Here is a 72,089-nt window from a genome sequence, read left to right on the forward strand (position 1 = left end):
AGTTAGAGAGAAAAAAAATGAGATCCTCCAAATCCATTCATCTCATCACCTAATCTGACACTGAAGTCTATGTCTCTTGAGTGGAATTACATTATTTAAGCATAATAATAGTTATTTGAATTTATAGACTCCCCTGAAGCCATGAGTAGAAATGAACACCTATCACATCAGAGTGGATCTCTCAGCATAAAAAAACCTTGTAAATTAGGACATTTCAAGGTTCAATGATTTTTTTCCTGAGCATGTTTGAGCACAAGGTAGCTATCCTTTGCCTGTATATTTGATTTTTTAAGCGTTGAGTATAAAATTGGGAACATACTTAATTTCCTTGAGTATATTCAGCAGCACAAAATAATTAAAAAGGCTTGCAAGGCTAACATATTTCTTTCTTCCATGATTCAAAAGAAATAGTTGTTTGAAATTATTGTTTAAATGTTGGCTAAACCTTAGATGGTTTATTAGATCATTCATGATAAACCTCAGGTGGTTTATCATGAATGATATAATGACTCACCCTCCTGTTGTTGAGCGTGAAGTACTTCCCTTTGTAACAGATGTTTTGATATTATAATGGGATGTCTTTTATCCATTCACACAATCCCTATCATATTAGTGCAGCCACTTAACAATTGTGTCTTTTTCTATCTGCTACCTACTGTATATCCCCTCCTATTTATCGTTAGAGAATCTCTATGAGTAGTCTTGGTGGAGACACTGTCCACCTCTCAATATGGCAATGTAAAGAGTAAAGAGTTCCTAATAGGGAGTATGCCTCCTATTGGGAACGTGCCCACAACCAAGGAACATGACCTTAACTGGAATCAAACCCAGACCCTTCAGTCTGAAGGCCGATTCTATAACCACTGAGCCAAACTGGTCATGGTTCTTCCCTCTTTTAGATAATAGCTTAAGCATCTTTCTAACTAGGAGACTTTTTTAACCTTTATATGTAGAGTGTTTTCTTCAGCCTCATTTATCTCCTTTACCCTACTGCTATTCTTAAAACATTTTAATGACTTAACATATATTTACTCATTTTACTGTGACAGCCCTACTGGGATGTAAAGCTTCATCAGGACAGGACCATTATCAAGTGTTTTTTCTGCCGTAACCTTACATAGTAGGTGCACAATAAATATGTTTTGAATTCAATTAGGTGACATTTATCTATGAGGTCTCCTAAAAATTTACATTAATATTTTAAGACTATTTTTTGGGTAGCAGAAACTAAAGAAAAATACCACTTATGCCAAATATTAAAGAAGCAATGTTACAGAAAATAAGGAGATCTTTAATGCCTTCATCATTTAAAAAATTATCAGATTAAATCCAATTCACCTTGGGTTGATCAACAAAATTATGAATTTAAATGAGAAAATATAATAATAATTTTAATTTGAAGAACATTATACAAATAAATTAACTTTTAACAATCTAATTAAAAATAGACTTGTCCTAAGAAACAGACCCAAAATTAGAAACATAGTATAAATCTGAAAGGTTTATTTAACAACAATTTGTGTCAGGAAGTACTATTAATTTTGTGCTTTAAAAAGAGGTAGAAATGAGTTAACCTATAAGAATATAAAGAAGGTTGAACATTTAAGTGGGAAAATATAGAAAAGCTCAACTTTAATTGTATTTGAACCCAATACTGCTAAAATATACTAATCTATTTTAAGCCTGAAAGATTAGCAAAATGACAGAATTTTCACTAATGATTTTAATTTTAGAATTATTATTTTAGCATTAGATTTCTGTCTTTAAAAAAAAATCAAGGATGAAGATAGCAAAATAAAGAAAAATTGTGAGTGATACTGGCATCAAATAAAATATGCTCATATTCAGACTAAAAGTGATATGAAATGCAAATTTCATGGCAATTAAGATTAGCATATGCCGAAAACAACATATCCTGAGATTATATCCTTCATATTTTAGTACTTGGACATGCAATACCTTTCAAGTATATAATCATGACATTGTCAGGTTTTTATGCATTCAAAGGAAGCCTTCATCTATTATTTAAAACTACGACTATGCAATAGTCATTTCTCTCTTCCCCTAGGAAAAGCAATATCTATTTCTTTGACTCGGTGATCAGCATTTGATGATTTACCATTTCTTTGTGCTTTCTGAGGCCCTCAGCAAATTGCAAATACCATACTTTTCAGGAGAAACAGCTGGAATAAATAATAAGGCGCAGGCTGACATGCCAAGAAGCAAATAAGAAAATTAGATTAGGATTTTAAGGGCCTATCTTCAGTTAGGAGTGGATTTTCCTCCAATCCCCATGGGAGCCCCATTTTATTCTTCAAGGTGGAATTGTTTGGCGTGTTTTCTCTTGGTATTTGCATGGGAAAGTAGACAAAGCCAGACTTTAAATTAAATATCAGAGTTCTTCTGGGATGGGTCTAATGCTCTGCATGGGGAGTTGCTTTTATTCTCTGCATTGGCCCTTTTTGGATGAGTTAGGCTGATGTGTGTCCCTTAGTTCTCATTCTATAAACAGAATGCAATCTCTCATTTACAGAGTGCTCTTAATGCTATAAACACTTTCAGGAACTTATTGAAATAATTACATGAAACTTTGAAGTATTATCCTTTACTTTCAGATCTGTATTGACTCCCTGAATGGTCTGGCTCGTTACCAGTACCCATGTACTTTGAAAAGAACAATGCTTTCAAGAATAGTACCATGGAAAAAATTGGCTCCAAAAATCAAGTTTCAGTTTTCTTGCTCCAAAAATATTGGGAATTCTTGGCAAATCGGGTCCATGAATGAAAGCTGATTCTAGGAAAGACAGTTTGAAAACTTAAACAGGGATTCAGGACTGGATATAATTTCAGTTATTGAAGGAGAGAGCCTTCTACAAAGGCAATTTTTGATTCAGGTTTGATTATTCTGTATGTGTGTGTGTAAAAATATATATACACACACATATGCATTTGTGAAGCCATCTGAGTTCTTAGACCTTAATGCCTTCAGGATCTGTCTTTATATATATTGTTATAAATAAAAATTATATCTTATACCTGCCACCTTTTCAATTTCCAGTCTCCAGGATGAGGGCTAAACATATATCTTTGAGCCTTACTTACAGATTATGTTTGCTATTTTAAAATTTGAAGCACAACCCCCTCCTTCATATGCATTTGAGCTAGCTGTCAGGAATTTGTACAGGAATTGAGAGCGCCACTGATCTTACTCACAAAATCTGTTCAGTATTGCACATGAAATTAAAAGCTTTTCAAATTAATTGCATATTCGAGATGCTGGCCCCTGTCAGTACTCCCCAGCTCTGACTATTAACCTTGGATGAATGACTGGAATCTGAGGCTACAAGGGGAGCACTAGTAAAATCAGCTGGTAACCAGTGTGATTGTTAGGACACTGATGTCAGACAGTGCCAAGGTTGCAAAACCATCTCCTTGTAACTGCTGGATGTGGGGGCACTAGATTTTCCTGTCCAGCAAGACATTTATTTATTCATAATTTAAAGCTTAATTTCATGTTGAGTGGTTTTTAAGTAGACCCAACATTTTTTTTTTTTTCCTGTGAGGACCACTCAGCTTTCTTTACAATGTGTATAACCTTGCATCAGGCCTTCCTCCTAAATCTTCCTGTGCTTCTGTATTCAGCATTAGCTGACTTCCACAGTAAATTCCATGTGGTCAATTACTTTTCACAAGAAGTTCATGTGGATTGGAGTACAGCAGAGGTTTTATTGATGAGACTGATGTATTATTGAGATTGCTTCAGTATTCTTTTCTGAATAGTGAGATAAAAGTCAGAGATAATAATGGCCCCTGGCAATAGCCTTGGTGAAAAAAATGAAACTTGGAAAATTTACACATCTCAATTTGGGGGGGGAGGCATGGCACTATAATTTATGTCAAGTCCTATTCCAGTTTTTAAATAACTTTCACTAGAAAACTCAGGATATTTTGAAAGTATACCAATCATATATAATGAAACCTTTATTCTTGTGCAACATGGAGCTGAATGGTGTGTCTTTCAAAGTCCATGTGCAGTGATATTTCTAGGATACTTATACTTTTCTGTTTTCTGTTTTTGATCTGGATATATTCATGGATATCAGTGTGTTTACTACCCAGGTCACTTTTTAAAACTTAAATGGTAAAATTATTTATGGTGGTTTCATTGGAAGTAGGATTGAGAATAATCCTACAGTTTGGGGGTGAGATGGGGCTTTTATAAATGATCCTCAACCAGTATTAACTACTTGCTCTGTCAACTTCTAAAATCACCAATATTTCAGATATGTATTTTAAAGCCCTCTTTGGTGACTTTATTAATTTATGTTTATTTTTAATTATTTCTCTGTTTTATTGTTTTTCTGGTGATTTTAAATGATTTAAAAACTGAAAGCACATTTTGGGAAATATAAAAGAAGCAGAAGGAATTGAAACATCTTTAGGGATATATCAGTAAATGGACACTTAAAAATGACACTGTGCTTTGGTTGGAGTATTTTCTGTGCACCAAAGGGTCAGGGGTTCTATTCTCGGTCCGGGAACATACTTAGATTGCAGTTCAACTCTAGTTGGGGCATGATCAGGAGGCAACTGATGGATGACTTCACAGGCTGATGTTGTGTGTCCATTTTTACTGCTTAGGATGGAGTCAGTCCTACCAGTTCAGACCACAGAGACTGAGGGTGTGAGGAAGGAAGTTTTCCCAAAATACAATTGGAGCTAATAACAGAAAAAAGGGCTATTAATTAAATAGGACAGGCAAACAAAACAAAACTAAAATGCAAACAAACAGAAGGTCTATTGCATATATTGTAGTTACAGATAATAGGATGGAGAATGGCTCTAAGTGGGTGAGGGCTTCAGGAGAAATATAAAACAAACATTGATGTCATTAAAGAAGAATCTAATACATGTTTTTTAGGAAATTATAATGATAATACTCAGTTTTGGTTTTTAAGAGAACGAATAGCTAAATCAAAGAACATGTTTTCATACAGATGTCCCAAATAATTACAAAAATATGTAGAAATATTGATAAACTAAAGGATTTTTCAAAGTTTTCTAGGATAAAATTTTAGGTTCAAATTTTTCATTCTTTGCAAGAGTGGATATTTTTGTGAAAATAGAAAACATCCTGCAAAACATTTGTTTTTCAGTTTCTACTTCATATAGGCACCAATCAGTAAAATAGGGTGTAGGCACAAGTGGTTTCACTTTCCTAACAAAACACTGAATGCTTATCCAGAATAACTTAATTGGTCTAGGAGAGAAAAACGTGTTACCAAACTTTTATTGTGAACCATTGGCACTAACTTATCACTTTTCAAAGCCTGGCTTAGTTAGTACTTCAAAACTAAATATTATTCATAAATTTACTCTAATTTATTTCCTAAATTCTAAAAATGAAGTTTTATACTAATATTCCAGGAGAGACTATGTAATGCACAGATTTTCGATTTTTGACAGTTTTTGTTTAATTTTATAGATATCTTAGCCTGAGATTTTGATATGCATGTCAGAAAATTCAATGAAATTGAATGCAATTCAGATATTATTTATTGCAAAACTGCTGCAGAGAATCAAAGAGATAGGACCCTTTGTATGTTCTAGTAATTTGAAATTTACCATAGGAAAAACATTTGTGTTTTACAATATAATAATGATTTTAATACATAATTCATGATTATAGTACATAATAATGTTTCACACACTAGTATCCTATATAATAAAGAGGCAATATGCAAATTGACCATCACTCCAATGCACAAAGATGGCCACCCCCTCTGGACACAAGATGGCCACCACAAGATGGCCAGCAAGGGAGGGCAATTGGAAGGGACCATATCTGCAGGGGAGGGCAGTTAGGGGTGACCAGGTTGGCAGAGGAGGACAGTTGGGAGGGACACAGGCCTGCAGGGGAGGGCAGTTGGGGGGAACCAAGCCTGCAGAGGAGGGCAGTTGGGGGTGACCAGGCTGGCAGGGAAGGGCAGTTGGGGGCAATCGGGCTGACAGGGGAGGACAGTTGGGGGTGACCAGGCTGTCAAGGGAGGGAAGTTAGAAGTGACCAGGCCAGCAGGGGAGGGCAGTTGGGGCCAACCAGGCCAGCAGAGGAGGGCAGTTAGGGGAGATCAGACTGGTAGGGGAGGGCAGTTAGGGGCAATTGTGCCAGCAAGGGAGCAGTTAGGTGTTGTATTGATACTAGCTGGCAGGGAGTGGTTAGGGGGTGATCAGGCTGGCAGTAAGAAGTGGTTAGGGGCAATCAGGCAGGCAGGCAGGCAGGAGAGCAGTTGGGAGCTAGCTATCCTGGATTGTGAGAGGGATGTCCTAGATTAGAGAGGGTGCAGGCTGGGCTGAAGGACACCCTCCCACCCATGCACGAATTTCATGTACTAGGCCTCTAGTAATACATAATAGTAATACATAATTATAATATGTAACATATGATTATAATACATAATAAAAACAAATTATAAGAGTGATATAAATATTCAGAAGGAGAAGAGAATTTTTTGTTGGGGGAAAGAAAAGAGGAAATGCTTTGTGAGGGAAGTGTGTGTGTGTGTGTGTGTGTGTGTGTGTGTGTATACACACACACACTAAAATTTGAAAAATTTTCCCATAGGTAGGATTATTTGGCAAAAGCTTTTTCTATTAAAGTGAATAATAAAGAATAGGCATTATATTCTAAGATAGGATGGAGACCACAAAGAGACAAGGTGAAAGATGAGATTGGAAAGGAAGACAGAAGCCCACATGAAAAGATACAGAGTGATTTATAATCCAGAGTCTCTATTGGATAACAGATTTAGATATGGGGGTTGTGGGAAAAGCTAGTAAAAAATGCCTGAGGTATTGAGTGGGATGAAATGAGAGGCAGCTGATGCCATGAGTAGAAATAGGCAAGTCAAGAGGAGTTGCCAAGTTACTGTGAGAGGATGAAGATGTGATAAGTTTGGGATGGAATACATTTTGGGTGGTTGGGGAATATCCAAGCAGTTAGGTCTGTAGAGTAATGTTTTTCTATATGAGAATGACTGATGAAGGCTCAAGAAGAATGGGTGAAATTATACAATGGGGGAAAGTTTGAGGTTGGAGACTTGGAGACTTGGAAGAGAGAAGAGTGAGCTATAGTCTATAGATCATTAAAGTTCAATTTTCCTGTACTGTGTCTTTGACTTTGACCAATCCCTCCTACATAGGTTTTATCTCAGAATTTACTACCCTCATCTCCACCCCTTTGTGGCTTCAGCTTGTCTTAGAAGTGTACAAGAGGTCCTTCATTTGATCAGATCTCATATCAGAATCAGACTTTTATCTTGACACCCAGATTGCTGATAACTTGATTCGTGTTTTTGCTTTGTATTTCAGGATTCTCGTCTGCTCTGACTTAGATACATACTTCCTTTTTTATTTTTTATTTTTTTCATACTTTTTCTTAATTACTAACTTGAACTCTTAGTCAGAGTCAGGGCAGCACACAGATAGAAAATTCAAAGGGGTAAGTTAAAAACAAGTTGAATAAAGGAGCAATTTACAATGGTGTCAGCAAGTTTAAGAGAACCAAGAAAAATGGTGAAGCATTCTTGGGTGAAATGTGCTAATTCAGGACCTGAAGGGGGTGGTAGTTATGAGATGATGGGGACAGTTGCAGCAGTGGGAGAGGGTTCATGTGATGGAGGGTTCACTCTTGCTCACTAGGAAGAGGTAGGGAGGGGAGGGGGTAAATCCCCTGACCTCTCCCTTCTCCCATTTTCGTCTCCTGCCGGCATTAGCCATTGGCAAACCAGTGTAGAGGAAAGGCCAAGGAAGTCCATATGGTACCACCAGCAGGGCTCAGCTTCCTAAGGAAAAAAGCAAGTTAGAGAAGAGTGAGAGAATGTCTGGAGGGGTAGAAGGGAATACCCACCATGTTTGACTTCCTGTTCTCTCTTCTACTCTTGACTTCATAGAAGAAGGTGTTACTTTATTCTTGTGTGTGCTGCTCAGACCCTGGCTTCTTGCTTTTTATGATCTCCAGTAGGTAAGAATGAGTGTTTCAAGGGCACTGCTTCCCCCTCCCCCCCATCTTAGAGCTGTGAAGTGTTAAAATAATTTGAAGTGGGGAAAATGCAGAACAGAGCAAAAAAAAGATAAAAAGAGATGCATAGAATAGGAGGCTTCTTTTTATGTCTGTGCACAAAAACTGATGCTATATATGACTCAAATTTGGCTGTTTAAATGTGATTAAGAATTTCATTCCTAAAAATTACTCAAGAGAAACAAGATTTTATGTCCACAAAAAGACTTATACAAAAATATTCTTGGAAGCTTTGTTCATAATAACCACAAACTGTCAGCAAAGCAAATGCTCATCAACAGGAAAACGGATAAACAATTTGTGATAATGTATCTATAAAATAGAATGTTATTCAGCAATAAAAGGAAATTAACCACTGACAAAAGCAACTAACTGGATGCATCTCAAAAATATTAAGTTGAACAAAAAAAGTCAGACATAAAGAAGACATAAGTATGATTCCATATATATGTGAAGTTCAAGGACTGGCTAACCAAATCTATAGTGATAAAAATCGCAATAATTGTTGCCTGTGTGTGGGCAAGGCAATAGCCTGGAAAAGGGCATGAGGAAACTTATAGGAATGATGGAATTGTTCTCTTGATTGAAATGGAGATTAAATTGGTTTATAAAATTGTTCTTGTTGCAGAGAGAGGATGCTGATTAGTAGAGATTACAAGGCTGGTTTCTAGCTACATGACAAATCGGCATTCTGCTTAATACCTTGCTCAGCATCAATGACCTTAGGAGGATCACCGTTAGGTAGCCTGTCATCCGGATCCAGAAGGGTCTCTGGCACAGGTGGCCACTTACGGAGGCCCTACCTGGAGGTCCACAGCCCTTTTAAAAATGTCAATTCTCTCCCTGCTCAGCAGCTTTTTGGAACAGAAGGTTGTTTGTGGTGTATAGACACCTTATATCTTTAATCCCTCTGAGAAGGCGTGGCTTGTTACATTTCAGAATCCGGCCCATCCATTTGTGATGCTGATTTTAAATTCAAGCAGGATCCAGAGCAGATAAGGGGCTGCAGGGATGGAGAATAATGCTTTTCAATTAGAAATTTATCACATTTTGATATTTACTGTCCCGTTCAGTGGTAGTAGGTTAATGGCATCTTGTTTCTGTTGTTCGCTTACATTTCACCGTAATTGGTGCCCACTGCATTCACGGAAAGAAAGGACATGCTGTGAAAGTGATGATGGTCAATGGGAAGATAGGGACATTGTTTTGGTTGGTGGAATGAGAATGTAGGAAGTATTATAATTACATAGAAACTGTGTCAGAGAGGCAGAGGGACACTCTTTCCCATTTATTTTCCAAACTACAATTTAAAGAATTCCCTTAGAAGATCTAAAGAGAAATTAGTTTATTATTGCTTTTAGATAACCTGGTAATTTACTGTTAAATGAACAGAAAATAAGAACAGTCTGAGCATCAGTGGAAGCTAGATTTAGGGGAAATTGCTTTGTGCAGAAAGAAAATTCTATAATTTATCACCGACTCAACTCACCAGGTTCATAGCACGCTGTAATCCTTATCCATTACATACCATTCTGTGCAACTGAACTTATGAGATCTTCTTCTTTGTCTTTTAGGATGAATCATGCAACTCAGACAACATTTTTTTCTTACAGCTAACAGATTATGTATAAAAATGGCATAACATTTATAAATATACAATATGTAATTCTATCTTCAGTAAGGGGGGAAGAGCATTTAATATTATTTTAAAGACTAGAGGCCCAATGAACAAAATTCATGCAAAGGCCTTGGCCCCTCCCCCTTGGCCCCTCCCCCGGCCCGCCACAGCCGCAGTGGGGACTTCTGCTGTGGCCCCGCCCCTGCGGCTCTGTCTGGAAGGAAGGATGTCCAGTCTAATTAGCATATTATGCTTTTATTATTATAGATGTTCTTTTGAGTACAAAAGACACAGAAAGAAGCTGCTCTGAGTTGAAAGGATATTTTATGATTACACAATTATATATCTATATATCTATATCTATCTATATCTATATATCTATATCTATATCTATATCTATATCTATCTATCTATCTATCTATCTATCTATGTATGAATTATAAAGATGTTCTCTTTAATTTTCTTGGAAAATTTGGAAAACATCAAATGACTATGAGATAAAAAACACACCCAAAGCTAATATCCAGACATAAGTGCAGCTAACATTTTAGTGAATTATTTGTGCATCTTTTTATGTTTAAAAACCTGTTTCCATTTAGCAAAATATGGTGGCATTGTCAAGTATCATAAATGTAATTAAAAAACATTATTTAAATGAACACCTAGAATCTGGAGATGATGTCATCGAGCCCCCCATACAAGAATACCAACTACTGAGTAGTTAAAGCATCCATGACCTCACATGGTTATAATTTGTATATGTGTGTGCTGAGAACTTTTAAGATTTCTCTCTTAGCAACTTTATTCCCTACAAGTCTTATCTTTTCTTTCATTATTCTATTTCTTTCTCTTTTTAAAAAACTTTAAAAAAGTTTTTGAATTTGTCTTCTATCTAATTTGCTGATTTTATGCCTTCCAATTTTATCTATATGTATTTTTATTTCATGTCTTTTTAAATTTCCTATTAAAATTTTCCATTTATGTGCAGTTTTACATATCAGATATCTATAATAATAAAAGCAGAATATGCTAATTAAACAGGATAGCTGAATGACCTTCCGGACGTCATTCCAGATATCTTTCCTGACGAAGCTGTGGCAGCAGAGGCCAAGGCAAAGGTGGTTAGGGGTGATCAGGCAGGCAGCAGTTGAGCAGTTAGGAGTCAGTGGTCCCAGAATGTGAGAGGGATGTCCGAGGGGTCCTGGATGCGAGAGGGTGCAGGCCAGGCTGAGGGACCCTCCCCCGCCACACACACACAAATTTTGTGCACTGGGCCTCTAGTAGAGGGGTGTCGAACTCAATCAGAGAAGGGGCCAAAATCTAAAATCCAGCCTAAATCGCGGGCCAAATGGTTTACTGAACAGTCATAAACTGTCATTGTGATGGAAACGCACCGGAGTGCAGTGATGACAGCGCGGTGCGGGCCACATTGCAAGGCCTGGCGGGATGGATTTGGCCCGCGGGCCTTGTGTTTGACACATGTGCTCTAGTATATGAACATTTTTGTAATGACTATCAGATCTAGACTAATGGACACAATGTTCTCTTGAAACTTGTTGAAAACTCAAGTGAAAATATTTTAACAATACATTATCTATACTAAGTTCCTTGAATTTGTTAGCCAGGACATTATTAGATCTGATTTTGCAGATTGATCTCTCACTTGAACTGCATCATATACTTAGGATTTAAAAAAAATTCTTTATTTATTTTTACAGAAGGAAGTCTGCATTTGTCTAAACTAGCAGATGAAGTGAGTTTGGCAAGAAATGCATGTCCATTTTTAAGCACTAAATGCCTAGATGAAAATGAAAGTGAAATCTCCCATTGTCAATTACTTTTCTAAATCAGAAGCTGAGGTTTGTGGGTAGTGTTGGATGTGGGGAGATAAGACTTTGAGTAGTCAGGTGTAGTTTCAGTAAAGCCTTTTCTCTGTTTAGAAGAGTTTATCTATGTCTTTTGTTTGGCAGCAGTGGTTAGGAACATGGAGTCAGCTATATGCTTGGAGATCATGTGGCTTGGGTTTTCTTTAGGATTCCAGACTTAGAGACAAAAATTTGACTATCTCATCTCTAAGGGGGTTTGTGCAGAAAAGAGTTACCAGGACTGCTATCCTTAGAAAGGGTGTTTGCAGAGCTGGTTGTTAGTTTGCGTTTGAGAACTAGCCTTCTGGAGTGCTCCACCATTCCCTAACTCATAAAAGAGTGGCTGGCTCATTTTGCCTAATCTCTTTGTGCAAATATATGGTTTATGTGGAACACCTGTTTTACTTCTGGGAGTCTGAATTTTGGCAGAAGCAGAGGGTATCCATTTGACCAGCCCCCAATACAATTCTTGGCCACTGAGTCTCTTATGAGCTTCCCTGGTAGACCACCAGCACATGTGTGGTCACAATTCGATGCCGGAGGAATTAAGCTCTGTGTAACTTCACTCAGAAATGACTCATAGAAGCTTGTACCTGGTTTCCCTTGGACTTTACCACACATTTTTTCCCTTTGCTGATTTTGTTTGTATCCTCTTGCTTTTAATAAATATTAGGCATGAATATGATTGTATGCTTACTCCTGTGAAACTCCCAAGTGAATCAGTGAAGCTGGGTGTGGTCGTGGGGACTCCCCTATGCAAAAGTAGGCATAGGATAAATAACCTTTTAATATTTAATAGAATTTGTGAACCTGCAAAAACAGTAAAACCAAGACAAAAACTAGCATCTTAATGAATTTTATAAATATAAATCAAATACCAAGGATCTTTAAAGGAAGGCTTTCCAAAGGAAGTGACCTTTGGTAGCTTCCTAAGCCCAAACGGTTGGTGGTTAGGAAAGGTTTCCAAGACAAGGAAATCTTTGAGTACAAGTTTCCATCTTTTCAGAGATGACCTCCCTTTCTGTGCAATAATAGAACCCTAGGCCCATGTCCATGGGATTCCAGTTGAATCCAAAGACCTGCTTTTTCTGTAGAGCCTGTCCAGATGGAAAGAAGATGCATGAATGATTAAAAAAAAAATAACAACTTGTTTTTTTTCTCTTTGATATTATCACATTTATTTCATGTTTTAACTAATATGCTGAGAACTCTGTGCATGTGTGTTTGTGTATGTGCATCTCAAAGCGTCAGGCATGGGCAGTTACAGGAATCCAATGAATAAATAAATAACAATCAAAAATCATAAAGTCCATCTGGGACATTGTTGAATCTGTGTTGGGCTTTGCTAACAAGCCTATCAGACTTTTGAAAAATACTTCTAAACAGAACCAAAAACGGGTGATTGAGTGTATGGGAAAATAAAATTATATTTTGTCTCTTAGTCTCAATGGATGAATTGTTGCTGCATTTTGATTTTCACCTGCACATGTTGATATAAAATATTCAGCTTCAAGCTGGTAGAATATGGACAAAGTAAATGAGTCTGCCCTTAGGGCACAGACCGGTTTTGTGTTATCATTTTTAGGAAGCATTGGTTTGTTTTCAAATGACTGTTTCTTAAAAAAACACACACCTGTATTTGTGTTTCAAAACAACCACTACAAACCAAAACAAATCAAACAAATAAACATACAGACCCTTGCACAAAACATTATTGCCTAGATATCAGTCACAGATAGAGCTTTTCTGAGATAGTAAAAGACTTATTCACAGCCACTGACAGAAATGACTCAGTGTGCAGGGAAAATTAGTCTGAGTTAAAATTTTTCTTAAAAAGGAATAAAGGTTTGATATAATTTGGTTTTTAAAATGTACAGTATAGTCATATTTACAAACAACCATCCTCATATTTGTCCTACAAAAATCATTTTAGTTATTGATGTCCCTTTGCTTATTGTGCTAATTCTTGATGCTATAGCCTTAGTGCTAACAGACCCTCACGCTTCACTTTCATTTAGGGTCCTGTGCAAAGTACCTCTCTCCTGCCTCATGTCATTCTTGCAGATTTAATGTTATTACAACAAGCACATGCTCTCATGTTCACTCTTCCTTACCTTTTCATTCTGTAGAAATGTCCTATCTCAGGGTCTTTCTTAATGTGCAAAAGAAAAAGGGAAGCTGCTGCTGATAACACTTCTCAAAGAATTTACAAAAGGAAGTAGCATATACTGACGTGTTCTATAATTGTATATACATATTTTTAGGAATTCTTGTTGTTGTTATTTGCTTATTTGTTTGTGTGGGTGGGAGTGGCTCCAGCAAATTTTCTCTGTCTTAGCCGTTCTTGCTTTGTAAATAATGAGAGGGTCTCATTTTCAGTGGCTAAAGCTGATTTTAGGATAGCAAGCTTGGTAGCCATAGAATAAATCTGAATCTGTCTCCAACTGGCGTTTTATTTTTAAGTTTAATTTTATTTACTTGTTCTTAAACATGCTGAGGTCGGTTAGAAGCCACCAGAGGTAAATGGCTGTGGGCCACCACACAGGTTGTTGTTGCCCTTCAGTGGGACCCTGGGGACTCCCTGTGGGACTCCCAGCATCTCCTCCATCCCTGCAGAGGATCAGGAACTGGGACAACTGAGCTCTTCTCACAGAAGCTTCTGTGTGCTCCTTGTGTGATGTCTTAACCTTTGTGTGAACTGTTCCCAGTGAAGAGCTGTCTCTTCCTCCCAGTGCTAACCTTCTACCTCCATCTTTGATTCTAATTACTTGTAAAAGGGAGTTACTGCCCACATCTCTTCCTGTCATCATCAATTTTACTCCATCCTTTCAAAAACACTGCTTGTTCTTTCTAAGCCACCTTCTTGGGATCTGTTGCTCTCCCCACAGCCACCATCTTGTTTATTCATGGCTCAATTGTTTGAATGAATATGTTCTATAATTTATTTCATTTCCTTACCATCCCTTTATGTTTCTTGTTTGTAAATGTCTTTATTTCTGTTGTTTAATGAGTGTCTCCCATGATTCTCCAATCACCTGGCTTTCTGTTGTTTTAACATTGTATTTTGGGCTTTCTTGAGACTCTCAATAACCTATTGAAATATGACTCCTCTATGAAATATGACTCCTTTTTGGTTATATATTTTCCTACTGCCTCTGAACTTCAGTCACTCGCTTATGCCTCGGACTCTGCTTTTCCCTGGATATACTCATTCATCTGAGAACTTCCTGATAGGTCTGACTTTGAATGTTATTTTCATGCAGAATTTAACTCTTAATAACTACCTTCAGTCATTCCATGTAACCTGAGTAGCAAGACACTGCATCTAGCACAGAGACAATGCAGCAAACGTGCACTAATATTTACTGGTCATTGTGAAGTAAACAGCAGGAACTTTTATATAAATGTTTTGCAGTTTTTTGGTTCCTAAGCTAAGAAGACTTTAGCAAAATAATTATTAACTTAAAGAAATTTCTGTGCCGACTTCCTCAGAGAAAAATACAAAGGGGATGTTCTTGTTATGACATTTATGACTTTCCCTCTAAGTGCCATCTGAGAGTGAATACCCTCCTTTGATTAGAGTCAGACATTTCTAAGTAATAATAAAAAAGTTTCAAGTTCAACTTGAATTAGTTCCAGGATGGGTACGAGTAATACATGAGGGTGGTGGCAGGAAGAATTCCAATTTCTTTACAATAAAGCATTTTTTAAAACTTCCACCAAAGAAATCAGACTATAGGATTTTTTTTATAGTGATTATTTTCTGAAGATTTTCAGTCTATTTCAAGGATTCATTAGTCTGAGAGAATTGTTTCCTCATGAGCTTTATAGTTTCAAAATGTGAAATTATTTTTAGTGTGGCTTGTGTTTTTTCTGTGAAAATTCTTTGTGGCCTGGATTTTGGGAGCTTCTCTCCAGAACCAGCCTATGTTTGCTTCTTCCAAACACCCCAGGGATAGAGCAGATTTAAATGAATTTTCACCTTGGAGTTATATTCACCTCTAAGGGACTTTATGTGTGGTTACTAAACCCATATGAGCTACAGGCCTGGACTTTCAGTTTACCACAGGGGTATTGCTTTTTCTTTCCCAGAGAAAGGCTCATATCTCCTTGGTCTACTTTGTTTGAGTTTTTCTAGTCCCCCTTGCATGGCACTGATAGTTCTTGGTGATTCCTGGCTCACAGCCATTGTATCAGTTGCAACATTCCTTTTCATGTCTTCATCTCTTCATCCCTCCCTTCATAGATGTTACCTCTCAGCCTCGAATGACCATTGCATTTCATCTCTCTTACCTGGAAGTGGAGGATCTCCCTGACCCATGAAATCCCACCATGTGTTGTAGAATTATTATTTTATTCTTGGAAAGCTTATCAGTAAGATGTCTGGTGTCTTTAACCAGACTGGACAGGTGATCATTCTGTTGATCTAAACCAATGGTTGCATAAGAATTTTATATCTGGAGCGGGGGATAAGATATTTAAGCAAGGGAGGTAAGATATTCACAGTTCCTCTGCCTTTGTATTCCTTCCTTACTTCTGAGACTGTGACAAACAGAGTTCAAAATCTTAACTTATGCTAGTAGTTAGTAGCCATAAACATACTACTCAAGAAGAACCCTATGCCAGTTTACAGGGTCAGAACAGAATCAGACTTAGATAAACCAGAAACAATTAGAGTGTGCATCCCTTAGGTAGAGTGACTAACTTAGTGTTTTTGTCACAAGCAGCATAATGGTGTTGAAGTTATTGGCTAAAAAGCCAGATGACTGTATTTGAATTTTGGCTGCATATTGTGCAAATCCTATGGCCTGACATAATTAGCTTCTCTGTGCCTTAATAACTCATCTATCTGTAAAATGGGTAGTATAATATGACCAACCCACGGTGGGTGTAGAAATTAATGCAGAGAAAAAGGGACCAAGTGATCCAGTTCTAAGCTTTGAGATTCTTTTATTTTTTAGAGGAAAATGTTAAATCTGTAGAAAAATTACCTGTATGAAAATAAATGCAATGATAATCTTCCTCAAAAAATAAAAAAATAAAAGAAATTAATGCATAGAAATACTAAGAATGCCTGATATAAAGTGGCCATATGTAGTATTAACTAATATCTTGATAACAATAAGGATGATGTTCTAAAGAAGAATTCATAAACCTAAAGGGGTTCAAGTTCAAATGCTTTTAAGGTAAACCAAACACTTCTGTGAATTTATATTAGTCAATGGTTATGACCTGCCTACTTTATAACCCCTACTAAGGATCAACATACAAAATTAATGGAGAGCCGTTATAGGGGATGATTGTTCAATTAAAGCAAATAAATTGAAAGCCAACAAATTAAAATAGCATATTAATCAATCATAGATATTTATTGAATGTTAATATTTAATTGGATTAATTATTCAACGAGACAGCAAGGCCAAAGTGTTCAACTCAGTTGTTCATGTAAGTTACTTCACTTTTTTGGGAGAGGGTTCCAAAATGACCATAATCACATGTCACTTGGAAGGTTTGTCCGTGATTCCTTGGAGTTGTTGGGGAAATATAATTAAAAGCAAAATCTTGTCACAACCCAGAATTCTTTCCACAGAGGTAATAGAGAAAGGAAACATTTTACTATTGAACAAGTGTTAAACCAGAATGTGAAGCACATCACAGGTAACCCACTAACAGCTTAGTAAGATACTCTGGCTGGAAAGCTCAACTGGTTAGACATCATCCCAGTATGTCAAGGTTGTGGGTTTGATCCCTAGTCAGGGCACATACCAGAGTCCACCAATGAATACCTAAGTGGATAGAATAGCAAATTGATCTCTCTCTCTCTCTCTCTCTCTCTCTCTCTCTCTCACTCACACACACACACAACACACACACACACACAATCTCTGTCTCTCTCCCACTCTCCCACTCTCCGTCTCTTTCACTCTCTTTCAAATCAATATATATATATATAAATAAACAGCCTACAAAAGAAGAAAATAAATTTTACATGTTTGGCCTCTTATGTTTATAGTTGTCCTTATACATGCACCATTTGAATAAGATCAATTCCTATTTCACAGAGGAGTTGCTGAGGTACAGATAAGTTAATTACCTAATCAACAGTTGATGTTTAAAACTAAAGTTTTATGTATTTTTAAAATTGGCAGTGGTAGGGAAAATCAGATTTAAAATTTTTTTCTTGCATTGTTAAAATATGGTACTTCTTTAATGGTATGTCCTGGAAAAGAAATGAGAAAACTCCCCCAAATCCTTCATGTTAGTTAATATTCTATTATAAAAACCTTGGGGATAAACTCTTGCCTATTTTAATTAAAGAGAATTGCTCATTAATTCTTTCAATACGCAGACCATTTACTGTGCTAAATCAGCCTGATGTTAGACATGTTTAATTGCTAACCAGGATTAGGTTGGTAGTATTTTACTCTATTAGGAGGTTTTCAAATGTTCTCACCCACTGTGAATTTTAGATCAACTAAATGATCTGAAAGAAAGAGAAAGCAGAGGGAATATAAATCTTAGGAAGAATTCCCTTTATGTGCTTGCTAGGAGCCTAAGGCTAAAGATGAAGAATAGAGGGTCCCAGGGTGATGGTGGGAGTGGGAGCGTGAGGGGGGAGTAGGGTGATGGGGAGGATGTTGGGGTCCTTAAGATTTGACATTCTTTTTGCCCTCATTTTTCACTTTTGGTTTTAGGAGACTATCTGCTTTCAGTTTTTGATAAGGTACAAAGAGGCTGTTGGGCTCAGTGACTGATTTATGGAATCAAAGTTCAAATGAAGCTCCCCAATGAGTCTCTTTTTTTAGTCTGACATTTTATTACAGGGGCTATAGCCTTCATCTGTGTGCTCTTTTAATTCAGGCTCTTATCTCACAGAAACCTTCACTAGGAACAAAGTGAAAGCATTTGTTTGGAATAAACAGTTTTCTCTTCTGCTTCAGTCTTCTTTATATACATTTGTTATGATATTTTAAAGTCATTATTCTTTACAGACGTCACGAAGTTGAACTTGAAGGTGGCTTTAGTGACCCACAGATTTGTTTTGCATTGTTGCTGAGCATACGGTAGGCAGTCTCCTAGCATAGCAGATATTCTTGCGTCTTGCATAAGTTTGGTCAGAGAATTGGGAACTAATTTTTATAGCTCAAAACATTTGATGACCTTTTGAAGAGTGTCTTTCCAAAAATATGATTCGTGGATCTAAAGTGTAAACGGAAAGCTAAAGTGAGTTGGAGGACATATTTATTCAACTCTTGGCCAAGGGAGAGTGAAAGAACAGCAACAGCACTTACAGTGTTCACCTTGGAACGGGACATGCAGCTTGGATCTGAAGACAAAAATGTGACTCCTTTGCCCCTCCCTTCTGAGTCTAGGTGTTGTGACCTCCTTGTGTGGACACCTGGGTCTATTCCATGTGGAGGAATAAGTAAGGGGTTGGAGTAAAAGCAATTTACTCTGTGGTGTTTTTTAAAAAAAATATATTTTATTGATTTGTACAGAGAAGAAGGGAGAGAGATAGAGAGCTAGAAACATCGATGAGAGAGAGTCATCGATCAGCTGCCTCTTGCACACCCCCTACTGGGGATATGCCCGCAACCAAGGTACATGCCCTTGACCAGAATCGAACCCGGGACCCTTCAGTCCCCAAGCCAACGCTCTATCTATTGAGCCAAACCGGTCTTGGCTACTCTTACTGTTTTTTCTCAGGGCATAGGGTAAGGTATAAGGCTCAGCCTCTTAGTGGAAGCTCCAGAAGTGGCAAGTGCAGTGTCTCCCTCAATACAAAGACTATTGCAGGCAGATCACTAGTAGGGACTTTGAACTCATGATCCTAAACATTAGGTATTTACAAGTTTTGTATATTACCTTTCTTCTTGAAAATTATCCTGCCAAGTTTAGGTTGAACAAGAATCGGGTTAGAAGTTGAGTTAATAAGTTCAGCTGTTCCCTCTTCTTTTCTGATTTCTGTCCTCCTTAACAATTGCCCTTCAATGGCGTGAGTAAAAAACAATTCTTTGTGTTTGTTTTTTTTGTTGTTGTTGACCTCTGTGCCAAGGATAGAAACTTTGCATGTCTCACTCCTTTACGCCCAGAATCTCTTTCAAGAGTGGCATATTTCAGAAAGAAAGTGGCACTAAATATGTGTCTTCATTTGCATGATTGTCTAACATGAAAAACCAAGTATTTATAATCCTTTGTTTTGGACATAGTGGAGATCAAGCTGTAAAGCATGGGAGTATATATTTATATTTCAGCTCTGTGAGTGACATGATAACCAGTGCTTCTATTCCTGTGTTAAAAAGGGCCAAATGCACAATTCTGGGTGATGTTGATGACTTCAAGATTGAGTCTTTGGGACAAAAGGAAAAGTAGCCAGACCAAGAAAAATAGGAGGCTATCCAATTCATGGTGAACACAGTTAGTTATGCACAAACTTGTTTTCCTTTTGAAGAAAATAGTTCATTTTTCTAGTTGTGTTTTTATTTTCCATTAAACTATACATAGAAAATTGTAGAAATAATAGAAAAGTCAGCTAGCCACCTAACTTGTCTAAACTCAAGGATCTGAAAAAGTTTCCTGGGCCTACAATGCTTGAACAGCCTGAGGCTAAGATCTGATAATTTTTTCTTAGGTTTTCCTCTCATAACAATGAAAATACACTTTGGGAAGATAATTTACTGGGATCATCACAGGGTTACATCTTGGTTTAAATAAGTTTATCAGGTAATATCCTCAGAACTTATTTTGATGTAGTGGAGGTAAACAGAATTTGATATCTCTGGGTATTCAGAAAGAAGGTGGTGACGGTGGCTTAGTTTATACGACAGGAAGAATTAAAAACATGCTTGACTCTTTTCACTGCTTACAAAGGACTATTTTTGCCATCACAGCTTTAACACATGCCAAGCGTTTATCCATGTTAACATGAGTTTTGATGCTGATATGTATTTCTTTGATACATCAAAGTAATGGGATAATGTTATATAGATGGGAAAGGAAAAGTTAATTTTAGTTTAACCTTTAATAAAGTGTGGCAAAGGAATGGTCATCAAGGGGGAACTTTTGCATACCATCAGTCCTATGAGGTACTATATTGGAAACATATTTATATTTTCTTCTACAAAATAATAGATTTAAGATACTAGGTATGGAGTGGGATATACACCTCATGTTCTATTAGGTACTTAAATATCATTTTTAAGTAGCAAATAGAACTTAAATAACAAATAGAACTTTGATTCCATAAATCAGTCACTGAGCCCAATAGCTATCCGAACAAAGTAATGGGAAAAATATATTGAGCTATTCATAACAATTTAATGAATGAACAATTTAATGAATGAACTAACTTATTTATAATGAGTATTTTAATCCAATGAGTCTCAGCCTTTTTACTTTATGGCTTACACAGAAAATGATGATGTCTGGGGTGATTGAAGTAAAGGGAATCATTGTTTGGGGTCAAACTGAGTGACTAAGTATATCAGCTCCTAAAACTCATTTCTAGTCCAGCTTATTTCAGCAATTGAGAATGATGTTTCTATATTTAAAACATATAAGATACATTGGTTTCATGCTTAAGAATTGAATAATAAACCTATCTCATAAACTTAGAATTATAAAACCAGAACAGTTTTTTAGTTTTACAAACTTCATCTTCAAAATATTATGATATAATTAATTTTGCTTATTAAAAACTCATATTTTGATGATGAAATTCAAATAGGCCATCAGAATGAATGCCTTGCTTCTTTATGTACAATTAAATTCCCTAGGCCTTTCTTTGATATGACTAGTAGGAAGAATGGCCTTCAGACTATTCCATTACTACCTGGATGTAGGTGCCTCAAGCTAATTTTGTCTAAAATTGAACTTCATCCTCTTCATCAGCACTGCTACTCCTATGTTTGCAGTCTTTAAAACTCTGCAATCTTTCTACTCATCCTTGTCATCCATCTGGCTGTGCTCGTTCCTTTATTATACCCCATTATCAAATTCACAATTTAAACAGGTCCTATTGATTCTCTATGCTTTATACATTTTTATAAATTTCTAAAATGGATCCTAAAAATAAAAAATTAAACTACACAATTTGTAAAGCAGAAAGTGAAAGTTCCTGCTTTGCCCTTTTGCTTCCTGAGATTCTAAGGAGCCATCTGAAATGTGTCTCCAAACTCTGTGCCCCTGAGCAGGAAGCATAGGAATGTCCAGTGGGGCCGAGTGAGTGAGGCCCCGTTACCTGGCACATGTGCAAAGTTCATTAAGCCAGAGGGAAGACACTTATGGTAGGATTTAGGAATCAGGAAGAGATGTAGTGGTGTAATCTGTATCCTTTTTTGTACATCCCCATAGTGCAAAGTACCACTGATGTTAAAAGTCACCATAAAAGTTACTAGCACATCAATGCAATGTTTATAAATATAGCACAGAAAATGTTCCCCCAACCCAAAATTCTCTTTTTTATTAGCCTCATAAACTGAGACAAACTTCTGGCCATATGTCTAAAAACAGACATAGGCTAAGTGCAGTTACCTGAATTACTGAATTTTCTCATTTCCTGTGTCACCCAGGAGTTTAGAGGCAATGGGTAAGAGATAGCAAGTGCAGTTGAAAAAAGTTCTGTAAATTCTGGTTCATTTTCCTTTCTTTGATATAGTCTAATCTTTTTTGTCCTCAAACTTTGCTTGTATAAAGTAATATCATCCCCATTACAACTTCCCCTTTTGTTCTTGTTAACTTTTTCTTCTTATGACTCACCCCCCTTGAGGTGGGTATATTCTCCTGGTGGAAGCAAGGTGCCCAGTGAGCAGTCAGAGCATGGGCCTCCTTGGTTGTCAGCAACTTGTGAACAAGTTCCTGGAAGGTTCTGATAAAGAGGAGATGCCACATGGTTCTGGAACATCTGATTTACCTATATTGATTGCAGTCATGTCAGTGAATCAGCTTCATGTCTTCAGGATTCAAGACTCCCTTAATCCATTTGGTTCTCTAATCCAGACTCTTCCCTAGACTCCCCCCTCCCTCCCATTTAGCTAGTTAGACCTCATATTTTCCCTCTTAATTTGCTTTTCAAATAATTACTTAAACTACTTAAAGCTGATTACTTAATTTGCAATTCAAATAATATCATTAAGGGGAGAGAGTAGTCTGCAGGCAGAGCAGTAGGGAATGGTGCCTGTTCATGTAGCCTTACTACTACTGCTCATGGATGTCTGCTTCTTTGTCCTCTCAGACACCTTAGGAAGTGCCCTTCTCATCTTCCTTTACACCGGGCAGGGCCATTCGATTAATTATGGCAAAGGACTTGTGAGTGGAAGTGATCTGAGTCACTGTGGGGCCAAGACATTGACTTGTCTAATCAGGAGTCTCCAGCTCTTTTCCCCTGTCCTGTTGATCACAGAGACACAGGATGAAAGAGGCCTGATTGCTGAGCAATCACAGGGAACTCAGAGCCCTGGGACTTTACCTGGACTCACGGTGGACTCTGTGTAAGAAATGAACCTTTATTATGTTTACCATTGACTGTGGGACGTATTCATTCCTACAGCATCACCTTGTCTATTCTTACTATTCACTGAAACGTCTGCCTTTATTAGTTTAGCTTTAAATTGTCTTCTTGGTTCTCCTATTGCTTAAGGTCACAAGAATATAAATCTGTTCTTTGCATCTATTCCCTATCTTGTTTCTGTTCTCCATGTCCTGTTGAATGGCCCTCCCTTTTTTTTTTTTTGAAATAATAGATAACACCCTTTATTTCTGCTAAATAAAAATATGCCCAAAAGTTATAGTTAATAACATTTTCTCCACAAAATCTCTTACAAATTACATATTAAAAATTAACTTCACATTCTCATTATTTCTTCCTTTTACACAAAGTTTTAACTTTTGATCAAAATTACCTACTCATCCCTAAAATTATAAATTCCTCAAGGATACATGAGAAAGTGTTTTGCCAACTAAGTTTTGGTACTATAGTAGTGGGTTAGTCATAGCATTTATGTTTCTTTGTACTTCTCATACAACCCTGCAGATATGAGCAGCAAATTATAGGCTTCCAGAAGGGAGAGAAGCACTCTAATCAACCAAGGCTCAGGGATAGGAACCTGCTTCTGGATGACAATAATTAGGGTTCTAGAGAAACATACCAGTAGAATACAAGGGCATGGTTATAAAGAATTGGCTCACATGATGATGGAAGTGGAGACATCCCAAGATCTGCCATCCATAAGCTGGTGTAATTCAGTCGAAACACCCTAGAACCAGGGGAGTTGATGATGTAAATCCTAGTCCGAGGGCCAGAGAAAATAAGATGAGGTGTCCCAGCCCAATCTAGGAGGCAGGAGAAAGGGGCACATTTCTCCTTCCTCAGCCTTTTTTTTCTCTTCAGGCCTTCAAAGGATTGTATAATGGCCACCCTCATAGGGCTAAACAATCTACTTTACTTGAGTCCATCAAGGCAGAAGTCTTTCTCATCTGGAAACACATTTCAAGACACATCCAGAAATAATGTTTAATCTGGATACCCTCTTGCCAGTCAAGTTGATATATATGGAAAATTATCTATCATACCATATTATTTTTAGGATAAACCTAGCAGAAATGTTGCTATAGTTGGTTTTTGTGTTGTTACTGCTGCTTCTATTACTGTTATGATGTATTATCTCTAACAGAGCTAGAAACAGAGATACAGACAGAAACAAAAATGAAGACATTTCAGAAAAGTTCCATGAATTGGTCAATGCCACATACTTTGTAAATTGCAAACAGTGCACTAAAGCTGGGTCCTTAAACTCTAAATTCCTTTTTCTTTTATTTCTTATTGGCAAACCTGAATGTCTGCTAATTATTTGACATTAGAACTAGTCTCTTTACCACAACCCAGTGATAATTATGAACTGGTAACATTCTTCAAGTGGTAAGGAGTTAAGGCATGGCGATGATGTTCCCATTGTGATGTTCAAATAGCTAAGTGAGTTGTAGCACAATCCACAATACAGTCTTGTGCTGCATGTCTTCAGGCTTCTCTCTTCCTTCTTAGCTTTTGTGCATCCTGCTGGGCAACACCCAGTGTTAATCTTTCCCTCTGAGTGTCCTTTGTGGAGAAGTGTTGTCTCTGTGGGACATCTTCTCTCACTACTTTACAGGCAGGTTCTTTTTCGCCCCTCCCCCCCTCAGTAGTGAACACACTTTGCTGAGGGATGTGTCAGGCTTGTTTTATCTTCTTTGGGTATTTGAAGTTCTAGTAAAAAAGACCAACTGCCTGGAGGCATCACCTTCTCTGGGAGGGTTGTGTGCTGCTCACTTAGATGAAAGAGGCCCATTTAAAAGCACTTTTACTGGGCTTCTCATGAAAAGACTCTTACAATATCAAAGGTTTAAAATGTTATTTTAAAATGTTCTTTTAAAAGTCATTAAAGTTTTATTTTTACCAGAGAAATATACGTCTGTGTTAAAAAAAAAAAGATGGAATAGTTTACAATAAATACTTTTTAGTTGTTGTTGTTGTTGTTTTTGTTGCCTTCATTCTATCCTATTCTCAGTCTCACTGAGTATCACTGGGGGCAACTAATTTATTTTAATTACTTTTCTAAGGTTTTTTTTTTGCTTTTGTTTTTGGATAATAGTCTTGATTTTATTAAGGCAGTGAAAGAGACTGAAATGCAAAATCAATAGCATGAGGGACAGTGCAGAGTTTGCATGAATCTCCCCACAAAGCCCATGGATAGCCCTGAGGACAGTGTATTTCCCAGTGAAAAGATACTTCCACATCCCTCGCTGTCTCCACCCACTCCTCCACCCACAGCTGCTCCTGCTCACTCTCAGCTGACGTTGCCTCCTGCATCATTGAGACAACAGAAGCAATCAGGAACTCCCACACCTTCACATCTTTCTTCTGCCAAATCTAAGGCCCACTCTCTTACCTTCCCTCTGGCCTCTCTTCTCCACTTGGGCTCTGTCCCATCCTTCCCCAAACACATTGCTCCTGCTGGTAATGTCTTTTCCAGCTGTGTCCTTTTCCCCCTCTGTACTGGGTCACTCCAAGAGCAAGTGAATGTATCCTAGTGTAGCCCTTTTCACACATGAATGTGCTAGTTCTTCTAGTCATGACCTCTATCGTATCTAATAAAAGAGCAATATGCAAATTGACCATCGCTCCAACGCACAAGATGACCACCCCAATGTGGTCAAAGATGGCTGCCCCAATGTGGACACAAGATGGCTGCCACAGATAGCCTGCAGGGGAGGGCAGTTAGCGGTGACCAGGCCTGCAAGGGAAGGCAAATGGGGGGGCCATCAAGCCTGAAAGGGAGGGCAGTTGGGGGAGACCAGGCCTGCAAGGGAGGGTGCAGGCTGGGCTGACGAATACACACCTCTCCCCCATGCAAGAATTTTGTGCACCGGGCCTCTAGTTCTAAATAATATGCTTCTTCCTTTAGTTTTTATTTATGTTCATTAGAGAATAGGTACTAACATTACCTGTGTTCCTAATGATGAGAATTTATCTCCTTTGTACAACCCCTACTTCTTTGCTTTTTAAAAAAATTTCTTCTAAGTTATGATTTTTAAAAAAAAAATTCTATTGGTTCTTCTAACATCCCCTGACCTCCTCATATGTAACCACTATTACTAGTTTATTAAATTAACTAGTGGACTTTAAAAAAATTCATTTTGTATTGAATGTAATTATAAAGGTTTATTTTATTTTATAACAAGGGGGTTAGCCGTTATGTATTATTTATGTAGCTTGCTTTTTGGATAGACTAATAAATAATGTTTTAAATTTCTAGGCATAATTAAACAAATTTCTTCCCCCAAAATAACTGAAATAAATGTAGATTGAATTCTTTTCCTCAAGATAGCTATGTTGGATGTCATGTGTCTGATATCTTTTCATAATTATCTGATAATCATTTTATAATTTAGAATCTACTTGCTTTTAATTAGATATCCCTCTTAAGCATTTTCTCTGCAACAATAAATTAATTGTGCAAATATCAGAAATTCTAGGCTACTTTAAGTCAACACATTTCAGATTTTATTAGCCTTATTTTATAACAGGCAAAACTTCAGGTCAGAAATACTGTGGTCTTTTAAGGTCACCTGGATAATAGGCAGGTCCCAGGCAGAGCGCTGGGGTTTCCTGACACATATGTAAGGTGTTTTCAGCCAGGTAAAGCCTCCTGGCTCATTGCGAACCCCACAGCCGCAGGAGAGAAAGTAAACTATGATACTAATGTGAACTATTCTTTCAACTTGAAGAAAGTAAACCTCATATAAGTAAAAGTAGAATAAAATGTCTGAGAAATATATTCAGTAGCTCTAGGTATATACATACATAGTTAAAAATTCTTACTACATAATAAGCAAAAATAGGAGTATCTGTGTAAATGCTTCTAGGAAGACTTTCCTGACATCCCACCCTCCTCCTTACTCCCACACGTCCGTTTCCTTTTCTGCACTTTATTGTTGTGCTTTTTACTCTGAATTGTAATTTGTTTACATGCACATCTCTCTTCTTGCTATTAAATTCCTAGATTGTGGGAACTTTGTCTTACCTGCTATTCGTGCCTGAACCGCAGCACTGTGGGTAGATGTGGCTCACTGAGTATTTGCTGAATGAACTGACACTTTCTATTGCAATGTTCAGTTCTTTAGATTTGACTGCAAAGATAACTAACTGCAGGCTGTGACAATATTAATCATATGCATAACCCTAGAGGGAGGGGATTAAAGTAGTTATCATGGCAACTATGAAATTAGACAGTAGAAACCAAGCTAGGAAAGATCATATTTGTTTTTCCATGTCTTTGAATTTGTGGACTGAAAACACCAGTGTCAGAACTTGTGCAGGGAATAAGCACATTACCTAAGGAAAGCATTCAACTGTGTTTTGGGGTAGATCTCTCTTGCTAACTGGCTCTCCTTACCTTTTGTTTATTCTAAAGCATATGTCAGGTTCAGAGTCATATGCTTTAGTAGCTATCTAGAATTTAACATTTAAAAATCTCTCACTATTTTATTTATTTACTAATCTATGATAACCACCTTCCAATAAATGATGGTTTTATGGTATTAGAATAAATTTTCCTTAAGTGATAAATCAGTCTATGTTGTAATGTGGGCATATTTAAATAAATATAATAAGTAAATGATAGCACAGGAGGTACATGTACATGAGACTAATTATGACAGTGATATAGGTATCACATGATATCACTTATATGTGCAATTTAATGAAGAAAATAAATTGATAAGCAAAATAGGTCCAGAGACATGGAAGCATGCAATAGAATGAGGGGCCTCAAAGGGAAGGGGAGCAGAGAGGGAAGAGACCAATCAAAGAACATATAGTATGCATAACCCACCGATACAGAAAATAGTGGGGTGTAGGCTTGGGGAAGATGTGGGAGTGGGGAGGAGGAGGGGGTCAATGGGGACAAAAGAAGGATATCTGTAATATTTTCAACAACAAAGATAAATAAATTAAAAAAACAATTACCTGAAATTTGAAGCAAGCCAAGTTACAGCATAAGGTTAGAGCTGGCTTCTGATTCTAGAAGCATATTAACTAAGGTCAAGTTCATGCATTTGGAGAGTCTGAGTCAGTAGGTTTGGTGGGACTCCTAAGCATGCTGCTGTGGGGAAACACTGGCCTAAGGTGAAGGTGCAGAATTGTTCGAGCCTCCTGTAGCTTTAGGAAGCCTAGGCCTGGGAGGGGCAAGCTCTTGTTTGAGTCTCACTTTGTTCACTCTCCCGTGTACTCTGGTTTGGTTTCTACTCATCTTTCAAAATAGCTCTTACATATCCAATAATGATCTTCCCCATGAGACATTCATCGACACGCATCTTTCTTGGCCTTTCACTAGCTTTCAGTGTGTATTGTCTCTTAACCATTTCTTACACAGTCTTTCCTTGGCTTCCAGAACACCCTACTCTCCTCGTTGGCTTTTTGAGTCACGTGGTTTTAAGAAGGCTGCCAAAGAGATAGAAGTCACCTTTGCAGGCGATTCTCATCTGTCAAGCCCTCAAATCTTGAGTGTTCTCAAAGTCAACTCCTAGGCTTTCATATTTCCCTCTAGACTTTCCCTGCACAGCCTAATCCATATTCAAGGCTCAGTTCTCACTCCTCTGCAAAATACTTGCAATTAAGCAGTACACCAAGACCTCTTCCCCAAATGCCATACTCATCTTTCTAATTGTCTTCTTGACAACTTCAGCTCACATGGAAGTTTTGTCGAAATCAACTCCTTCATACTCCATGAGTTCCTCATCAAACTTAATCCTTCCCTACTATCTTCTTTCTCAGTAAATGTTGCCATATTCTACACATTACCAAAGCCAGAAACCCAGAGTTAATTGTGTTCCCTCTGTATCCTATATCCGATCCATCCCCAATTTTTATAAATTTCACCACTTAAATATTTCCCATGCATATTTCTGGATCATTATTTTAATACCCCATCTTTATTCTAATATTCTGTTCAAACTACCATCTTCCTTCCTGAACCATTTCAATGGATTCTATGTAACCCTCTCCCTATCCTATTTCTGTCTTTAATCCTCTTGCTCCATTCTGTTGTTTACTCTGTAGTGAGCGTGTTCAGTTCAAATGTTACTACCTCACCCTTTTGCTTGGAAAGTCATTTGATGACTTCTCATAGCACTTAGAATAAAGATCCAAATCCTTAATGTAAAATCCAAGATCCTACATGACCACACAGCACCTCCTCCCAATAAGGCCACATTCCACTTCGCACATCTGCCCACTTGCTCACTAAACCGCATCCTGATTGTTCTCCCTCAGTACACACTGTTCCAAATGTCTGTTCTTTCCCCTGATCCTTCCTCATTTGCCTACTCCTCATGAGTTCAAATGTCCACACAAGCATCACTGCCTCTGGGAAATCTCACTTTTCCTCTCTACCTACAGCAAGCCCTCCTGTGATGAGCTAATATGACACCATATGCCTTCCTTTCCTGGCACTTAATTATGGCAATCCTTTCCCCTATATTGTCTGATTATTAATTTAAAGTCTGTCTTCTTTGCTAGACCTTTAATTCTACAATGGGCACCCAGATCATGCTTGCTTTTGTTCACTGGAGTCTTCACTTTTTAGTAAAATCCCTGGCACATACTTAGTTCTTAATAAATAGGTCTGGAATAAAGAACAAAGAAAGGCAATGAAGTCGGGTATTGGAAGATAGGGAAGATATTGATATATGAGCAAGCAAATGGCAAATGATCTCTTTCTTCTTCATTATTGAGCTATGGTTCTTACTGGTGGGGATGAGATCCTTCTCTGTCTAATGAATTGGAATTGGAGATATTAAGGAGAGCGAGTTGAGATAAAGAGTACTTGGTAGTATTGCTTCTTTGAACACTCCTGTTCCCTATTTGCCTTTTGCTTCATGGGCCAGGTTTTGATGTGAGAGTATACTTATAGGAAATAGTTAATTGTGAGAATTGAAATATAGGCGCTTTGCTTGATTAAAAAGACTCTCATTGGTTAGGGATATTTTCCTAAGGTGGAAGACATAAAGGCAATTTCTATATTCAATTGAATCATTTTTCATGATATAAACTGTATCTTTTGTAAAGTACTTGACAAAAAGTGGAACTCTGTTCATTTAAAACTCTATCCAATTGTGTGCAAGTAAAATTGCCTGTCATGCTTTGAAAGGATTATTTATAGTTTCTAAACATTCATCTCTCCCATCTTGGCTCATGTGTTGCCTGTACAAAATAGAAATTTAATTTTATTAGAATGTGTTCTATTTTCATGTGTATACTTTGTTTTAACATGATTACATTCAATTGTTTTACTTGCTATATTGAAAAATGACAAAGTATATCAAATAGTTTTTAACTTTTTACTAAAATATTAGACTGTGACTAATACTATTGATGTTTACCTTAAAAGAAAATCACTAGGAACAGTAATGTTTTGCATTGACCAATATAAAAATAGTTTATGGTAATATAGAAAAGAAGAGTAATGGAAAATGATTACAAAATATACTCTCCAAGGATAAAGCTGTTCAAGGTGGAAAACAGAAGGGTAGAATTTAAGTAAAATTTATTTGTATTTTAATCTTAGAAATATTTTCTTTGATTTATGTAAAATTTTATTAAATTTGGCACTAAACATGTTTAAGTGAAACTATTTTCTGGTACCTAAAGTTCTGCATTCCTTAATTCTTGAAGTATGCTTCTGTATTTATGAGATGATGCTGATTAGGGGTGAGGGACAGACTGAGATCTGACAAAATAATCTCAGAGATGCCATACACCCAAGAAATTACGATCCAGAGATGCAATCAGATGGGAAGGTACCTGTCAAACTGTAGAAATTGGCTCTGTTGTGCTGTTTGGCCAAATGCTTGTTTATAGGAGGAAGTGCCATCTGCTTTAGGCATTACTCACACTGAGGCGTGCGTGAACAGTAATTGAGAAACTCTGATTAGGTAGGACACTAGTATTCAAAAGTTTGAAGGGAAATGCACACATTAGGTATTCAAAACTGAGTTCATTTTTAAAGACCAATTTGTGTTTTTCAGGCAAGATCAATCTGTTGGATTTCAAACATCTATGCTGCCCTTTCTCGTTGTCTTCCTCCACAACTGAGAAATGATTCTAACAATTTTGCTGGTTTTGTTTGTTTGTTTGTTTTTGTTTTTACCTGAACTTTCAATCAGAATATGTGTCTCCTATAGCTACTTGGCAGGAGCAGCTGACTCTGGCCAGTTATGTTCGCTCAGCCTTTATACAAACAAAGGGTTTGTAGAAGTTACTGGTTTTACCAGCACTGAAGTCTGGGATTGAAACTGCAAGTTTTGATCTTATCTCTCCATTGTATTCTAAGGGCCGCACCATAAAACGAAGGCACTGTCATCTTTCCCTCAGTTTCTGCTGTAGCATCAAGTAAAGTAATCTTTTCTTGTCAGGAAAGAAAGCTTTATTTCCAGGTAAAAGGCACAGCCATGGTAAAGTTTCAGGTTTGTCATAAAACTTGTCAAATGACAGCATGCTTTATTAAGATGTCATGATAACTCATCTTAACTTTCAGAAAATTTGGGTAATCATTCTTCAGGTTTAATAACAGTGGAGACATATCATGAGCAAAAGATAATAAAAAAATGTTATTTTATAGGCTTCAGAACTCAATAGGGTCTATGTATATATACTTAGCAGATTTATTTTTAAATAAAATGGCAGTTTTATAATGCTTGATTATTGGCTTTTCTCCCAAACCATAAAAGCAATTGATCATCATGATTGAGTAGTTTTGTTCTTGAAAAGAGCATATATCATATGGGGAAATAATTTATAATTTTAGCTGTTTGATGGAATGAATTAATTCAAGGAAATCTATCATATGTTTATCTTGGGTCACATTTCTTCCAAAGATCTAGTCTGAAAACTCCAGGAAGGGTAGGGCTATGACCTTTGCTCATCTATGGCTCAATACATGGGACATACTCTGTGCTCACTATATACTAGTCTGGGTGGTGGAGTGAATAATACATAACAGCCTGCTGACTAGCATTATTTAGTAGGTGCCATATGTAAAGAAAACAACTATAAAATGTACTTGTTGAATACCCAGTATTATGTAACATGCTATGCAAATATAAAATTTAGAGCCCACACAACAAGATGCAGAAATAGGATATAATTTATCTACAATGATTGAACTAAAGAAAAATTCATTTCTTTTGATGTCAAGTACAGATAGATGAAAAGTTTCTCAAGATGCTTTGTGTACAAGTACTTTGCTTTGTGAAGTAGATTATATTTATGAGTAATAGATGTTAGTAAATAATATATTTTATTAAACATGGGTAAATTACTGTGTAAAACAATTCCTACTCAAGAATTACTTTCAAAGATGATTATAATGATTTATTTTTTTTATGTAACTTGAGATTTCATCCTTCAGAAAAGCATAAAATGTAAATTAATGGCACAAAGATACAAGCATTACTTAGCTGAAACTAAAAATTCCCTTACGTTGCCATACAGTGCCTTCCATTGTGGAATTCTTATAGAGTGCTATCAGAATCACATTTGCTTTACAAGTGAAATTCAAGCCCTGGCTGGGTGGCTTGGTTGGTTGGAACATTGTCTGGTACACCAGAAAGATTGCAGCTTCGGTTGCCGATCAGGGCACATATTTGGGTGCAGTTTCAATCCTGTTGGGGTATGTTATGGGAGGTAACCTATTGATGTACATCAGTGTTTTAATTTTTCTCATCCCTTTCCTCTCTCTAAAAATCAATAAAAACATATATTTGGATGAAGATTCAAAATAAACAAACAAAATGCAAATTTTAAAACATAAAGCAAAACAGATAAAAATAAACCTAAGTTCATTAGTCTTCTGTAAGGTGGTTTTTCACTTTGTTTTTCCCATGAGCATATATTGACTTAAGGTCAGATTGGGTCCACCCATCTATGTATAAAAATCTATACATCTAAAATCTATATTTTATACACCTATATGTCCATATATATCTTTATATCTCTATGTATATCTCTATATATCTATGTCTATATAGCTCTAGCTGTCTATCTACATCTATAATTAAAAATTCGGTAGGGGGATTCTTAAACACAGAACTCTACTACGATTTTTTTGAGAATGATTGATCCAATAATGAGAGCTATGAACAGTTCGTTATTGATGAAAGCATAAGAGTAATTAGAGGGATTTTGTGTAACTTTAGAGCTCTTTTCTCTCTGGTGTAGTGATTGTTCTTCACCTACATAGATAAAGGTGTTTGGCACATAGCAGATGCTTAGTACACTGGGAAAACCACCAATTATCCACCTTCCAAATAGCCAGAGTCCTTTTGTGTATCTTAACTCTGACTTACTCCCAGGACATAACTTGTGATGCCTACTTCTTACTTTAGGCCTCTTATTACTTAAATGAGTGCATATTTATAAATTTGCAAAAAGAGTACTTGGTGCATTATAAACATTTAATAAGTGCTATTAACTAAAACGATAAGTAAAAGTGCTACTTAAAAAAAGAGTTCTTAGGATACAATAGGAGTTGGGGGCAGATGGAAAAATTCATTGATATTTCAGTTGAAGGACACTAGGAAGGATGATATTATTTGTAAGTATGAATCAAGATCGTAGAATATAAACTCAATAAAGAGGTGACTTTAAGAGACTGGGCTTTTACCCTGCCTTCAAACTGCCACGTTAGTCCAGTTTCATGGATGCCAATGAATGGTCTTAGAACTCAGACTTGCTGTTGAGAACAATTATCTTTTTATCTTGAATAATTCTTTTGACTGCATCCCAAACCAAGTTCTCTAGTTGCTGATAGAAAGGCCATTTAAAGAGTTGGTTTCAGCCATACTAAGCCTGGAGCCCAGCATGAGCTAGCACTCCTGGCAACATTCAGTAGCATTTTTTTTTTATAGCCCTTTCTCACAATGCAGTGGAAGTTTGGAAAAGAGATCCAGAACCCTATTTTTTTTTTTTTTTGGTGTGTGTGTGTGTGTGTGAATTTTAAAAAGTCCTCTTTCAGTATCAAAATTTGGAGTGAATAAATTTGCATTGTGTCAATTTCAAATTGATAGAGAGGTATAGAATGTATTTAAATTTATATTCTTTCTCTTTTTATATTTTACCCACATCTCTCTCTTTGGATTAGAAAGGGTTCATGAAGTGTGACATCACTGCACCATCTTGACTAGTTTACACTTTGAGGTGATTTTAGAGCTGTGGTTTTAGGCCAGTGTCATCTTATCTCATATTTAATGCAAACAGTGGGTCTGCTTCCTAATTTGGGATGACGGTCTTTGCACATTGTAATTATTGCATCAGCTGCTCAGTTCTAACTGTAGGAAAGTGTGCTGAAGTGTAATCATTTGGATGCCAACATCCAGCTGTACTGAATTAATAAGCCGTGCATGTTCTTTTAAAAAATATATAAAGAAAAAAATATATTCTTACTACATTTCCTCCCCCAATTGGAAAGTTCAGCTGTTTTTTTTTCTCTTTCTATTTTTATGACTCCAAAATGGAATATCAACGACATATGTTAAATTAAATATTAGACTATAGCATTAGAGCAATTCTTCTTGGGAAGTTATCTAGAAAACAGATGGTTGTTAGTCCCACCCTGTGGCAGGAGAAGAACTAAGTAATCTTCTGAAGCATCTCTCTGTCTTAATATGTTAAGTGTGAGATGCAGGCAGAATGTTGATTCTCTCTCTTTGCCACTCAGAGAAGATGCTTCTTTCTCTAGTTATTTCTCTAGATTCCAAGGAATTTTTACCAGTTAAAGTCAGTACCTAGTACAGTTCACAGGTCATTAATGAATGCTGTTTGGTTTAAGAAAATTATGGCAATTTAAATATATCAGTTGTATTTAAAGTACTTGTGGTGCCTGGCTGGTGTGGCTTAATGGTGGAGCACTGACCCAGGAACCAGGAGGTCACTGGTTCAATTCTTGGTCAGGGTACATGCACGAATTGAGTTGCAAGCTCCATCTCCAGTGGGGGTGCATGCAGAGGGCAGCCAATTGATGATGTACATCTCTCTTCAATATTTCTCTCTCTATATCCCTCTCCCTTCCTCTCTCCTAAAAATAAATAAAAACATATTTTAAGAAAAGTACCAGTGGCATTAGCACATCTGCTTACTCTGGAATTTACTCTATTGTTTTTTTCTAATTTTCAAAATTTCATGTTTGTTGAATTTTATTGTTTTAAATATTTTACATAGTTTTAAATAGTATGTTGGCAAATTATACATGGTTGTATGACTATAGTGACATGTTTAACTACACATGGCATGCTCACATTCTATTTTTAAAGTAGACATCAATCATTTACCAGATTCTTTATTGCCTCAAGAAACATTCTTAGCAATGATGTTGTCAAGGAAACACACTGAAACTGTAACATAAAGGGATGTCTTTTCAAGGAAAATCTTTCAAAATTATATTTCTATCCACCGCTAGATTGTGTTGAATTATAATTTATAAGCAGTTCAATTTTAGTAAATATTTTATAAGCAATCTGTGTAATGTTATATCTCTGGAAATATATGTCAAATACAGTCAATTTTGAATTTCAAGTTTAAATAATTAGATGTCACTAAATACAGTGTAAAAACCTATTCAGGAGATTTTAAAAATGATATGTCTGATTCTGATGTTAAATACATTAGATTTCAGTGAGATCTTCAAGATGGAAATAATAGTTTTTAGAATTAATAGATAAAAATGTTTTTCTATTTTCATGTTGACAGAGTATTTGAGGGAGAGAAAAGAGGCAATGATTTTAAAAGTGCAAATTTCAAAGGTCTTAGAAATGTAGCAGGAAGTACCATTGAGCAACAAGTATACATTATTTATGTATTCTGACAATCACATAGAAAATAATAGATGGAGACTGTGTGGTCACAGACTTCCATCTTTAGCACTTGCTTGATATCAATTTAAAATTTATATTTTAGAATTGAAGGAAATAACTTTAAATGAAAAGTTCTGAAAGCCCTGGCTGGCATGGATCAGTGGGTAGAGCATTGGTTCACATGTACACCAGAGAGTCATGGGTTCAATTTCTAGTCCAGGGTACCTACCTGTGTTGCAGGTTTGATCCGTGACCCTAGATCAGGGTGTGCAAGGGGGCAAAGCCATGTGTCTTTCTCACATGGACGCTTCTTTCTCTGTGTGTCTCTCTCTCTTTTCTCTCTCCATCTCCCCTGTCTCTTTCCCCTTGCTTCCACTCACTCTAAAAAAAAATAATAATAATGGAAAAGATATTCTCTGTGAGGATTAAAAAAGAAGTTTGGAGGAAGATATTCTAGAGTATACATCACATATGTCTTGCTAAAGAGTATGTATTGATTTGCATTACATCATAGAATAATTTTGAATTTGATGGGACTGAAGAGATCCTTTAACATATGAGGAAATGTGCCAAGAAAGGCTAAGAACTTGCCTAAAGTTACTGAGGAACAGAGCCAGACATAAGACTTGGTTTCCTGATTCTGATTCAGTGCTATTTCCATATTGTTGGCTCAAAGAACTTGGGTTACCACTTATCTACTATGATTATTTCCCAACCATTAGCACCACCGATCTTTAACTGAAATGTCAACTCCCATAGCATGTAACCCACAAAGGAGTCTAGAGATAGGCGGAGGGATCCAATCATATAATCAGTTGAGTACTAATAAGGAAATACATATGACAAAGTTAATCAAGATTAGGAAAAAAATAAGCCTTGGAAGAACTAGAGGGAACAGTGTCTGTAGTTAAGACAGGGCTGTGAAAAATGCTTGCACCTTATTGCCAGAGAGGAAAATTCATAAACCAGTGGGCATTGATTAGACTAGGAGAATTTTCTTTCCCAAAGAGAGAGAAGGGCATAATTTAACCTAGAACTGTAGAAGAAATGTAGTTTTGATCGCATCAGCAAAGTTTAAAACTATGTTCCCTGGTAGCATGGTTATTTCATCATAGAAAAATACTTGACATTACAGGAAAAACTTTTCAAAAATTGAAAAAGGATGAAATAAAATTTCAAAGAACTATTTTTGAACATGTGAAGTTGCTATCATCACAGTTAAAAGAAAAAAGAGAGAGAATCAATTGCCTGCATACCTAAATCTTACTACACCAATGAGAAATATAATAGAAAAAGTCCATTTACAATACTATCTAAAACTAAGACTGACAAGAAACATCAATAAACCATCAGGATATAACTTTAATACAGTTTCAAAAGTAGACTTAATCAATGAAAAAATACTATATGCTAATAAATACAGTATTATAAAAATATCAGTTCTCTCATTCATGATACAGATATAAGGCAAACCGTATTTGAATACCAAACACATCTTTTTTATTTAGTTTTCTGTACCTGGAACTAGACAAGTTGATTCTAAAGTATACATAGCAAGAATAGCCAAAAGACTCCTGACAAAAAGACAAACAGTAGAGGAGTCTTAATCTCTGAGAAATTAAAACATACTACACAGCCTTTATATTCAAGATAGCATTATAGCATTTAAAAAGACAGATCAAAAAGCAAGATACAGTGAAGTAAGAAAAATCTAGAATTAGAACTAAATGCATATAAAATTTAGTCTGTTAAAAATGGTACACCAATGGTGAGAAGTTGACAAATCGCTAAGGAAATGATGGACATTTAAATGAACTAACTTAGGGAAACTGAAGAACTATTTGGAGAATGAAGTATAAAATTGGACCAATACCTCAGATCATCACTTGTTTGAAAAGGAAAATATTTTTTTTAAAATGATAGCCCTGAAAGAAAAATAACCAAGGGGCACAGAAATCTAATTGTGAAGAAAAATTCAGAAGCAATAAATGAAAGAGTTATAAGTCCACTTTGTGAAATCAAAACACTTCTGTTTAAAATCATAATCAAAGTCAATAGGCAAACAACAAATTGTAAGGAAATCACACACACACACACACACACACACACATATACACACACATATATGTATGTATACTTTTAAAAATTGAAACCAAAGCTTTCCGCTCACAAACATAGTGAACATGCCTAAAATCCGCCAGACTTTCTGTAAGGAATGTGGCAAGCATCAACCCCACAAAGTAACAACAGTACAAGAAGGGCAAGGATTCTCTGTATGCACAGGGAGAGCGGCGTTATGACAGGAAGCAGAGTGGCTGTGGTGGACAGACTAAGCCAATTTTCTGCAAAAAGGCTAAAACTACAAAAAAGATTGTGCTGAAGCTTGAATGTGTTGGGTCCAACTACAGATCTAAGAGAATGCTGGCTATTAAGAGATACAAGCATTTTGAACTGGGAGGAGAAAAGAAGAGAAAGGGTCAAGTGATCCAGTTCTAAGCTTCATATTTTGTTTTATTGTGACAATAAAACTTTGATTATATGTTCACTTAAAAAAAAAAACACCTCAGAAAAAAACAAAAATTGAAACAACAACTGAGAGAAATTGCCAAAGATATGGACAGTTTACACAAGAGGAAATGGAAATGACTCTTAGGAAGATGAAAATACATTCAATCTCACTAAGAATAAATTAAAGCAAGAGATGCATTATTTTTCACCTATATGATTGGGAAAACTCTAAAGCTTGACAATGTACTTTGTTGATGAGACTGGAAAACATAAAAGATGTCAGATGATTGCTTCTGGGAATGTAAAATAGCACGACTTCTGGAGAGGATAATTTGGCCATTTCAACAACATTAAAAATACACTTATTAGTTGATCTTCCTGGACTGTAATCTGAAAACATATATTTATAATTATGAGATAACATATGCATGCATTTATTTCCAAAAACATTACTTATTACATCAATGGATAAGAGAATCAACTATGACAATTGGCCTAAAAACCAGTCTGCTAACATCATGAAAATCACTCACCTGTCCTATTGAATGAAGAGCAGAACAAATGGAGAACTAGACAGGCTTGCAGTCCCTGATTCTAAGTCAAAATCCCAGGCCTGTCTTCTCTGATATAAAAGGAAGAGCAATTATACTAATGGGTTCTTCCATACAGTTCCAAATCATTCAATTACACAGTTACCTTCTTAAAAAATGCAGACAAATTGGTACCTGACCTTTTCCTTCCTTTCTGATCCTCCTCTTTTCATTCCTACATTTCACTTTGTAGAAGGCTGACTCTACCTCTTATAAGTGTGTCTGGATAATCCCTCATATTACATTGTATTTCCTAAAATGGTATTAAGTCTCCCCTGACCTAGGTGGAATGGCCTCAGCTTCTGGGAAGGAGTGAGGTGGAGATAGAGATTGTTCCATATTAATTTAATATTTCCAAAATATTACTTGCATCACACTCACTTTGAGAATCACTGCAGCAAGTAGTACAACTTTGCCAGAGAGGAGCAGAGGACTGCCTATATCCAGGGGAAGAATGGCAAGGCCAAAGGAACAAGTGGGGCCTATTGTTTGCTTTTTCTGTTTCCCACGGAGTAATCAGTCCGTGATTGCTAAGGTAATGATCTATTTCTTGTAACTACTACAAAGTAACCATGGTAACTTCTATCACAGAATAAATGTGCTATTATCTGAAAAACTTTGTATCCTATAAATGTGAAAAAGACCAGGATTTGCAATTTCACCTAAATATTCTTTACCATTTGTGACTTTGAAATGAAGAGGATATCAGAAATTGTCTTTTATTCAATAATATTAGCAGATATACTTTCATGATAATAATCCTCATTTATGAGAAAAAACATAGTTCAGTAAACTGAAGTTGATAGATTGTACTGTTAGCAGAATAGAGAGCCCAGAAATAAATCTCTATGATTAATTAATATTTGATCAAAGAACAAGTGCATACAATGGGATAAAGACAGCCCTTTAATAAATGGTGTTGGGAAATTGGACAGATACATGTACAAAAAAGAAATTAACCCACCATTTTACACTATACACAGGATTAAACTCAAATTGTATTATTGACTTACATGCAAGTTGTGAAATCATAAATATCCCAGATGAAAATATAAGCAGTAAAATCACAGACATTTCTTGCAGCAACATTTTTGCAGATATATCTTCTAGGGCTAGGCATAGGAGGCAGCCTGTTGATGATTCTCATCATTGATGTTTCTATCTCTTTCTCCCACCCTTCCTCTCTGAAATAAATAAAAATATATTTTAAAAGAGTTCAAAAGTGCTTCAAACTCTCTCCATTTAGTTCTCTCTTTTTTAAAAAAGCCTATCAAATATAAAGCAAATATAATAGGCCAAATGGATTTTGACAGTCAAAATTATGAGAAGGCATAAGCTATGGCTGGAGACAAAATGATGAAAATAAGATATAAAGAGGAAGCCAAAGGTTATGCTTTCTCTTATGCATTCAACTTATAAAAAGTTGCCCAGACAGACCTGGCTAAGATGGTATTCTTACCTGGCTTGTCTCTGGGAATGCCAGCATCTTGACTGGCATGTTCAAATAGACTCAATAGTGAATATCTATTTCCTAATTATTCCCAGTATGTTTACTTTGCAGTTCCAACCCAACGGATGATTTAACAGATCACTCTTTCTCTCTTTGCCCTTAGTTGATTCCTGATTTCCAGTTTTTGTCCTCTTAGCCTCATGAATGTACTGCACAGTCTGCTCACAATCTTAGGCTTTTCTATTAAAATGGACAAAAACCCTTAGGACACAAGCAGCCCTCAAGATCTAAGTCATTAATCTGGATCTTGTCCCCATAAGTCTTTACTGCCTTAGGAGTTCTTTGATGCCATTACACAAATTTTGTTTTATTTTTTCCAGAGTTTCTGTTTCTTTTAGCAACAAAACTGGTCCAAATTATCCAGTCTTCCATTATTAGATGTGAACCTTCCAAATTTTATCTTTGAAATTTCTCTTATTTTTTTGTACTTGGGAAGTTTTTGTTTTTCTAACATCAAGGTGTGTGGAGAGCAAAGCTACTGGGCATATATATATTTTTCCTTTTTACTAGTGATAAAGAGCTACAACATAACAAAAACAAATTAACGGTATTTTTTTATATGCTCCTTTCAAGGTTTGCAGGTAGAAATTCAGTAAAATTTCTCGGTAATAAAGGAAGTAATATATGCTAAATCTTTTCAATAAGCTAATCAATTCAGTACCAGGATTGGTTCAACTGATATCACTCACATGTGTTTCTTCTGGCAATTCAAGTGATACCATTTTTATTTCCTGATTAAATATTTGTAGTGTGGAACATGATTAGAAATGATAATTTTTTTTCCTGTTGTTAGCAGTGTTAAACATTGTACAATGTCAACTTTTAGGAAATTACAAATGAAAGCAAAAGTGATTGGCTATTGTAAATAATTTATTATTGTGTGTGAACATTATACATGTGTAAATATAATATACTTTAGATACACAAGATTGAATTAGAACCCTTGATATGGTTGGATTACTTAGAGTCCTCGATCCATGGCAAACTTTTAGTATCCTGATCCTTTTTTACTGGTTTTATAATTAAGGTAGTTATTTATAGTAAGTTAACATCCATAAAACAACCATCTGATATAAAAATTAAAACACTAACTACATCTTCTGTCTCTTTGTTACTCACCTAACCTGTCTTTCTCTTCTCTTGATAAAAGCACTTTCTTAAACTTGTGTTTACTATATAGTCCTAAATTATATATTACTTAATTTTAGTTTTTTAAAAATGTTATTCCATAGCACTGACCACTTGAAAGTGTTCTGTCCAAACTTTTATGGGGTTTATTTCACTGAACATTAGTTTACTAATATTTTCATTTTTGCATGAGCTACAGTTCACTTTTCTTTTACTATTGTATGCAAATTTACCACAATTTATATACTCACCTGTAGTATTTTACATATTTTGTGTTTAATATAGTGAATGATTCTGCTATGAAAAATCCCGACATCCTATTCAGTACTTATTTATAAGATATTTATTGGTTAAATTCATACAGTAGAATTTCAGAATTTGTAGTATATATATATATATATATATATATATATATATATATATATATGCTAACAATAAAAAATATGATTCTGGCCGTAGCTCGTTGCTCAGTGGTTAGAAAATCAGCCTGTGGACTGAAGGGTTCCAAGTTTGATTCTGGTGAAGGGCATGTACCTAGGTTGCAGGTTCCATCACCAGCTCGATTGGGGCACCTGCTCTAGGCAACCAATTGATGTGTCTCTCTCACATTGATGTTTCTCTCTATCTCTTCCCCTCCTTTCCACTTTCTAAAAATCAATGGAAAAAATATCCTCAGGTGAGGATTAACAACAACAAAAATTACTTCGACCTGGAGAGTATTACGCTAATGAAATAAGCCAGTCAGGAAAAGACAAGTATCATATGATCTCACCCATATGTGAAATCTAATGAACAAAATAAACTGATGAACAAAATAAATCCAGAGACATAGAAGCATGGAACAGACTTTGAATCTCAGAGGGAAGATGGGAGGTGGGTGGGAAGAAATTAACCATAGGACTTGTATGCATATAAGCATAACCCATAGATACAGATATTAGTGTGGGGAAGACCTGGGACTGGAGAGGAGGATGGCTGCAGGCTATAAAGAATCAATGGGGAACAAAGAGGACATCTTTAATACCTTCAACATTAAAGATAAAAAAATATGACTGTTTTTCCCAGCCCTGTTTCCATGGGCCAGGTAGGTATGGCTTCCATTGGGTCACTGAGCACACACTCAGTCACTGGGCTGGTTCCTGAGCAGGCAGGACTGACTCTGGACCATGGCAAAGCAGGGCTGGACCTGGGTCACAGAACTGCTCAGGGATGGAAGTCAGGTCCAAGGCAGGTAGCCTGTTACTGGTGGTACTGACAGGTATGACTCCAAGTGCCTTGGCAGAAGTGGCAAGACTGTGGACAAGTGTGGCCACAGAAGCTTCCACAGGGAGATGGGACTGTTTCTAGTCTGCAGCAGGGACTCGGTCAATGCATCTGCCACCAGAGTTGGACCTGCCTTCCCACAGCAACCCTCTTCAGTCTTGGGCTGCTTCAGGGTTTCAAAACTTCTTATGTGTTTCCCAAAGATCCCATAAAGGCACTTGGCCCATGGGCTGGGGACCTTATAATCTGCCTTATTGATGAGATCACTTCATAAAAAATCTTATTGATTCCCATACTCTCTTATATTTGTTTGGTTAGATTTCTTTATTTTTGCTTTGCTTATTGAGTGGATATAAAATGATAATTTACTATGGCTTAGCTTTACAACCTGTGATGCGGTCAGACAGCTCTTCAATTTAGTGACCTTATGTGTTTGGTCTTCAGAGGGATCCCTATTCATGTCCTTTGTCTGATTTTTTCACTGGGTTATTTGTTCTTTTCTTATGATTATTTTTGGAGTTCTAATATGTATCCTTGACACGAATCATTGAGTTTTATGTTTGCAAATGCCTCCCTTTCCCATCGTATAGATAGTATTTTCACTTTCTTAAGCTGTCATTCAATGACAAAAATTTCTTATTTTAAAATAATCCTTGTAGGGTATGGAATTTATTTTTATGAAGGAATGATTTGCCTAGATCACTGGTGAAAATCACATCACTTGGACATTAGAGGGCTATGAAGGACCAGTGTATCTTTCTCTGCAACATTCACTTTTAGTCTGATCTCTCCAGAAATGGGTACACCTAACCCATCAATCTCAAGTGTTTGTTTCTTGCTAAGCCAGTTGAATAGAAGGGTAAAACTCTAGGCATCTCAGGTCTATTGCTTATTGCTATCCCAGAAAATGAGAACGTTTACTCTTCATTAAGGCTCACATCCAAACGGGCAGAGCTTCAGCACACATGCTTAGTAAGCATTGGTGGGTGGAATAATTGTGCTGCTTTTATTGTATTTCTCAGCCAGGTCTATGGTTTGCAAAGGCAGCTAAGTCCATGTGGGCTACAAATAACTAGTATAAATTTTATGCCTGGCATACAAATGCAGTACTTGATTAGCTGCCCCAAATTCCATTCCTATTTATGTGAGCTGCATTCAGCACCCAGGGAAGGGACTGTGGGGGAGCTAACTGCTTCGGATCATGTGGATTGTGCACTGAGAGTTTTCTACTCCCATCCCACTTCACAAACTCATATGGGTTCTGAAAATGCTAATTATATCAACTCTGACATTGGTTTTTTATTTTAGAGACCTAGATTCTGGTTTTAGCCTTAGAAGTTGGAAAGTTGACTAAAGAACAAAAAGATACTCTTAGTATATAATGAATAGTGCAAAAAGTCTAAAAAGAACATTAACATACACTGTCTTGGCAATGGCTTTATTTGTGATTCAAGAATATCTTGGTTTTAAAAATATGCTTTGGTTTTATTATTATGACATAAACTTTGGGAACAATGGAGAGAAAAATAAAGTAAAACTGGCAAATTAAATTGGAGGGAGAGGGACATGATCTCAAGAAAATGATTGATATTGTGGGGGTCTCACAAATTAAAGAAAATAAGCCCCAACCAAATTGCTCTAGAAAGTGGAACTATAAAAGAGAGATTTTTTTTGTAGTATCTCTAGGATTAGAGAGAATAATTGGGGCCTAAATAAATATAGCTTTAATGTAGTAGCAGGGACATAGAGAATGCAAGGAAATTGTACCGAGGCATCCTAGATCTAACAAACTCATGATGAAGTGTCTTCTTGAAGTTGTAAATAGGAAGTCTTCAATGAGAACTAGCCATATGGGTTCAGAATACTTAGATAGATTTGAGTGGGGATGATTAAAAAAAATCAGTCTAAAAAGAGTACTGGCTTTCTGGTGACACATGGGGATAAAGATATTATTATCTCTCTCCCAAGGAAATGCAACTTATGAAATAAAGGCTTAAAGGGAAGTGCTTGGAGATAATATACATTGAATGAGAAAGATAATAATAGATCTAATCCAGCCTATGTTGTATTATGAGACACTTTTATTATTGACAGTGATTGGGATGATTTAATTGGGGAGGCAAAGTGGACAAAGTTTATTTGAACAATGAGTGTTTTGGGCAGTTACAGAACGCATTGACTTTATTTCTTATAATTGGACAAGACAAAGCCTGTAGAAAATTGTGCCAGAAAAGCAAACACTTGGGCTTAAAAATGAAGAGAACAAAGCAGATACTCAAGTCTTGTGACTAGCCCTATGCATCTGATAGAGAATGGATGGAGTCAATTTAAGAAGCAAGTTAAATTGTTTGGAGCTTTCTTGGAGTAGCAGACAGCCTATAGGAATAAAACAGAAAAAATACATAGTAGAAAGAGGTATTGCTCAAAGTCTAGAACACTCGAAAGCTGAGGCAAGGCAGGGCCTGTGAGGGTGATGTTCCAGCAGAACCAGAGTCGGGGTGATATGGAAAGCTTTCCACAGACACGTCTCCCAGACCTATGGCATTCCAGGGCAAGTGGCAATAGTCCCTATGGAAGGGACTATTCATCCTTTTAAAAAAATATTGATTTTATTGATTTTTTACAGAGAGGAGGAGAGAGGGATAGAGAGTTAGAACATCGATGAGAGAGAATCATGGACCAGCTGCCTCCTGCACACCCCCACTGGGGATGTGCCCGCAACCAGGGTACATGCCCTTGACCGGAATCAAACCTGGGACCTTTCAGTCCACAGGCCAACGCTCTATCCACTGAGCTAAATCGGTTTCAGCATGGGACTATTCATCCTTAAATGCAGCACTAAGAGTGGGGGTGGGAACTCTAACTAAAATTAAGAAGTTTTTAATGTGCTGAAAGGGATTGAAAAAACTTCAACAAGGCCTGGTGACTTAGTCTGAGACCACTGCAATTTTCAAAACGTTGCCAGGAGTTTCTCCCACTTTCTGATTAAGAACAGAGAATGCAAAAGTGGACTCTCCTCCCTTTCAAACTTGTTAAAAATAATCTCCTTGTGGCAGACTTTACAATTCACTCGTGAGGACCATGGACACATGATGCTGATGAGCTGCCAGTTTCCCACTGCGTGTCTGCTACCCTGTAGCCCTGTTCGGCTTCCTTCCCTTCTCGTTTCCCTGCTTATTCCAAGGAGCCCACCTTAGCTGATCCAGTGTGCACGTCTCTCAGGTGTGCATTCATGTTGAGCAGGGACTTCTTTGTTGAATTATAGGTGGTTGTTTTGTTGAAATATTAGGGGGCGAGGATGGAAGCACCCTAAGCCACCACCTCTCTGACATCACTCCCCCATCTGTGACATCACTCCCCCATCTCTGACGTCACTCCCCCCATGCATTTAGAGTTAAGTTTCTTTATCAGGAATCTACTCTATCTCAATTGGCTAAGACAGTTCAGTTTTCTTTCTGCTTGCTGTATTTAAACTTCTGCTCTACCTCTTTATTACCAGTGATTTAAGAATTTATCATATACTGCCCTAGACCAAATGTAGAGTTTATGACTCCAGTGTACATGGGACTTGATAAGATCCAAGGAAGCACATATGGTGAAATGTGCCATCTCAACGTTTTGTCAATTATGCAGTGTACTTGTGCCAAGGAAAGTGATTTCTCCCTCCTAAAGACACATGAGCCAGAAAGAAGTTCTTTGATTTCTTGTTTTATGTGACATTCTGTCTGCAATTAGCAGGCTTCCAGATGTTCATGAATTTTATATTCAACTTATATAGTCATTTATGTTTCCCACCAGAAAGCAGAGTGGTTTATGTTCCAGTAACTCAATTGAAAAACATTTCTCCCAACTTGAACTTGAAATGACTAAATATATCCTGATGTAACTTCTAATTATAAATGTTCTATGAGATTAGAGGACTTTTATTTTTATCTGGGTAAGTTTGAATTATATCTATATTCATTGAACAAACATTTGAAAATATTGCTTTCAGTTTGGAGCTGCTTGAACCTTTTTTTTTCATTGCTAGGATTCTTCTGCTTAATTTCTCATTTCTTATTTGTAATTTATAATCTTTTAAAAATCACATTTGTTCTGTGTTATAATAGCATATTCTGTTTTTCACTAGGCTGTGAAATTCTTGAGAGGCCTTGAAACACTAACACGGGACTTGCTTGTTCTAGCTGCTTGGGAAATTTACTTCATTAGTACTGGTTTACCCTCCCTTGAAATTTAGAGAAAATATATCTATACATCAATTATTTAACTGAATTTTCTGTTTAAAATCCATGCGCTACCATCATCACCAATGACTTAATAATTGAAGAGTTTCTTACATTACCTGTAAAACTGAAACCTGAATTGCTAATCTTGATCTAAACAGGGATCCATTTAGCCTGGAGTCAGGTTGGATTAAGGCAGGGAAGCAGCTAGATTTACGCCCACTAAAGCATAGGGCATTTCCTCTAAAATCACTTTTCACTTTTATAATACCATCTGAGGATACCAAAATCAGAAATTGTGTGTATGTAAGTTTGTTAAGGTTCAGATGCATACAATCAAAACTTTGGGAGGTGTCACACTGATATTTCACTTCAATTTTCTTCCTAATATGATTTTATAATATTCTTTTGCAGAGTACTAGCTTTCCAGAGATGAAGTAAAATCTTATAATGCCAGCTGCTTCTTTTGAAGAGGGTGATGCACATTTTTTCTCATTTCAAATAAAATGTACCCTTTTCCACTTTTGTTCAGTACTTCTAGTTCTTCTCACTGGGACAGCACAAAATAAATTTAAGTCTCTCTCCACACAGATTTTCAATGTGTCTTCCTCTTGGTCTTTTCTCTCTCCCTCCTCCTTTTCCTCTTCTCTCTTTTTCCTCTTCTAAAATGGCTTTCTTGAGGTATAGTTTGCATACCACAAAATTCATGCATTATAAGTATGTAGTACAATAATTTTGGTATTTTAATTAGTTGTATAATCAATATCACAATCCAGTTTTAGAATATTTTCACCACTCCAAAGTTTCCTGTGCTTATTCGTAGTCAATCCCTAGGCAATCACTGATATGCTTTCTCTATATACAAATTTGCCTTCCAAGAAATTTTGTGTACATGGCATCATACAATATGAAGTCTGTGCAGGAGGCAATCAATTGATGTGTCTCTCTCACATCAATGTGTCTCTCACTGTGTCTCTACCCCTCCTTTCCACTCTCTTAAAAAAAACAAACAAACACAAAACAAAACAAAACAACAACAACAACAAAAAACAGTGGGAAAATACCCTTGCGTGAGGATTAACAAAAAAATAAAATAAAATAAAAATAATATAAAAAATACAATGTATTAGATCAATAGATATATAATTATCTAAATGGATGTAAAAAAGTATTTGAAGAAATTCAGCATCCAATTACACTTACAAAAAAACAAAACAAAAAAACAAATACCTCCTAATGCACTAGGACCTTCTTCAAACCAACAAAGAGACTCTATAAAAATCCCCACTTTCAATATAATATTTAATGGTAAAAGTGTAATCATTCCTATTCACTTTATAATACACATCTTAGTGCACTAAAGCAGGAAAAATAATAATAAAAGGCTTACATATTGGAAAGAAAAAATAAAAGCACCTTTATTTGGAGATGACATGATTAACTCCTTAGAAAATACCAAAGAATGTATTTACAATAAAAGCTATTGAGACTAATAAATGAATTATCAAGGTCACATCAGACAAAGTTAACATAAAAAAATCAATTCTGTCTTTTTACCACAATGCCTGTGGGATGAAGACCATTCCCAGCAACCAGACTGCCGACATTCCAGGAAATGTAGCATCACTCTCTCTGGACAGGACACACAGTACTGTGAAGGGGCCCAGAGCAGCCTGTGGAGGGATTTCAGTCACATCAATGTAGAACTCAGTCTCCCTGGGAAGAACAGGAAGAGGCTCGGGATTGACAAATGGTGGGGAAATGGAAAGGCCCTAGCTGTCATTGGCACTATCTGCAGTCATGTACAGAACATGATCAAGGGTGTTACACTACAAGGCTTTCATTACAAGATAAGGTCTGTATATGCTCACTTTCCCATCAATGTTGCATTCAGGAGAATGATACTCTTGAAATCAGAGATTTCTTGTGGGAAAAATACATCCGTAGGGTTCAGATAAGGTCAGGTGTTGCTTGTTCAGTATCTCAGGCCTAGAAAGATGAGTTACTTCTTGTAGAAAATGATATTGAACTAGTATCACATTCAGTTGCTTTGATTCAGCAAGTTAAACAGTAAAAAACAAGAATATCAGAATGTTTTTGGATGGTATTTGTGTCTGAAAAAAGAGCAATTTAGCAGTCTGATGAGGAAGATCTAAGTTGTCCAGTTACAGAAACAGTAAGATGCTGATGATTCCTCAAACTTATTTGTGACATTTTAAAGATATAGTAAAAGCCATGTATTATAAATTCTAGTTCTATATACTTGGAATGAACATTTGGAAATTAAACTTAAATATGTTACAGTTTTTACTAGCATTAAAAACATGAAAAATAGGAATAATTTTAACAAAATATGTAAAATATTTGTAGTCTAAAAACTAAATTATTGATTTTAATTATATAAATCAAAATAGACATATAAATGGAAAGATAAACCATGTTTATTGATTGGAAGATGATGCTGTTAAAATGCCAATATTCCCCCCCAAACTGTCTTGTGATTCAATTAAATCTTAATTAGAATCCCAGCATGCTTTATTTGGGTAGAGATCGATCAGCTGACTATAGTATTCATATGGAAAATAAATAACTTACAATAGCCAACATATTTTTGAACAACAGCAAAGCTGGAGGACTCATATAACTTGAGTTTCATTATTATTATAAAGTGACAATAATGAAGTTAATGAGGTATTGTCTTAAGGATAAACACATAGACAAATGAACAGAATAGAGAATATAGACATAAATCTGCACAGTTATGGGTGCTCTATTTCTTTTTATAAAGATGCCAAGGCAAATATATGAAGTCATGATAGTCTTTTAACATATAATGCTATCTTTGGATATCCATATGCAAAGCAATGAAAATGACTAGTGATTCATTTCAAATACAAAAATTATCTCAAAATGGATAATAAATTTGTTTTTAAGGGCTAAAGTTATAAAAATTCCATAAAAAAACTAGAATAAAGTTTATGTGGCATTGGATGAGAAAAAGTTTTTAGAGCAGGACTCAAAAACTATAAACTACAAAAGAAAATATGATAAATTTTTTAATAAAATAAAAAACTCACTTTTTCTGTGTGATATGTTAGAAAAATGAAAGAAATAGACATGGAGAAAATATTTGCAAAATATATCTTATAAAAGACTTAGTAATTATAAAGAGACCTTACAACTCAAAATAAAAAAGAAAAAATGAATTAAAATGGGTAGAAGGTTTGCCATAGCTAGGTGGTGCAGTTGGTTGAAGCATTGTCCCTATACTAAAAGATTGCTGGTTCAATTCCTGGTCAGAGCACATACCTAGGTTGTGGGTTTGATTCCAGGTTGGGCTATGTAAGGAAGGCAACAGATGGATGTTTCTTTCTTACATTGATGCTTCTCTCCTTCCCTTCCCCTCTCTTAAAATAAATAAAATAAAATAAAATAATTAAAAATAAAAAAAATGTGTAAAAGGTTTGAATAAACACTTGACCAAAGAAGAGATTTAGATGGTAAATGAGTTAAAAGATTTTAACATCAACATCATTTCAAAATATGCAAAATCATTTTGCCTTAGGGAAATGCAAATTAGAGCCACAATGAGAAACCGCTACACACCTATTGAATAACTAAAACAAAAGATTTTGATTAGTATGCAGAACAACTAGAACTATCATGCATTAGTGTTATGAACTTAAAATAGTCAACCACTTTGGAAGACAATTTGACAATTTCTTATAAAGTTAATCAGACACATCAATTCCATCCCTAGCACTCAAAAGAAATGAAGGTCTACATAGGGGTCTGCACAAAAATCTCTGTATAAATGTATATAGCACCTACTTTCATAATTGCACAAATTGGAAATGACCCAAATGTTCCTCAGCTGATGAATATATGTTCAAAATTTAGGTATATCTATAATTGAATATAACTGTGCAATAAAAGGAATGAACTACTGATGCATGTGACAATATTGATGAATCTTAAATATGTTTATGATAAGTAAATAAAGTGAGACTCAAAGGCTATGTAGTGTATGACATTTTGGAAAAGACAAAACTATAGATAGCATATAGATTTCTGGTTGGCAGGCTGACATTCCATTTCTATGTTTAATTTCAGACATGGCAAGCTTTATTTCTTTCAGTTTGATCTGGGCTTTTTGTTGTTGTTGTTAATCCTAACCCATTGATTTTGACAGATAGTAGAAGGGAGAAAAGGAGGGAGGAAGAAGGAAGGGAAGGAGAGAGAGAAGAGAGAGAGAGACATCATTGATGTGAGAGAGACTCATTGATTGGTTGCTTCTTGCACATACTCCAACCAGGGCTGGGGATTGAACATACAACCTAGGTATATATCATAGTTTTGATCAGGAATTGAACCTGAGATCCTCTGGTGCACAGGCCAAAACTCTTAACTACTGAACCTTGCCAGCCAGGGCTGATTTGGGCTTTTTTAATATCTTACATTTTTACTTTTTGGACATATAGAATGTAGCTATAATAAGTATTTTAATGTCTTTGTCTGCCAATTCAAATATATGCATCAATTCTGGGTTGGTTATTACAGATTACATTTCCCTCCTTTTCATGCCTGGAAATTTCTGAAATTGTGGATTTCATTCTTTCTAGTCTTAATTTTAAGCTTTGCTAGGTGGGAAGTTTTGTTAGATGGCAGAGCAGTGTTCTAGGGCTAGTCATTTGCCATTATTGAGGCAAGACCCTTTTGTATGTGCTACGCAGTACCTCCTGAACATTTAGACTTTCCATCGGTTTGATAAGAATAGGTACTGTCTCTAGATTCTGTGAACCTTCAGCAAGGTTACCTCTAAACTTCCAGATGACTCTTTCCTCAGCCTTCGTAGGTTTCTTTTTCTTTTTCTTTCTTTTTTTTTTAAATATTTTAATTGATTTCAGAGAGGAAGGGAGAGGAGGAGAGAGAGAACCATCAGTGATGAGAGAGAATTGTTGATTGGCTGCCTCCTGCATGCCCCACACTGGGGATCGAGCTCACAACCTAGGCATGTGCCGTTGCCTGGAATCGAACCCAGGACCTTTCAGTCTGTAGGCCTACACTCTATCCACTGAGGCAAACCGGCTAGGGCCTTGGTAGTTTTCTTATAGATTTACACTGATAAGAACTTAGCTGATGACACAGGGGGATTCTCTGCAGATATCTGGAGTTATTTCACTGTGTAACTATTTCCTCTTCCTCTCCAGTAACCTATGCTGGTCTCTCTCTGGGTTTATTCTCTCTGTGATGTGTGGCATAGAACCTCTCAGCACAGTAAGCTGGGCTATGAACCACGGGCTTACCTAATTTGTTCCCTGTCTCTCAGCCACCACTGCCCTTTGTTGCTTGATGTCCAATGTCTTAAAAACCATATTTTGAATGTATTTTATCCAGTTTTCTGGTTGAGTAAGGTGAGAAAATAAATATGATCCAAGGTACTGCATCTTGGCCAGAAATAGAACTCTTTGTTTTTGATACTTTAATAATTCTTTCTTACTTTTTTTTTTTTTTTTTTTTTTTTTAACTAAATCAATTGGGCTTTTTCTACACCAACTCTTTTCAAGAAATTTCTTGAGCAGGCCAGATGGAGGTCCATAGAGTGTTCCAGTTTTACTGCTGTTCACAATTCAAAAGTTCTCTTCCTCGCTGTGGTCAAAAGCAGACTGTTTCATATAAGTGTAGCTTTCTCTCACTATATATATATTTGGTAGCTTGCCTGTTCTACTTTACTGACCCAGAACAGTCAAAGATAATTTCAGTTGCTTAGCACACTTTAAGCAAGTTCTTGCCCTGTCAAGGGGTACACTTTTTGAACATCATTCTGAACCTCACACTTTTACAAATGCATTTTGATAGCACTTTTAGGTATGTTCTCCATTAGAGAAATTTCACTCTGAATTTTTATTCCAAGGTTCTTCCCCATCTACTCCCTTAACCTCAACTGCTTTTGACAACCGTTGTATGTAGTTTAGAAATATTATAGGATTATTTTGTCTTCATCAGAAATAGTGTTTGCATTCAAAATTTACCTGTTGCTTTTGTGATTTATGTAAGGAGAAGGTAGGATGCTGATTTATGAAGCTTGCTCATTTTGGAAGTTATCCTCTTTTTAAAAGTTGCAAACAAAATTTCTTAATATGAAGGGAATGCATATCTATATATACATAAAAGCTAAGTGACTGGAATGACAGAATGATTGGATCAATGGGAACAACTGGTTGCTATGATACACACTGTGGTGGTTGCCCAATTGGGGCCCTGATCAGCTTCCCACAATCTCTTGCAGCCCCTCCCCACAAACTATTTTAAATTTAAATATATACTACAGTGTGGTAAGTGTTAAGTGGTTTAGTGGATACTATTGGTACTGGGCCCAGATTCCTTTTTCTGGCCCAGCACACTTGCCCAGTTGCTATGAGAATGGCTGCTGAAGGCTCCCAGCTGCCTTTTTCTTTTAAGGATTGCCACCTCACCAGGGAGATTATGCTGCCCACTCAGGACAGCTCAGGGGTAATGATTATGGGTGGGATCAACCCTGTTGAAACATAGACTTACAAGTTATAATTGCTATTTCCTGACCTCAGGGCTGGACATGATAGTTAGCACTGGCTTTATCTGTGGCATTATACAAAATATAATGTTTAAATTAATTTTAATGTCCACAAACTTTTTTGTGTGTATGTTCATTCCAACTTGCCAGTGAAAGAGGAAAGTCATATGATAGAATTATCACATCACTCTCATGAAAACTGGAACTTCCAAGGAAAACCTCAGGGAGGAGGAAATTCTTAAGCAGGGAACGGATCTCTACAAATGAACTGGAGGTATCAGGCTGAACAGTATTTTTAGGGGGAGAGGCTTCATATCCAATCTTAGTGCCATTATTTGTTCACTGCCTCCTTTTCTTTTCCTTATTCAATCCATGGCCAACTCTGATGTGTCTTTTCCTAAGTTTCATATTTGATTTAGTCCCGTGTATTTCTGTTAGTGTTACTGACTCAAAGTTTGGGTACCTGATGTTTTAAAAGGCCAAAAGTCAAAACATCAGAGTTCGTAGTATGGAAAGGTTACTGATTGAGAAGGTACTGAGAAGATGGGAGACCAAACGTCGCCTCAAATCCATCTTCCTTGCTGGACCAAGCTAAGGGTTTAAAGATTTGGAGGGAATAGGAATGAACAAGTGCTTGTGGACAAGTTTTATTGGAGGAACTCAGATGTTGGCCATTTACGGTAAAGAGATGTGAATAGCAGATCTTCCTGAATGACAGACCCTTGGTTCTGAAAGGGTTCCAGTGTTTAAGCTGTGTTATGTCTAGTCCTTTGTTTTTTTCTGTGTGGGGGGGTGGGACTGGCGCTGGTATAGCCTGAAGCAAAAGTTCTCTCCTCTGCACATGCTGCAGCTGCATGACTTCAGTTTTTATCTGCTGTCTCTGAAAAACAATTCAGTAACTTGTAAGGTATTAATGTAGTTATTTCAGCACAAAAAAAAACTAGACTCTATGGGGGTGAAAAACAAAACAAAATAAAATTCCTCTGAGGACTTCTTAGCTCTTGCTAAAGCGTTTGCAAGTTCTGCATACATAGGGATCCATTTTTATTTTCCTCCAACTAAGGCAGGGACACAGAAAAATGGAATCTTTCATTGAAAAGGACATTTTACTTTTATTCACATTTATAGCTTAGCGGGTTACATGACCTAGAAAGGAGATGTGTCTATCTTGGTAAAAAGCATCAACATCCAAATGATCACTCAAGTTAAAATATTGGAGTTATTTCAGAATTTTACCCTATCCTGTTCTTAATTGGTCACTAAGTGCTATTTGAAAACTCTCTTAAATTTACTTTATTTCACTCTTCCTATCTTTTTGCCTTAATCCTGACCTGCATTGTCTCTTATCTGAGTTAAAACAACAGCTTTTTGTTTCACTTGGAAAATAGACCATTTACACCCCCCCCACCCCCGCCTCCCCAAATAATATCTATAAAGCCTGTGAATTGTAAGAATTAAAGGTCATACATGTTTCTAAGGGCAAATCTTCTGACTAAGTAAAAAGGGAATTTTATACAAGTTGTTTTTATTTTTTTAAAACTAGTTCTTCACTAGAAAGTAAGGAATCACTAACTCAATTCAATAAAAAGTTACTAAGTGTCTGCTCTGTGCTGGGCATTGTGTTGGAGTACACAAATAATAGGAAAAGGTAACTAATTAGTGGAGGTGACCAAAGACTAAAATCACAGTTCTCCAACGTGATCCTCAAACCAGCACTCACTCGGGAACTTGTTGGAAATATAAAAATCTTCAGTCCCACTCCATATTTACTGAGTCAGAAATGCTGTGGTTTAACCTGTGTTTTAACAAATCCTTCATGGGATTTGGGCCACCTTAACGTTTGAGAACCACTGATCTCAGAGGATTTGTTTGACCTTTGGATGGGAAGGATCTAAATGCCTGCTGACATGTCTTTTAATGCTAAAGTCCCATGATCACTTGAAAATTCCAAAATATTGTAACTTTATTCTTTTTATATTTAATTTTGAATCAAATTTAAGAGGGAAAAGCTCCTCTTAAACTTGGTTGTGATTAGTTCTTGTCTTCTTGGTTTTGATTAGTTCAGTGGTTTGATAGAATTACTAAGAAGCAGACATTGGAGCACTTTACTGTAAATATAGGGCCTAGACGTTAAATGAGTGTTTCAGAGCCAGATTCGGGGCCTGTATCTCACCCAGAGCTCATGCCTCTCCTACACAGCTCTAATGCCAAATAGCAGCAGCGCAGTTTCCAAGCATGACACTTAGACTGAGACAGCCGCTTCCTAATGCCCCCACATAAACTTGACAGGGCACTAGATTTTCAATATTTTACTTTATGCTGATTTCTTGAAAAAGCACTCTCTTGTGAATATTAATGTGGTGGCTGGTCCGCCTTATGATTGTTTTCCTGCATGTGAAGGGAAAATCCAATTTTGTGTCAAGCATTAATCATATCTTAGGCTATTTGTACCTGAATTTGAAAGGTGTACATCTTAAGAAAATCCATCATGATTACAGTGAAATACAGGCAAAAAAGCAATGATGTTAATATGATTAAGGACTTTTTAGCCATAAATTTTGAGATTAAAGGTTTTTTATATGATCCTTCAGGAAGCTACCTGGTCTCCAAGCTCTTTGCTAATGAACAGTTCTACTGTCTCCAATAGCATCTAACCTCTTGTTACTCTGGCATGTTATCCATGAAGAAGCAAGCCAACAATGAAGATACCAACTTATCAGTCTGTCCTTTTTCTGTTTACCATGAAAAGAAATGAAGAAATATACATCTAGCCTTAAAGGTTAAGAGACCCAAATCATTGTTTAAATTTCTTTTATTGTAATTTACATTATCAAATTGTATGTTTACAGCTTCTGCCTCGAGGAACTTAGATAATAAGCTTTATCAATATAAGCACTTTAGCACATATTACTTCAGCTATTATTTCGGGGATCATATATTAATACTAGAGGCCTGGTGCACAAAATTACATGCGGGGAGCAGGCCTAAGCAGAAGTCTGGCCTCCCTCTGCGGGAGGCGACCGGCCAATCAGGGAAAGGCATCACACCTAACACCCGCTCACTGCTGCTGCCTCTGGCTTCTCTCTGCAGGAGATGACAGGGCGATCGGGGGAAGGTGATGCCCCCATCACCCCTTGTTGCTGGAGCCTCAGGCCCTCACAGTGGCTTGCCTCAGCCTCAGGCTGGCCTTGGGCAATGGCTTGCCTAAGCCTCAGGTCGGCCCACCATCAGCAGCTTGTCTGAGCCTCAGGCCAGTCCTGGGCAGTGACAGCTGACATCTGTGGCTTGCCTGAGCCTTGGGCTAGCCCTGGACAGTGGCAGCCACCATCCTCTCCCCCGATGCACCTCCTGGTCAAGTTTCTGCCAGGGACACAGCATCAAGTCCCCACCCACCTGCACACGTCCGCTGTGCATGCAGCCTCCTGGTGATGGGTTGTTATGGTGTAAGGGTGTCACGACCACATAGGCTTTTATTAGTATAGACACAGAACACTTTTAAAGTCCAAGGAGTATATGTTATTTTAATTCAACTTAACTAACATTTGCAAGACACTTTCTGCACAGCCACTATGAAGACACCAAAAATACTGATAGTGACACCTTGCTCTCAAGGAGCTTGTAACAATATAACCGAGATGAAAATATAAACAACAGAAAAATAGCATACAAGCCCCAAGTTGCATTCACACATTTAATTTGCATGCATTTAGCGTAAAATATGTTTTTACTACATTTGATCAGTGAGTAGAATATCCAGCTGATACATCCTTGTTATGGCATCTCTGCTTTTGTGAATTCTCTCACCATGCTCATGGTGGCAGGGAAGATAAGATCTCCTAATCACTGCAGGAAATCTTATTGCTCATTGTAATAGTCAGATAGAGCTGCCTGAACAAAATACGAGGCTTAAACAACAGAAAATTATTTTCTTACAGTCTGGAGGCTGGAAGTCTGAGATCAAGATGTTGGCAGGGCTAACTTTTTCTGAGCCCTCCCTTCTTGGCTTGTAAATGATGGTCTTCTCCCTGTGTCTGCACATGGTCTTCCTCAGTGCACATCTGTGTCCTAATCTCCTTTTCATACAACGATGGCAGTCATATTACTGTAACTCAGCCCCACCTCCTTTTAATTCTATGATGTAAATAAGAAAACAATAGTATTTTTCAATAGTTACATTGAGCAACCTCATTATAGCTTCGAGTGAGCTTTCACTTGGGAAAGAACAGCAGTAATTATGGCAAAAGAAATAGAAGATTGGCAATCTGGGTAAGCAGTAGTTTTCCTCTTCTCCAACATATAACTTTATGAAAATGAGCATGACTAAGCAAGCATAAAGGAAGGACTGTGAATATTAGGTTATTTATCATAAAAGCCAATTTTACAGTTGATTTTCTTAATAAAATGTTCTATAACATAATGAAATATGCATAAATGCCAAAATGAATACTCTATTTCAAAGAATGTCTATAGGACTTGTGGGAATAATTTAACTGATAGACATAATTAATGTGACAGCTGTTGAATAACTTAAACTTGGATTTTGCAGGTCATTGTCGGGGAGATGTACTAGTCCAGTCATGGTTTATGTTTCAAATGGGGCTTGGAAAAATGAGCACTCATCAGTGGAGAGTGAAAGAGAGACTCTGACCATGATTAAGGAGATATTATATAAAAGTTAATAAATTCAACTGGCTATCTTCCCCATAAAAGTATCTCTTTTGATATTACAAATAGCTAAGGCATTTTAAGTTCAATCCTTTTTTATTATGTACTTCCTTAAGTGAACTATGTTTAGCATGGCCAGTGGTGAACCTGAGAAGGGTTGGTGAAGGATTAAAGAGCACAGAAAGAGTTGGGACCAGGTGGATTACTGTGCCTGGATGAGGAAACTGACACAGCCTGTAAGCCAAAACTTTATTTTATAGTCAGATAATAGAGCAAAACAAGATGTTTACAATGTTCTTGCGAGTTTCAAATCTGCTTCTTTCCAGTTGTTGCTATTCTTTGAACTCTGTCAAGCCTTGTTTTGGCAGCACTTGCTGCACCCCCGGCAGCTCACATCTCTTAGCTACCTAGGATTACAGGATCAGACCATAAAGTTAAGCTTACAACCACAGCCTTTTGGCTATAATTGTGCTGGGTAGACTTTGCCATCCAAGCTGGGACTTGCATGTGGCTTTTCCATAACTCGGTTGGAGGCTTGATCCTGTCTGAACACTGTAGCTGCTCTCCACACTTAAGCATGGCATTACCCCCTCTCCTCCTCCGTTTCTTGCAAGTACTGTTTTTAACTTATCGTGATGCCTGTAATTTTAATTTTTGTTAAAATTAATTTGGATCTCATCTAATATAACTAGAAAACACAAACATTTTTAATCATGCTGAAATAATTAAACAAGGATATTATTAGACTGAGTTTGTACCAATATCATGGCTCCTACTTAAGCAAACAAAAATCTGTAAATACCTTAAGGTCACAAAATTAAAACCCAAGGACAACCAATCACAAATAGCCAACTAGGTTTTAAGATATAGGCAATCAGCCGATACCAGTTTGGCTCAGTGGATAGAGCTTTGATCTGCGGACTAAAAGGTCCCGGGTTCGATTCCGGTCAAGGGCATGTACATTGGTTGTGGGCACATCCCCAGTAGGGGGTGTGCAGGAGGCAGCTGGTCGATGATTCTCTCTCATTGATGTTTCTAACTATCTATCCCTCTCCCTTCCTCTCTGTAAAAAGTCAATAAAATATTAAAAAAAAAAAAAGATATAGGCAATCAATAATTTCCTTCTTTCACTTCCATCTTTTCTCTACAAGTTTTTCCTTCACTCTACTAGTTTGGTATTGCTCAATGGGAATTGATTTTTGCTAAGATAAATTCTTAAAATATTAATATGTCTCAGTTTATCTTGTAATACCAGTAATGTGGTTTTATGGCCTTTCAAAACAAATCAAAGATTTAACCCAGGTAGTTTCATTGTTATCCAAAATATCTGTGTGAAATAAGAACTGGGGAGCAGAACACGATTTTCTTGACATTAAGGAGGGTCAGAGTGATGAGCTGGTGAAAGGGCATCATTCAGGAGCTCCCAGGAACAACCAGGCTTCACAATGAATGGTTATGGTTCAGCATTGGCAGTCAGAGCACATGTCAATCCCTTCGATTAAATTTGTCCTTTTCTTAATGGTACATTAATCCTGGGTCAGGGAGGCACCTCTGATGTGTCCTCTTATTTCCTCTCCTAGGAGTTGGAGACCTTTGTGAGGTAACTATATTGGAGCCTAGCTACTGCTTTCCTGGGCTGCTTTCTGGTCTATAGTAAATGCAGTTCTGAAAATGTGAACCTCTGGATTAGTGAGGGATCATCCCAATTATTATGACTAAACTCTACCTTATATTTAAGCTTAAGAAAAACACCGTAAAATCTGTTCACATAATTCATTCCCTGCTCTATTTTATAGGGATGCACATGACTTATTTTTCAACATGCTCTCACCAAACTTCTTTTTAATCCCAAAAGAAGTTTTTTATATTCAGTTTAAGAAGTGGGAAGGAGGTGATAGGGCAAGAATTAGTAAGAAAGAAAGCCTGTCTTGTATAACTGTATAGACTATATTCCTTTAAAATCCCTCATATTTAAATAATAAATCACTTTTTAGGGCAGCAAGCCTTTGGAGTTTTACAAAAAGGAAACAGTATAACTTCACAAAGACTTGACATTATATTACTTATGTTGTGCCAAAATCTCACCAAAATTTGATACCCTGAACTAAATCTCTGAGAAGCCATTACCACTACTGTACTCATTATGCAGTCAGAGCATTTGAGGCTGAGTGGGATTTATCTAAGGTTTGTTGGCTTTTACAATAGCATCAAAATTAGGACTCAGACCTAGGTTGTTTGCTTTCAAAGTCACATATGCTTTTAATTGCTCTGCCATACTGCATTTCAGCCTTCACTAAGGTGATTTGCATTGTAACTCATTTCATAAGCAACTCTGATTCACCGCTGGGATAAGCTAAGCAAGTAACTGTCTGAGTTTCAATTATTTACCCAGGAAAATGTGTATAGTGGTATCTAACATTTAGGGTTAATTTAGAGGTTGTTAATAGCCATAAAAGAGTTAGCTCCTTCATATTCTAACGTGAAGTTCACGCTCAAGAAATGTTAGTTTTCTATGCTTCCTATGCCACTTACCTGTCTGATCTGCACCTCACCTGGACTCAATTTTTGTGGAACTCGCAGTGGGTAAACTGGTGACTACATTATGACCAGTCTTTATTCCCACCATTTGAAAAATATCAAAAAAGGTTTTATTGAAGGTGCAAAGAATCCTTGATGTGTCTGCAGACCATCGTGAGGAGAGGACTGTGGATTCACAGAGAGGGGAATGAATGAGCTTTCACACTCAGGGCAGGAGGCACAGAAGGAAATTTCAGAGATCTTGTGGAGGATATGGCACTTGGAGCTGAGCCTTAAAGAACAAGCACAGTAAGAAACAGTGGAGAAGGAAGCAACTGCATTTTGTGTCATGGAAACAACACCACAAAGGCAAACAGTACACAGTGGATCAGTGAATCAGAGGAATAGCTGCTGGCATCTGGGGGCAATTCCAGGCCAAGAGGCCAGGAGGGAAGCCCTAGGAAATGGGATTCTTGCAGCAGGAGAGCACCTGATGTCTCAGCAAATGTACTGCTTTGGAAATTAATGCTCCTCGTTTTACTTAGATTATCCTGAATAACTAATAGACATTTTTATTTTGGCTGCTTTTGAATAGCAAAATGTTATGAAATTTTTTGGCCTTGATCTTGTCAATTACTCAGAAATCATTTATTTAGTTAAATGTAACAATACTTAAATTTATTATATAATAACAACAGGCTAAAAAACAATGCATGTTGAAGCATAATCAATTTACTTTAAAAAAACAAAACAAAACGTGACTGCTTAGGGCCTTGTGGGGATTACTTGATTTTTCGGAACTAAAACATTTAATCCTCATTGTGTTCATTTCACTGACTTTCAAAGTTCGGGCATGTCAGTCTTATAAGCAGCATAAAGAGAACTCCTAGAAGGGATTTGGTAAAATTCCCCATTTGGCTAAGATGGTTGAACTAAAACTGCTTAGTGCAACCATCTTATAAAAATTTAAAAATAAAAAAAGCCCTAGAAAAGACTTGTTGACATTGAGAAATGCCTTTGAATCATTGTTTTAACTGTCATAATTCATGGAACTATTTTGAATCCAATTTTTAAAGGTAAATTTTAACTTTAAGAAAAGATGGTGTACCTTATAAGATTTCCTAAGTTAAATTAGAATCATTGGGTCCTGGGGTTTATAAAGACACATATTTGAGCAAAACCTTAAAGGAGAGAATGAAAAGTAGATACTCAAAGTGATTTATTTAATTGCTTTAGAATAAATAAAGCAGTTCATAGATATTCTATGCACTAGAGCAAACATGTATATAGTTGATGTATTTTTGGGGGAGGGTATTTATTTTAAATGAGAACTACTTTGAAGTTCAAATGTGATCCCCCACCGCCTTTGCTAAAATAAGAACAAACTCTGAAGCTGCTCTCTGTTGTAAGCACTTGTAGCTTGGGATATTAAAAGGGTGTTCTCAGAGTCCTGCCTTTTTTGTTAAAGAAATTTAAGGTCAGACAAGTGACTGTCAGTTCAAGTTCCCAATTTCCAGCTTGCTTTTTTACAATGAATTTTCCAGCCACACAATAGTCTGTTTTATGCAGCTGTGTGCTGCAGTATTTAAGTTTTAATCTTGGAGTTTATGCTGGTAATTTCATTTAGTGGGAATGGGTACTCTCTGATGCTCTGTTTTTATCCTGTTCATTGCCATGGTACTAACACAGAACTTGTGTGTTTATTAAATATCTGATGAAGTGCGTTGGAGTGATAATGAGCTTATGTTCCTTTCACAAGCCTATCATTTATTTACAAAATATTTGGTTTTTATAGTTTGGCTTTTACTTTATTTTATACATATACCAGAGGCTGAGTATACAAGGGGAGGGTCCCTCAGCCCAACCTGCACCCTCTCACGATCCAGGATCCCTCGGGGGGGGTGTCTGATTGCTGGTTTAGGCCTGATTCCTATAGTCGGACATCCAGCAGCCAGACATCCCTCTTGCAATCCAGGACCACTCACTCCTAATCATTCACTTGCCTCCTTGTTTGCTCCTAACTACTGCCTGCCTGCCTGCTCACTCCTTACTGCTTGGTTTGCCCCTCCGTAGCACTGCTGCAGAGCTGGGAGAGGCTCCCACCACCACTGCTGCACTTGCCAGTTGTGAACCCCGCTTCTGGCTAAGCTGTGCTTGTGCTGTGAGAACGCACTTGATCCCTGGGGGGCAGCTCCTGCATTGAGTGTCTGCCCCCTGGTGGTCAGTGCACATCATAGCAACTGGTCATTCTGGTTGTTCTGTCCTAATGGTCACTTAAGGATTATATATATGTATGTATATATAAATAAATAAAAGCAACACGCTCTTACTTTTTCCTGGCCTTTCCCCATATACCCATCCTGGCCAACCTCTTCTCATAATCAGTTAGACTATTTTATGTATGTTACTGTTAAGGGATTTAAAAATGACTGAAGGAGAAGTTAAAGCATGGCCATGGCTCAGTAGCTCTGTTGGTTAGAGCATTGTCCTGATGTGCCAGGGTTGCATCTTTCATCCCTGGTCAGGGCACATACAAGAGTTAACGAATGAAGGTATACGTAAGTGGAACAACAAATCAATTTATCTCTCTTTCTCTCCCTTCTTCTCTCTTTCTAAAAATCAATAAATTAAAAAAATAAATTATAAGACATCTTTAAAAAAGAAAAATACAAGCCATGATAATATAATCTATGTCTAACACATGTAATTTATCATTCCCCTTATTTGCATCTTATTTGTAGAGCAAACCATGACCTAGAAAAGGTATTTAAAGATAATGAAGAGCACAGAAAAATATTTGGAAGGCTGCACCCCAAATTATTATTATTTTGTTTACAACTGAGAAATAGAGGTGGAGATAGAGGATGGGAAAATTATTTCTTTTTATTTCTGAATTCACCCCTTTGAAATGTGAAAAGGCATAATGTATTATGGGTTAATATTTCCAGAAGTATGAATTCTGATAATTATGTATAGACCAGCAATGTACCCGAGTAGTCAGAATACAACAGAATGAATTGTTTTACATAAAAGAAAATTACACAATAATTGTTATAAATATCTAGCATTTATTTTGAAATTTTATTATGTGCTAGGAACTATTTTAGGAGCTAGCTGCATATTTATTATCCCATTTAATCTTTGAAATAGAGATAATTATTATCCTCTTTCACAGATGAAATTGCAGCAGGGGAAAATTTATTATCTTACTAAGCTTCAACAGCTGGCCAGAGGTGGTTCACACTTTGAACTCAGGTATTCAGACTTCAGAACACACACTTGTATTTACTGCTCTCCTCCCTGGTTGTGATTGGTTAGCCAGAGAAATACTCCTTGTCTTCAGTCCTGATGGCTGAAAGTTTCTGTAAAATGATTTCACATTTGTGCCTTAATTCTTTGAGTATAACTTACTTTTGCCCACACTGAAGACTTTTCCATACATAAAATTCATTTGTAGACATCTGTTATTCTAGAAAACCACACATATTGGTAGAAAATTAGGTTTAATTTGCATTATACCAGTAGCTATCTTGAAAATTGGCTATTAAAGCAATTTTGTAATGTTTTTTCATAATAGGAGAGTTCTTAGAAAACATTAATATTTGAGGTTACTCCTATTTAGATAGGTTCTGGTCAAGGAATCTTTCATTCAATATTATGTGCCCTCCAATCCTAAATGGGTTTCAAATGCCCATCAACAGTTTATATTTGGTAATCTGTTACAAAGGGAAGACATGCATTTTTGCCTTGGAAGCTCTTGGGAGAGTTAGTCAGCTCTGTGCAACTCAATAAACACTGATTTTTATTTTAATATCAGAGACTTGATATAATCTGGAAATCTCTATTAAAAAATAACTGGAAGAATGAGAGGGAATTTGAAAAACTAAGATAATTAGAATTTGAGGCTACATTTGATTCCCACTAAAATATACTCTTTGGCATAGTTCTGGGCTAGATTGTAATGATTCCTTTATTGATTTTAAGTTTATTGAATAATTCAAAACTATGACTGGAAGTGAAATCCTGATTGGATAAATTGGCTTTTAACAATGGACAGATACAGCCCTGGCCAGCGTGGCTTAGTTGGTTGGAGCATTGTCCTATTCGCTGAAGGACTGTGGGCTGGATCCCCGTCAGGGTGCAACTGGTCAATGTTTCTCACATTGATGTTTCTCGCTCTCCCTCTCCTTTCCTCTCTGTCTAAAATCAATTAAAAACAGGCTAATAGAAAAAAATGGACAGACATATATTAATACATTTAAGTGTTTGTAAATTAAATTTCAATTAAAGCTCAAAAAATGAGTGGAGAAAATGGGAATCCAGAATTAGATAAATGCATAGACTTCAGTGTGGATTAATTACTTACTCAGATTAGTGAGCATCGGAATGTTACAGCCTATATAGTAAAATTTTTAAAAGGAATCTACTAGATCTATGAGCCCTTGAAAACAAAAAGAAAGAAAATGTAACTACCAAGACTTACGCATGAAGTGGTTCAGAGAAGGTTTAAGCCCATGTCTTCCATTAGAGTACTTCACATTTTGGGGAAGACTGTGAGTTTCAATTGCTGCAGTGGCCATTATTGTAGTATGTTTTTAGTGTTATGTTTATCCAGCTGTGTAAAAGTGGTGTAGGAATAATCAAAGACTCAAAGGGAAATCTTAAGTGCCATTTTACTTAAATAATTAATGCAACAGAAAGGGGTAATGATTCAATGGATATCAGAACCAAGAATGTTTATTATTAATTATCAGATTAGCCATATTCTCCATCCTCACCATTCATGATTTAAAGGTCAGTTTATGGTTTTCCGGAGCAGTGGCTGAGGCAATGAATCTAATCTGGGTCTTCTTGTTTTCACTGGGCATTTGGTTTTCAGTATCATAGCATTACAGCAGAGAGTGCTTGCTGGTGTAATATATGAAGAAAGTAATAGATAATTGCAGGATTAATGGCTAGAAATAATTAAAATGATACTACTAAACTCTGTCTTTTCAGGAAGAGAACTCCAATTAAGCCACATCTCCTTTCCATTATCATTCCACTGACAATTAAAGCTTGATATATTTTGTCAGTTTTATACAGAAGAAGCTTTTAGTCTTTCATATATTCAAATTTACATTTTGGCAGGATTATAAAGAGCTGTGTCATTTAAATTTTATATGCCTGTAAAAGACTCCACTCAGACCATCCTTTACCCACTCTGCAACTTCTCTCATTGCCGCTGATCAAAAAATGCTTGTTATTGTCACAGCTGTGAGATGCTTGTTAGTTTTTAACACATAATTTCTCAGAATGCAATTATGTAAGAAATAAAAATTCAGAATAGCTAAACAAAGGACACATGACATAGTAATAAGAATTCTAATTTTTATACCCTTTATAGGCATCGCAGTTTTGTTTGGGTCAAGTGTGAGACAGAGTTGCCTTTATTTTATACTCCTCAAGGCAATGGAGACTTAGAAGGACAGAAACTTATTATTAGGGAGCTGGTATATTATTTGTTTATGCTTTTAATATTTACCCCTATTAATGCTTATCGATTTTAGAGAAAGAGCAGAAGAGAGAGAGAGAAAGAGAAAGATCTATGTGAGAAAGAACATCAATCAGTTGCCTTCCTTACATGTACTGACAAGGAATCGAACTCTCAACCTTTCAGTATACTGGACAACACTCCAACCAACTATCAAGGGCCAGTATATATATATATCAAGGGCCAGTAGATTATATATATATATCAAGGGCCAGTATATATATATATATCAAGGGCCAATATATATATATCAAGGGCCAGTGTATGTGTGTGTGTGTGTGTGTGTGTGTGTGTGTGTGTGTGTGTATATATATATATATATATATATATATATATATATATATATATATATATAATTTATCTGCAATAATGGTAGAATGATTTTTAGGGGAACATGGGTAGAAAAAATATGAAAATTGCTCTTTTAAAGTTACACATAGGTTTAACCTACATAATGGTAGAAAATCGGTAGTAGAGAAGCAGCATGGCTTGTTGGAAAGTGGTAGTTTCTGGAATCGAGCAGTCCTGAGTTTGAATCTCCAGCTCTATATCTTACTAATTTGGAGGCATTGGTGAAGCTATATATTTTCCCCAAATTTCAGTTTCCTCTTCATTGATATGAGGGTAATGATATGCAGTCAGAAGTTTTTATGAAAAGCAGAGAGACAATGCTTGGAAAGCACCAACTGGCAAAGAACAGATAGCACATATTTGATATCTGGTGATTATTATTGTTGGGGCTTTGGCTTCCATTCTATTGTTATATGAGCTTTGTTATTACTAGTCCCAGATGTCCTATTGCTTCTCTCCATTATTCTTAGAAAACATAGCATGTGGATTCTCAGAAACACATTTCTTCTGATCTTATCAAAATTTTAAGCTAATCACTAAGAAATCTCTTGCAAGAGTAAAGCATTATAAACCCAAAGATAAATAACTATTCATATCTCTGTTCTCCTTATCCAGAGATTTATTTATCTCTCTGTCTTTGATGTAGACAATAAAATATTCACTATGGAAGATGAAAACAAGTACACAGATTTTACTCTTCATACAATTTTAAAGAGAATTGTAATAAAGGTGGAATCTATGAATAGGCTGCCTTAATATTTGAAAATGGCCTATTTGATCCTTGTGTTAATAAAGAAGATACAAATTTTTTAAACTAATCAGTCTGTAGTCTATCTTTATTGTTTGTTTTACTATTGTGGTTTTCCAAATAGTAAAACCTTTCGTACTTGAAAGTTGATCTCAGAATATTCTTATATTTTTGGCATACCATAAATGTTTAATATTAGTAAGCCCTTTGGTAAATAATGATGTAAATGATTCTATTGTTACAGACATATTTTAACTTTCTTATTTAAAACACACACACACCTTTCTTGGACCCACATTTTCTTCCAGCTGTGCTTCTTATCACTATACGTCTTTATAGCAAATTCCTTGGAAAAGTTGGCCAATACTCAATGACTCTACTTCTTCTATTTATTTTCTTTTTTGAACCCCACATCTTCATCAAATTACCTTTTATAAAGTATTGCCAATGACCTCCATGCTGCTAGATTAAATGCTTATTTCTTAGTCTTATCATACCTGACCTGCCAGCTTCATTTGACAAAGCGACCACTCTCTCCTATCTAAATCCTATCTTCATTTAGCTTTCAGAATATTACTCTCTCTTTATAGTTATTTCATCAATGTCTTTTCAGCCTCCTTTACTAGTTTTTCCACATTGTCCCAAATGAGTGCTCAATTCCTGTGCCTCATCTCTTTTCTATCTCCACTCATTCTGTAGGTGGTCTCATCTAGGATTGCCAGTGACCCACTAACAAATATCTATATCCTGAATTTCCCACCAGATGGCAGATTTGTTGGTACAAATGCTTGATGCCATCACTTGAATGACTAGTAGGTACCCCGATTTACCTTCCTTGCCTTTCCCATGCTTCCTCTTTCTTTGGCAGCATTTGTCATTTCAGTAATGGGAATTCTGTCTGTCTAGTTACTCAGATCAAAAAAACTTGGAAACACCTTTGGTTTTCATCTCTCAGATCCAACCTATTAGTAAATTCTGTTTGTCCTACCTTTAAAATATATCCTGAAATCTGACTATGCTTTGCTCTTTAGGAGTTAAGTCTAAACCATCATCAGCTCTCATCATATATACACAGCTTATCAGGTCTCCTTCCTTCTACACCTGTTCTCTGTGCTTTACTCTTTCCATATAAGCCAGGTTAGGTGTCCCTCTTCTGTACTTCTCATCTCATGAAGTGAAGTATCTAAAGGCCGTATCATGCATACAAGGCCTGGGTTGATCTGCTTTCACTCCACTGTCTCTCTCATCCCATTTATTCTCCCTTCTTTACTCTACTCCAGCCTCACTAGATTCCAAGGACAAGCAGCCAAGCACTTGCTTACCAGAGGGCCATTATTGCGCTTTTTCCATTGCCTGCAACTCCCTTTCCTCAAAATGCACCTTGCTCACTCCCTCATTTTTTTCAAGTCTCTGTTCAAATGCATCTTCTCTCTGAAGCTTTCCTGGGCATCCTTTCAGAAAACATCACATCTCACATTGACAAATCCTTTTCCTCTTATCTAATTTCTTTGATCTCCAAGGCACTTATCACTATACGCTATTTGTTAAATGTTTATTTTTATTTTATGCCTACTCTTTTATGCAAAAATTCTTGGAGAGGTTGGGCTTTATCTAGATTACCAAATCGTAGTGCCTAGAACAGAGCCTACAACTAGTACACACTCCAAAAACATTTCTTAAATTATTAAATGATTGAATAAATGAAATACAGATAGCTATAATTGCTTATAATATAGGACCTAATCCAAATTTAGGAGACCTGGAGAGATAATTTCATAGAGGAAGGGAGAAAGAGAGATAGAAAGATCAATGATGAGAGAGAATCATTGATCAGCTGCCTCTTGCACTCCCCCTACTGGGGATTGAGCCCTCAACCCAGGCATGTGCTCTTGATAGGATCCTTCAGTCAACAGGGAAGCTCTATCTACTGAGCTTAACTAGCTAGGGATGGAGAGCTTTTTTTTTTTTTTTTTTTTTTAAAGAAGTGACTTCTAAGCCTAGATTTAGAGAATAAGTAGGAGTTAACTAGCTAGAGATGAATAAAAAGATATTCTGATAAAGAAAAATGAGTATGCTCCATGAATTAAAGTATTTTATGCTAAGGGGAGTGTAATTTGTATTTGGAACTGAGAGTGGGATAGAGCAGTGGCAATGGATATGTTGAAGATATAAGTATAGAGCAGGTCACCAGGAAGGCTTTATATAACACTGGTGGCCTGGTGCACAGATTTGTGCACATTGAAAGGAAATTAATTAGAAGAAATATTTTAATATTGCTATTTGCCCTTTCTTTATAATAGAAGTGTCAACCAAATTCACGATTGACAATGACAAATTACAGTGGGGAGGGTAGGGAGATCTGGGGTAGATAAGAGATCAACCGAAGGACTTGTATACATGCATATAAGTATAACCAATGAACACAAAACTCTGGGGAGGGAGGGCATGTATAGGAGGGGGGGGGCAATGGTATATGTACATAGATAATAATTTAATTAAAAAAAATTTTAAAAAGACAATGACAAATGGAAACACACGCATATGATTGGTGCCAGCGAGAGCTTTATATGTATCACACATGCACAAGTTAACTTAGCCTTTTATAAATATGGAATAAGCTTGCTTAATTAAACCTGCTTTCTGATGTAGCTAAACTTTTTTAAGCCCAGTGAAGCACTCCAACTTCTCTTTCAGGTAATTGTCAGCAACACAGCAGTAAATATCAATATGAAGCAGATTATTATTATAGATCATGCAAGGAGAACAAAGGGTAAAATATTTAACTGCAGCAGTGCTTGACTATAGACTGTGCAGTGAGAAAACCCGAGGTCATTTTCAAGGTCCACCACTTCTTCTTTTCAGTTGGGTCATTTCAAAGCTTTCTAAATCTCCATTTTCTGACTAATGAAAAGAAAATGGGATTCTACCCAGTCTCCTATCTACCTACTTTAGGACTTCTGTGAGGATCAAATGAGATGAGGCTTGGGAAAACACTTTACAGACATTTGGTTCCAGTGTAAAATGTTTCCATCTCAGCAAGTCTTGTTCCTGAGCTGAAGAAACTCCAAGGAGGCTAATTGCTAGGGAGAGGAAGCTGGGCATTGCTATGTGACATCATTATCCAGACGGATACTTAACATATTAGCCTTTTATATATATATACAGCTATTAATTATCTTTGGAGTGGTACCTGAGAGTAAATGGCTGTCCCTTAAGGCTTTAAAGAGAAAAGTGACATGCATTTTAGAGAGTTCACACCAGCTCCCACATTTAAATTGAGCGAGAGAGAAGTGGGGAGGGAAGATCACCTTAGAGTCTACTGAAGAGATGTGTGAAAAAACCATGGCTCCTCACTGAAAAAGTGGCAGTGCAGTTGGAGAGCAGCAGAGTCAGATATTTCTGAGCCTGAATGGAAGGACTCTGAGGGTGAAGAGACGAAAGGACTCAAGAACATTTTTATACTATCCAGATTGTGTTCTTATATTTAAATAGACATAATTATAGAGTCCCCCAACCTATCTTTGCATGTTTGAATTGCCAGTGAATTCCTAAGAATTATTGTAATACTCTATGTATATTTTGCTCATAAAAATTTATAAAATTATGGAGTAATATTTTAGAGGATTAATAGATTATGATTTGTGTGGAATTTTACCTACCAAAATTTGCTAAGTAAATTTGTACAAAAATCCCCTCCTTTTGGACTACAAAAAGTGTAAGAAATTACATTTTTTCCTTACTGGTTTAAATGATAAAAAGTTACTTGTCTATTTGATTACTTGTATCTTAAATATTTTAGTATTGAAGAATGTACTATGGATCTAGAAAGTTCAGTCATCTTCCTGATTTGGCTCAACAATGTGTTTCTGCAGTTTGGAAAAAACAACATAAAAAATCTCCCTAATGGCAGTTACCATTTTTGAATTCTATGTGTCAAGCTCTACGAATTCTATGTAGTAGCTCAAATGTGTATTATTTCATTTAATCTTTAATATTATCATATGGGGAAAGGTATGATTCCTGTTTTGTATGGGTAAGAAACTAAGGCTCTGAGAAGCTAGGTAACTTTCGTACTGTCACACAATAAGTAAACGTAGGACCAGATGAGAATTAATTATCAGCACTCTGTGCCTCCGAATTCTGTGCTCTTCCATTGAGCCTACTGCCTATCTGTGTAATTTCTAGTCTTATTATAAACTTGGAAATGCTATGGATTTGCCAGTAGCCCTTAAGAAAAACCTAGAACTTTGTACTCATCCATCAGTTTTTGTAATAAGTGCCCTCTTAATGTTTCTAGTTATAACACATCTCACAATAATACTCAATAATACTCTTTATTGCCTTTGTGCCCTTCATGGATTTATGTGTTCACATCAAGCTCTCAGTTTCTGCATATTTAAAGCAACACTTATATTATTGCTTCAATTTGACAAATGCATAATGTGGAAATCAGCAATAGTGTGGGGACCCTTACCTTGCAATGTTCCCTGTGTTAACTTTTTTTTTTTTTTTAAGTTTCCAACTCTCACATTTTCATTGCATTTAATATGTATCATAAA

General features: G+C 36.5%; 2 pseudogenes; both read left to right on the forward strand.

Annotated features, from left to right (window-relative positions):
- Positions 1-22,378: 22,378 nt before the first annotated feature.
- Positions 22,379-38,486, forward strand: LOC118703661 (annotated as a pseudogene).
- Positions 38,487-48,735: 10,249 nt separating this feature from the next.
- On the forward strand, positions 48,736-49,281 carry LOC118703662 (annotated as a pseudogene).
- The last annotated feature ends 22,808 nt before the right edge of the window (positions 49,282-72,089 follow it).

This window comes from Pipistrellus kuhlii, unplaced genomic scaffold, assembly GCF_014108245.1.
Source record: "Pipistrellus kuhlii isolate mPipKuh1 unplaced genomic scaffold, mPipKuh1.p scaffold_m20_p_4, whole genome shotgun sequence".
NCBI lineage: Eukaryota > Metazoa > Chordata > Mammalia > Chiroptera > Vespertilionidae > Pipistrellus > Pipistrellus kuhlii.